The 72089-nt window shown below is 42.4% G+C and overlaps 1 protein-coding gene and 1 long non-coding RNA gene across 2 annotated transcripts; both read right to left on the reverse strand.

Moving 5' to 3' along the window:
• Positions 1-542: 542 nt before the first annotated feature.
• Positions 543-19659, reverse strand: ALKAL2 (ALK and LTK ligand 2). Its single transcript, XM_020782624.3, has 6 exons — positions 19308-19659; positions 16880-17218; positions 7356-7409; positions 7190-7270; positions 2990-3055; positions 543-1182 (listed from the first exon to the last, which is right to left on the reverse strand). The coding sequence occupies exons 1-5, from the start codon at positions 19501-19503 to the stop codon at positions 2991-2993; spliced, it is 735 nt and encodes a 244-aa protein (XP_020638283.3). The 5' UTR covers positions 19504-19659; the 3' UTR covers positions 543-1182; position 2990.
• On the reverse strand, positions 8553-16863 carry LOC144587727 (uncharacterized). Its single transcript, XR_013542871.1, has 2 exons — positions 11792-16863; positions 8553-11278 (listed from the first exon to the last, which is right to left on the reverse strand). It is a non-coding gene; the product is annotated as an uncharacterized LOC144587727 (long non-coding RNA).
• Positions 19660-72089: the final 52430 nt, after the last annotated feature.

Below are 72089 nucleotides of genomic sequence, written 5' to 3' on the forward strand. Positions count from 1 at the left end.
GGGGTGACACAAAGGAGGCGTGCATAGTTTTGCATTGTCCTGCACATGGGTTGGAGCTTTCTCTATCCTTGCAACCTTAAAGGAAAAAAAAAGAACCATTTGTGCACATGACTCGGGCTCGTTCTCTGTCTTCCTCTGCTGAGATGTGTCTTGCTGAGGCTCAAGGCAGTGGTCGTTGTTTTGTGGTGGACAAAATCAAAAATCCGAGCAATAGTTAGCATGACTGTGGCAAAATTAAAGGTGGTGACAAACAACTTGAGATGTGGTTATTATAAAAGAACTATTTGCAAGAGTCCTGTTGAAGCATTTCCTTGAGTAGCCTTTGTATCTGTTATGTTTATCACATCACTTTAAAAAAATATATAATCATCCTCATCCACTTAGAACTGCAGAGCTGGAAGGGACCCTAGGGACCATCGAGTCCAGCTCCTGTCAAGGAAACAGTGGGGAATTGAACTCCCAAACTCTGGCTCAGCAACCAGTTACCTAAACCGCTTTGCATTGGACTTCCCAAGACCATAATATTCAGGCACAGCCAAACATTATATCCAAACATTTTATTTCTTATATGTGCTATTTACAGTATTTACATATTGCACATTTAGCTGGAATGTTTATACCTCTATCGTACAGAAAACAGATGGCATTTTAGAGTGGATACAGAATCTGGGAGTTAAACTTGTTTGTCCCTTGCATGTCATACAGTTTGCAGTCCACAAGTCCAATGTAACAGATTTATGGAAAGGTTGTAATGAAATGGTTGAGTTCCATAAGCAAAAAAGATGTCAGGTGTTCCCTTCTTTATAGAAAGTTTTCCTTGAAAGTGTCTCATCGTGTCTCAGAACGAAATATATTCATGTTGGGAAAGTTGATACTCATTCAATTATCTTTTTTGTTTTTATTTTGGCAATGCAACACTTCTGTTGTAGGGCTGCTTCAAAATCTGATACATTTTAGGTTGCTTTGGTAGTGTTTCTGCCAAAGAATGTGTATCTGTAAACAGTGGCGACAGTATACAAAACATATGTTTAAAGATTTATGGGAAGTAGTCCATGAATTTGCAAAAATAAATCTCTTCACAATTGAATATGTTACAAAGATGTTGCTTCATTTCCCTGTTGGTTTCCAAGGCACTTCACTTGGTTCTGTTTCTGTCTATATTTTTATGATAGTAGTTATCATCTGAAGCAAAATAAAACAAAAAGAGCAAAATATTATTTTTCATTTCTCATAAAATGTTAACATATTTCACTTTTTCATACAGTTGTGTCTGAGGAAATGGATTTTGATCCATGAAAGCTCTGACAGAAACAGACTTCAAGGTGCTGCAATATTTTGCCCTATATGCTTTGAGGTGGTTTTCCCCTTTGTTTTCTGTTTTCATGGGGTTTTGGTGGGAGTTTTTTGGGCCGAATTTCAACATACAATCTGACTTCTTAAGTAATCAGGTTTCCTGTTCCTCTGAGTGGCTGGAGGCTTGGGTAGATGAGAAAAGCCTTTCAAACTTGATGGATGGAGACTACGGATGTCTGAAGTATATACTGTATTTGTGCTTCTTTTGAAATACAGGTATTCCATTGCTTACGGCCACAGTCATTATGCATGAATCAGACTGGTTGTTTCTACTTTTTGAAGACTGAACTAAACTGGTTTTAAATAATATTACCAAAAAGTATGGAATAGACAAAATTAAAACAAGTATGACTGGCTACAAAATGTTGCAGAATGGATGTTCCCAATTTAGAATTCCCACATTTCTTTCCCTTCTATCACTACCAAGCATGCTCAAATCCTTGTTTTTTAAGAAGTTCTCCCAGGGTTCATTTCTAAACATACTCCATACTTTAGAGTCCCCTCTCAAGCCTGATTAATGCTTTCCTCTGAATGGAGCGTATCATTTTAGCTACATCAGCAGTAACACTCACAATCTGAATATCACAAATAAAAGGAGATAATACTGAGCTTCACCCCAAAGTACTTCAGTATTAGTACATTAAAAGTGAACACATTGTTCAGAGGCTAAGATTCCTATAGATGTACTGATTTCAAGAAAGAAGAATGTTTGGGGGCTTGTTTTAGAACATCTCTATTTAAGTTATTGTGGTTAAGCAGGTATCACACCTGTCCACATATATATCAAGTTTTATTAAGGTATGCATAATCTGTTGCTGCAGACATCTATTGTCTGTACAGAAAAGGGATGCTAACTTAAGGCCTGTTGTACCTCGTGTTCATTGTTTTAAAAAAAGCAAGGAAAGTTAATTCACTATTCGCTAGATGCATCTATCAATAATAAAGAAAAATGAGTCTTTATGCTGTTTTCCAGTAGGGCAGTGGTCCCCAACCTTTTTGGGACTGTGGACCGGTCAGGGGGGTGCGGGATCTGTGCAACACGCCCCTCCGCAAGCGCGACACGCTCACCCGTGAGCGCAACATGCCCCCCTCACAGGCGGGTGGAGATCCATCTCCGCAGCTGAGTTCTAGGAAACCCACAGACCGGCAGTAGGGGACACCCTTTTATTTATGGCCAGTGTCTTGCCAAATATAGTGTTACGTTACACTCCCTAAACCAGTGGCGGCAAACCTTTTTGGGCCTGAGTGCCCAAACTGAATACAAACAAACAAAAAATCCTGCAGGCTGCAGTGGAACCGGAGGTGGCGGTAGAAGGGGAAATCCTGGGGACGGAGGTAGGTGCCTTGAGACCCCACTCCAGATCCGCTGCCAGAGCCAGCTGTTCTGGACCTCGGCCCGCCGCCTGTCAAAGCGCCAGCACTGCAGTTGCAGCTGCCTCCTGAGGTTTGGCTGCAGGGGCAGGGGAGTAGTGATCAGGCAACTTATGGCTTGCATCCCCACAGAAAGGGCTCTGTGACACGCATGCCATAGGTTTGCCATCACTGCCCTAAGCTATTGTTTAAAAAAAATGCCTACAATGGAGAGGTTGCTATGCAAATATAGGCAGTGTGCAAATGGTTCTTTCAAAAAGCTTACCTCATCCTTCCATGCACATTGGACTTACTGCCAACCGTGTAAGAAGCCTGGCACACCTTTTATAGTCTGTAGTGAAAAAAATCACAGTTGGAAGTTCACACAAAAAAAGCTGTTATAGGGTTTCTTTAACTTTTCAAATGAGCAGCTTGTACAAGAAAGAGCAAACTCATTGTGATTAATTTTAAAATCATTTATTGTATTTCAAAATTGCAGATTTAAAGTTGTGTACTTAAGAAGCTGGTTTTGTATAAATGTGGTGTTCAGAGCTTTTTAGAATCATAGAGTTGGAAGGGGCCTATAAGGCCATCGAGTCCAACCCCCCGGCTCAATGCAGGGATCCAAATCAAAGCAGACCTGACAGTTGGCTGTCCAGTTTTCTCTTGAATGCCTCCAGCATTGGAACGCTCACCACCTCCTGAGGTAATTGATTCCACTGTCACACTGCTCTAACAGTTAGGAAGTTTTTCCTGATATTCAAGCAAAATCTGGCTTCCTGTAGCTTGAGCCCATTGTTATGTATCCTGTACTCTGAGATGATTGAGAACAGATCCTGCCCCTCCTCTGCATGACAGTCTTTCAAGTATTTGAAAAGTGCTATCATATCACCCCTCTGTCTTCTTTTCTCAAGGCCAAACATGCCTAGTTCTTCAGTCTTTCCTCATAAGGCTTGGTTTCCAGCCCCCTGACCTTCCTTGTTGCCCTCTTCTGAATGTGCTCCAGTTTGTTGGCATCCTTCTTAAAGTGTAGTATCTATAACTGGACACAGTACTCTTGATGAGTCCTAAGCAGTGCATAAAGGGTTGTTTATATGCAATCCTATGTGCACTGTTCAGATAGGAAAAAAAAAGCACTGGCCTTACATCCAGGTAAATATGCACAGGATCAGGGGGCCTGTCTTTTTTAACAGAGATTGAAGTGTCTATTAAAACATCGTATGTAATTGCCCTGCCAATGAATACATGCTGGAGAAGTTTATAGTGCATTAATGGGCAGGTTAGGTATGCAGATAGTAAGTATGACATTTTGATATTCACCTCTTAGTCTTACACCAGAATGAAATAAACGACTGCTCATGCACATTGTTTAATAACTAGCACAAAAAAGAGAGATAATTTGCTGTTGAGAACTAGAAAGACAAAGAACTGATACTGTTCACCTTTCTGCTTGTAGTGGTTCCCTAGGCGATAATAGGGAGAACCAGTGTGGTACAGTGGTAAGGACTGGAGAAATAAAGGTTCTAGTGTCCACTAAGCCATGAAACACACTAGACTCGGTAACACCGGGCCAGTTACTCTTTTCTGTCAGTCTCATGTTCCTCATAGAACTGTGAGAAATGTTGCAAGCTCTTATTTGCTACCACATGGACCATGTAGACACACTCAAGGGCTCAGGATTGGGACTCAGGTCCTGCCAGATGCATGCTTGTTGTTGCTTGATAAAAGGTCTGGATGAAGGACAACAAAATGTCCTGAAACATCTACCCTTGGTGGAGTCTATTAATAAGATAAAAATCTGTAGCGGGCAGATCCTACCTATTGCTCTTATGGATGATCTGCCCCCATAGAGTGTATTGGTAGTCAGTTTTATGAAAACTACAACTGATAAGGTTCTATTTATGGAGTCCTGACATGTTTATTTGAGGCCATCTGGTTTAATGCCAAGGAACAACACACTTCCTGGTATTCAAAGCCCAATATTTGGCCTTTACAAATACCAAGTTTAGTCCAGTAAAACAAATCATTGTTTCTAATGCACCCATTGATGTGTATCTGACTTGCCTGTGCAAGTAGCTTTTAGCAGTTGCCAGGAGAGAATAAGGAACCATAACCTGAAATCAAAAACTGTTGGATGAATTTTTCTTCTGAAAGGAGTTGAAAGAGAATTGGAACTGAAGATTCTAGTATCTACTGGTAGGCAGTAGGAATGCTCTAAATATGATATTTCTTACTTTAGAAAGATTTGGACAAAGCGTCCCATGACATTCTACTTATCAAGCTAACTAGGTGTAAACTAGATAGAGCAATTATTAGGTAGATCCACAGTTGGTCACAGAATCATATTGAGAAAGTGTTTATCAATTGCTTCTTCTCAAACTGGGAGGAGGTAACAAATGGGGTAGCCCAAGGATCAGTCCTGGGCCTGCTGATCTTCAACATTTTTATTAATGATTTGGATGGGGGTTGCAGGGGATGCTTATCAAATTTGCAGATGACATAAAATTGGGTGGAAGACTGTGGAAGACAGAAACAAAATTCAAAAATATCTTGATTAGGTTCAAGCACTGGGCTGAAAACAACAATGAAATTTAACCACGGTAAGTTCAAAGTTCCAAACCTGAGGGCAGGGAGGACACAAATGTGCAGTTAGAAGATGGGGGGAATACTTGGCTCAGTGATACTGTGAGAAAGAAATTGTTTTAGATCACAAGCTGAATGTGAGTCAACATTGTGGTGCAGCTGCAAAAAAGGCAAATGTTATTTTAGGCTGCATGAACAGAAGTATAGTCCCCAAATCTCATGAGGTACTAGTTTCTTTCTATTTAGCACTAGTTAAGCCCCATCCTGAATACTGTGTCCAGTTCTGGACACTGTACTTAACAAAGATGCAGACAAACTGGAACAAGTTTAGTGGAGGGTAACAAGGATGGTCGGGGGACTGGAAATCAAGGAAAGATTAAAAGAACTGGGCATGTTTAGCCTTGAAAAAAGAACACTGAGGGGAGCTATGATAGCACTTTTCAAATATTTGAAATATTGCCATACAGAGGATGGGCAGGGTCTGCTCTTGATTATCCCAGAGTTAATAGGCTCAAGCTATAGGAAGCAAGATTTAATTTGAATATCAGGAAAATTTGTTAGTGCAGTTCAACAATGAAAAACTGTTACCTCAGGAGATCCTGAGTACTCCAACACTGGAGGCATTCAAGAGAAAGTTAAGACAAGCATCTGCCAAGTAAACTTTTACTTGGATTCCTGAATTGAGCAAGGGGATGGACTTGATGGCCTTATAGGCCCCTTCCAACTTCGTTATTCTATAAATCTATGAAATTTATATACTGCCCTTTAATAATTCCATCATTGCATTATAGAAACAATACATTTTTAAAAGAGAGGACCATAAAAGAGAGAATACCAAACAGAATCCAGTTATGTTTACTAGGTATTCTATAACTGTAAGTATGTATGGCATTTTGAGTTCTCATGGTTTAAATGAAGTAAAAGTGGTGGTGGTGGTGATGGGGAGAAACAGAAAACCCCAAATGCCTTCTGTCATAAATAAAGAATGGGTGGACTTCATTTTCAAATAATAATGGCCAGCTGCAACTGAGCTCCATCTCTTGCTTTGGGAAAAAAATGCAGATTCCTGAAAAGTATAAGTAACTGTGATGGGAGCTGTTTCATTTCAGTGTATTACCTTTTCAGAATGGTGTGCATAGGGAAAAAGAAAAAAAAGAAAAAGAAAAGAAATGCAATAGTGACAAAGAGTTAATTGTATTCTTAGAATCGTGGTTTAAGACTGGGCTCTGAAGAAACTATGGGGAAAATGCAACGTTTTAATAACATTTTAACACCAATAGTGACTCTTTCCAACTGTAGAGCTGGAAAATGGTTTTTAAACTGTCTTTTAACAAATGTGCTGCAAAACTAAAACACATTGGATTTATTGATTTGTGTTATCTGATGAACTATTAAGTTCCAAGTTATTACATTGTAAACTCAAGGAGTTGACATATAATTGGAGCCCAAATTGGCTGCTCGCAGAAAGAATATTTTAAATGACAGTTTATGAAATTAGAGCCATTAGGAGTCTCACAGAAATGGCAGCAACAGCAATTTAAAATGTCTTCTCAATGAGTGCAATGCTATGATTACCAAATGTGGGGTGACATTTTGTTCAAACTTACAATAATGAGGATAGATCCACATTTGAACCATGTTATAACTTAGCAATAGTCTGCTGAATTGCCGTAATTAGAAGTTCCTTCAATCAGATACCTTCCAGACGTATTAAACCACAACTCCCATTGCAATTGGAGACATAGGCTGAGGATGCTGGAGCTTGTAGTCCAACACGTCCAAAGAGCACCACATTGCAAAGTTTGTCTTAAAGGAGCAGAATGAAAACTGCAGTAGGAGACAGCTCTTAAGAATGACATTCAGTGACTGGCCATTGGTTCTAGCCTCAGATGGTGGGACTTACATGCAGGGATAGTACAGTCTCTTGTATGATGGTATAGTCTATGAAAGTGCTTAGTGCATTTCGGACCAAAATAAAGATGACCTGGAGGGGAAAAAAGGAACAGTGGATGAGCTGAATCAGAATGGTCAGAAAGACTAGAACGTGTAGATCTTCAAATTCTGCTTACCTGTTAAGTGGTTTAAAAACTTGTCTTTCACCCTCAGGTCTCTAGGAACTATTTCTGTCAAAAGGAATGAATTGACATTTACTACTAGAATCATCATTCACATTCAGTTACCTTGGTTTTCAGAACAGGGTAAAAAACTGGTTAAAAGGGACAGGGGTATTTTCAAACATCTTACATTCTGAAACAATCCATTTCCTCCCATGGAGGCTGAAATCCTTTTGCGCAACATATGCAACTAGGATTATGTAATCAGCTGCAGCCATTGCTGTGGCAGTTTCAGGGCAACTAAAAGACCTCTTAACTACCCCAAGGTTCTGGCTCCTCCCTAGGCAAGCCTTCAGCAACCACGGAACGGGGGTGGGCGGGGATGATTTCAATCACTGCCACTGGTCCTGCTGTGAGGGGGGCAGATTTTCTGGCTTTAACCTGTGCCCACCTCTTTGGCTCTCAAAGGCTGCCCCAGGACAAAGTGGGTGGGATGGGAAGTATTTTATTACCCTAAAACAGCCACAACATGGCTGCACTTTACGACAATATCCGAGCTGCTCACAGCAGCTGTGCCAACAGGATTTCAGCCAGAAACTTTGGGTACCAAAAAAATTGCTAGTTAAATGTTGCTTCAGCCAGAAAAGCATTGGGTACCCATTGGCAGAGGGTAATATAACTGCAAATTTAATCAATTAATCTGTTAAGCTAATTAATGAGGAAGCATCAAGTACCGTATTTTTCGCACCATAAGACGCACTTTTTCCCCACAAAACGGGGGGTGGAAAGTCTGTGCGTCTTATGGAGCGAAGAAAACAGATTATATTTTCCTGTTTTCTTCTCCTAAAAAAATGGTGCGTCTTTTTGAAAGGTGCGTCTTATGGAGCGAAAAATACGGTATATTACATATACCTGATAAATATATGCCCTGGTTGTGCATGGCCATAAGTTCTTTTGGGTATGCATGTTATTATGCATATTAACTTTGCAATAGAATGACCTTTGAATTTTATAAATGGACGTATTTTTGTATGTGTAGTTATTTGGACACACGGTTATCTTTCACTTATATTTACACTTAGTTTTTTTCCAGACTCTGTCTTTTTAAAGTTTGTTATTCCTGCTATTTTATTCCTTGCCTCTTTTTTGTTTGTTTGTTTGTTTTGGGCTTTTAAAAAAATCTGTTTGTGTGTGTTATGATTTAAGCCTGTATTTTTCAAAAAAGTAAATAGATGGGGAAACCCTTGAATATCCCTGCCAAAAACAAGTTTAAACAATGTATAACTTTTAATACAAGTACCTACAAAAATGTTAAGTAGCAACCACTATTTTAAAGATTCCCTTGCCTTCTCTCACATATAGGAGAGGATGCCTCTTCTCATGGTGGCTAGAAGACATCCATCACTTAAAAACCAGGTTGGATTTTTGTGTGCAAATTGTATATCCACATTGTTCAGTGGATTGTGTTCCATATGTCAAAACTAAATAGTTGGATTTGGAAGCTGATGATACCATGAATTGAGCGACCTCCAAAATGCCCTGTAATCAAGAGGCCTGCTCAGCTCTTGCAGTCTCAAGTCCCTGGCTTCCTTTATGGGGCCAACTAATCAAACTACACAACACATACTGTAACTTTCCTACCTGCCCACCCCTTGATTTCCATGGCTGATCTGTCATGATGTGCCTGTGGCACTTTGGAGGGAAAAGAATCTTGACCACTGTAGTTGCTGCTGGAAAAGCTATTTGATATAAAGTGTGCCAGAGAGTGTCACTTGAGCTAAGGCTACACACATCTGGCTGATGAAGAGCATGTAGGACACTTTATTGAACTGCTGAGTCCATTCCTGTTTTGTATCACTGCATAATATTGTTTGCACATTATGGGCTTTCAAATGACACTGTGTTTATGTAGATCAGCTGAGTGATTTCACAGTATCCAATGGGAACCAAAATGCTGATGCTTAGCAAGCTCATGATTAATGGAAGTGTCCACAAAACATATAAATCCACTTTCATCTCAGAGGCTAGCTGTTCTTCCATGCTTGTATTATCAGTTCACATACAATTAGATGCCTTTATACGTACATCCTAACTTACCCAGAAGTGTAGATGGCCATAATAAACAAAGGCAACCTGGACTCTGACTTACTAAATATTTAGGTTGCCATTATTTCCATGATTTCAGTTCCTCAGGCCATTATCTAACTTCCAGGACAGGCGAATATTGCCTTTATAGGAAGTGGAACCACAATATTCAACAAAACCTTGGGGCTGAGGAGACATTCAGTAAACAACTTTGTTCTTTGTTCCAGCGGTTTGCTTTCCCACATCTTGTATTCAGTGTCAGTGGGGGAGGAGGTAACTAGATTACTGAAATCCTCTTTAGCAGCTTATAGCTATATCCTTGATTCAGTGTCATATTTTATTGCTTTTATAGTTACTTAGGTGGATGCCTTAATGTTGACTGGGCATGAAACACCGTACTTTATTTATTTTTTACCATAAATGAATGCCTAAATGGCCTTTGAATTCCCTTGGAGCATTTTTATCGTAGATCTGATTCACTGGTGAGTTTAAACATTTCTCGAAATACAACATTTATGTACTCTGTAGAAGCAGGCTCAGCCAAACTGACCTTATTGTATTTGACCTAATTGTGTCATGTACCACATTCATTGCTTACGCGTTCCTCTTATAATTTCCCCAGGAGATAAGTCAGATGCATTACAGAACTGATGGGGTGGGTTCTGGCTAGCAGTTCCTTTCAAAACTTATCAGTGTTGATGGGGCAAATTTTCAGAAGTTGGAAAGCTGGTTTCAGAATGGTTTTATTTTTATTAGTTGTTAAGGTTCACCAATATGTCTAAATTCTTCTATTCTTATGAAGTGCTATGGATTAGTTATACACAAACCTCAATCTGCTAGTTAAATTATTCTTATGCCTTCTGAACTGTTGTTGTACGATGTACAGTTGTAGACCCAGGGTGCAGAATATGTGGCTTTCCAGCTGCAGCCAGGTTGTAACTCCCATCTTGCCTCACCATTGGCTATGTTTCCTGGGACTGATGGGAGCTGTAGTAGGATAATATCTAGAAAGGCACACATAATCCTCTGGCCCTACTGTAAGGTGGTGGTTTTGTTATTTCAGACTGCAACAGAAGTCATACTTTTAAATGCTCTCAAACTGTAAATCAGTATTATTAATTAATAAGACTCCATCAATGTGGAAAACCAGCAGACTCTGGTAAAAAGATCAGAGCTGGACTGGAACATGTTCTAGATCCTAAGCAGTGCGTGGGAGCCACAATTTTCCCACAATGCTGTACAGCACGTGCAGAATGCTCTGGAGCTTTGCTATGGAGGGATTTTTTTCTAATGATAGCCATCTGGCATAGACTTGGAACAACTAGGAACAACTTGAATTCCCACAGGAAGAGTACCGGCCATACTGAGTAAACCCACAGGAGGTTGCTGATTGACAGTCCCACTGTCAGTCAAGAATGACCGTGCAGGGGATTGGCAGGGACTAACTTGCTACATGCTGAGGTGAGAAGCCTATCGACAAGGATGTCCAACACTATGCCAAGCATTCGTGCAAGCTTGGATTGAGACCAAGACTTTAAGTTTTCCATGGTTCTTTCCCTTTCCTATGACTACCAAAACCAGAATGAATTATACAAATCTGGTACATTTATTAACTTCAGCATTTTGGCTTGATGATTTGGATTGTCCGAATGAATTGTTATTATTTGGGGATGGGTGGGTCATTCATTCATTCATTCATTCATTCATTCATTCACTTATTTTCACCCCACCTGTCTCCTTAAGAAGAACCAAAGGCAGCTTACATCATTAAAAGGCAATATTAAATACTAAAAAGAGTAAGTATGCAAACCTTTTAAAAGGATCAAACAGATATCACACTAAAAGACAGTAAACTAAAGTGTGACAAACCCAGACCTACTGGGATATGCCACAGTTTCACTAAGCTGCCACCAACCATTCCCTATAAGAAGTCACACAGACCAGGGATGGATTTTTAACAAATAAAAGAACAAGGTTTATTTAAATGACACACAGGGAAAATAAAATGATCAGGTGAATAAGATACAGTAACGTGGCTTAGTCTCAATCCTACATACACACAGTTTGGTTCACACAGAACACTTAACTTGAAGCACAGACCCTGAACCTATCAGTTCTGGCTAACCATACAGACACCTGAACCTATCAGGTTGGTACTGACTGACACACAGTAGTACCCTGTCTGACACACAGACTCCCACTCAAGCTTCTTCTCTCAGCTCTTCTCCAGCTTCTCCTCTTCACACAAGCTCCACATATATATACAGTACAGCCCCTCCTCCTGATGTCCCGCCTTCCACTCCCCATAGGATGGAACTTTCCCTCCAAACCCATGACAGACAGGTAACATCAGTGCTGTATGTAACATAAAGCAACATCAAAAACGTGTTCAAAGCAGTAAGGCACAACCATCAGTTAAAAAACCCAGCCAGTGACTCAGGGAAAACTTGTAGAAGGGCAGGTTTTTGCTTGCTTGCAGAAGGACAGCAAAGATGGGGCCAGCCTGGCCTCCAGTGGGAGAGAATTCAGAAGTCTGAGAGCAGCAACAGAGAAGGCCCTTTCCTGTATCCCCATCATACACACCTGTCAAGGTGGTGGGACCAAGAAAACAGCCTCTCCTGATGATCTTAATACCTGACTAGGCTAATAAAGGGAGATGCCATCTTTGGGATAGCTTGGACCCAAACTGTTTTGGGCTTTATAGGTTAAAATCAGCACTTTTGAATTGTACTTGAAAACAGACTGGCAGCCAGCAGAGTTGCTGTAATGGGGATTATGGGACATGTTTACTGATATGGCAGAACATGCACAACCCTGCACATAGCAAAACTGCAGTCCTACTGCTTCACCGAAACTGAATTCCAAATAGGTATGCTTAAGACCAGAACAAAACAATTATTGTCATTATGAACAAGCAGCATTCATATAAAGACAGGGCCTGGATCCTACAGGATTATTCAAAGTGTACACACCCACAGCTTGCATCCCTGCCTGTGCAATGTGGTTTCCTGGATATTCTGGAGTCATCTAATAATGTATTGGTTTTGCTTCTATCAATATTGTGCCACTCGTTATATCCGAGTGTGGCACCTGCTGAGCACACTCACTGACCAGGAGTTATAAACCTTTTTACTTCGCTCAAGAAAAAAAATCCATGCTTGAGGTGGATTAAGACAAAGAAGTTTGTACTCATGCCTCCCCCTTTTCCCAGTCAAGGGAGCACTGGGAGCGGGGGTGTTCTTGCATTGGAGATGGTCTAAGCCTGAGGTGGGCAACTTGCAGTCCTCCAGATGCTGCCTGATTATGGCTCCCAATGTTCCTCACCATGGCCTAGGCTGGCTAGAGCTAATGGCAACTGAGGATGAACAACATCTGGAGGACTAAGCCTAGCCTAAACCCCTGCCTTGCCCAGATGTGTCCAGTGTCTGCGCAGAAAGTCGGGTCATTTATTTCTTTTTACTGTATTCCAGATTTACTATGTGCCATAGACTTCAGTGAGAGCACAGATGTTGATTTAGTTCATAATCTGTGATGTCTCCATCATTTCATCTGCATAGACCTACACAGAGTTATATACCATGCAAGTGTCAGAATGCATTGGAACTTAGAAACTGACGTGTCTTCACTCATATTTTTGACAAGCCAAAATTCCCATTTTGATGAGATTTAAGCTTCCTTTAATTTTTCAACTATAGCTAGAGTTACAAGTTCTAACCATGAAGTCTTACATCTTGTCTACTGAGTAACAAATCCCAATGAACCCCATGGTACTTGCTCCCAGGGAAGTGATAACAGAACTACAGCCTAAATGTCTAAAAATGCTTTCCTCAATTATTTTTTTACAGACCTGTCCTGCTATAACAAAAGAAATATTCATCTGAAGTAGCTCACAGCCAGTTAAGCCAAATGGTCTGATTTAAGCTATTGTAGTTTGAGATGAACAGGACTTTGATTGGTTCTAGCTATGGTTTCTGGAACAGCAATACAATGATTGGACTGAAATTTAGGCATATGTTCTGTGGGGACTTTTGAATGCATACTCACATTTTCATGGATGGCAAAGATCATCACAGAAATAACGATTTTCACAAATACACTAGCTGTAAATCCAGTCAATGAAAGTATTTTCCAATTTGCTATACAGTACCATCCTAAATACACCTGGTATTGAATGATTTTAAAGCTATACAGGATTGGTGCACTGAGTCCTTGTATGGGAAATCCCCAGGTGTAGCTGAGAAAGAATCTTGACCGAAAAGTGGGTTAGTCTCTGGCTGTGGAGTCAGAGGTTGGGAGTTCGATTCCCTGCTGTGCCTCCTTGTTAGGGGCTGGACTTGATGATCCACAGGATCCCTTCCAGATCTGCAGTTCTAAGGTTCAAATCTGGAGAGCTGTTGCCAGTCCAAGTTGGCATTATCTTAGATGGACCAAAGGTCTAAGTCAAGATCAGGCAGCTTCCAGCGCACATCCTTATTCTACTGACTTCAGTAAAAGAGGTGGGGAGAAAAAAAAAGTGGGCCTATGGACAGTTCCACATTCCAGCAACAACCCTGCTATAGAAGGACAGCTGCATGGCGTCAACATTGATACAGTCTGTCTTCTTCAGAATTTTTTAAAGTACCAGGCTGTTCCTTTCTGACAGGAAGACAGGGTCTCACAGATAGGCTGGTTTTTGTGTCAAACATGAAGCCATCTCACCTCTCTGAGTGAATTTTAAAACTCGAGATGGGAGCTGTTGCTTTTAAAGCATCAAACAACAGCAATAGCAGGTATGCTAAATGTTTGAGAAAACAAAGTAATTCAGTTGTCCGTGTGCAGTACAGTGTTCAAGCCAGACATGGTATGTGCACCAGAATGAAGTTGGTGTCAGAAGGGAGCATAGTTTGCACTTAGAAATCCTTTATCTTGATTGGGCAGTATGTTGTTCTCCCGATATTTTGGGCTACAACTCCTAAAGTCCATTACCATTTTCTATGCTGCTTGGGGCTTCTTTAATTAATTAGTTAGTTAGGCATCCTTCAGTCTCGAAAGACTATGGTAACGTGCTCTGTTTGGAGGACTTGGAACAGCGTCAAGTGTGGCTGAGAAGGCCAATTCAAGAGTGACCATCCCTTCCACACTGAAGACAAATACAATCTGTACCCTGTCGAGCTTCCTGATTTTGTTGCTTTCGTGACTGCCTCTTTGCATCGGCCTTTTAGCATGTATACATTACTGAAACAGTAACGTCTACGTTGGCTTGGGGGGCTTCTCAAAGATGAAAACATCTGGAGAGTCCAAGGGGTTTTATGTTCTCTTCTCTTACTTGAAAAGGTCTGATCCTACCAGATAGGGGAAACAGTTATAGAAGTTCCAATACAAGCAGAAAACCAGAGGGCAATATCTGAGAGACTGGCAGGTAGTTGTCAAACAATCAATTCCAATTCTATACAGCCAGCCAGAAAAACTTATTAGTATTGGACTAGGAAAAAAATAGGACATCTGTCAGTTGTCCTCTTCCATTGATTCCAGACTTTGCCACACTTAGAGTAGTCCTACTGAAGTCCATGGGAGCCATGTTCATAACAACTAACTTAAGTCCAACTGACTTCTTAAAAGTGCCAGGGCAATCTTGAGCTAGGGCCCAAACCTAATTACCCACAAAGGCTAAGCGAACATCTGAGTCTGTACTGAATCCAAACCACTTCCACCCTACAGATGTCAAAAATGGCTTAGGAATACCCTGACCTTGCCCTAAATCTGTGCCTGCACAGTTTGGACTAAGAAGGGAGTCACTTAGCTCCTCCCCTTCTCCACACACACACCCTTTATTGGGGGGGATCTTCTGTCAGCTGATCTCAGCCAGCACAGCAATTATACCTGCAGATCTAGTTGTTCTGGCCAGTATATGAAATTAGCTAGCACGAAGGGATTGGGCCAACACAAGGCCAGTGGCTCCAGCATAAGGGGGCTTCTGCCCATTCCAAACCCCAATGTTTCTGGAATTGCTTTGAGACTGATTTTTTAATCTTACTGTATGTTTCTTTTTTAAATCTTATATTTATGTAGTGTTTTAAAATTTGTTGTTTCACCTATTGTGATCAGCCTTGGATCCCCTAGGGGGAGAAAGGTGGCAAATAAATAAATAAATAAATAAATTAAATAAATAAATAAATAAATAAAATTAGCGCATTAATCACTCCCTTCACTTGGCAGAGGGCAGGGGAAATGAAAAAAATGTTTTGGACTAAATTTAGACTGCAGGCAATTTCTTGACTGACGCTTTAAGAGAAGGCAAATGAAATATATTTTAATTTTTTTAAATAACTGATGCAGTGCATCAGCAATAGACTAAATATAGCCAAAATATTTTCCCTACTTCCCCTGCCCTGTGCTGAGCAGGGAGAGTGATTAATTTGCCAATATCCTGAAGTGACTCACATTAAGCTACTTCACATTATTAATCAACCTCATCTTAGAACTGCAGAACTGGAAGGGACCCTATGGATCATCAAGTCCAGCCCCTGTCATGGAGGCACAGTGGGGAACTGAACTCCCAGCCTCTGGTTCTGCAGCCACTAAGCTAAATCACCAAGCTATTCAGCAGTTATTGGCAGGAGCCATTTCCATTTGACTGGTCAGGCTTGATTAGATTGTTCTAAAGCCCGACTGTTCCCAAGTGTCGCACATTAGGTCACCTTCTGCTGCTAGTGTGGCTGTACTCTTACGTATTATCACTAAAAATGAACTGAAAACCTGAAAGGAAGCCAGGGAGAAATCTGTCATATTATGCCAGTGAAACGTTTTGAAAAACAAAATAGCTGCTAGAGAAGGCCACCCCACTCCACTTAGAACCACTAGCAAAATTCGCATTACTTGCACCACAGCAAACTGTTAAAGCACGGTTTATTAAGCACAGGTTAAGACTTATTGATAGGGAATACAACAAAATAGCACTTATCTGTTTAAGACAATATATACTTGAATGGCTACTACACTGTGGGGCTTAGTCCATGTCCTCCTGAACTAAATGGGATGTAATAATTGAACTCCAAAAGATTTACAGCAATAGGGTAGTCCTTTAAAAATCATATGAGAAATTAAAAGTTGAATAACCAGGCCAACCACCTTTTAAGGTGTGTGGTCCTTGTTTAAAGGAGATGCCTGAAAGAGTGTTTCAAATGAGAAATTGCACTCTTTAATAGGCTTAAGGGTAAGAACTAGGATCCAGCTCCCCTGAAATACATGATTTCCATCTGATTTCCATCTGCTGGTTCTGCTCCCTAGCGCCACCCAATGCTGAAGAAGAGACCCTACAAGCAATAAGATGCTTGGCCTGCTTGTGGCGGTTGAATGGGGGGCCGGGGGGGGGGGGCTTCCTGTCCTGGCATCACTGCTAGTTGAAGGAAAGAAGGAATTAGCAGTGCCAGAACCGATATCCAGGGATGTTTAAGAACACAACACAGCCCACTTACCGATTCTCTGCTCTTCTGAGTACCCTCCATAATCGGGCACTTCCCTGCGGCCCAAAAGGTAGTCTTGTTTGTACCGCACCCCATTTTCCTCCTCCTCCTCCAAGTGGTATTTTTTAAGTTCCTGAATTATCTCCATGATTAAGTTTAAAAGGTTTTGCCTTTCCTTCAGCCCCGCGCTGGATTCCGTTCTCTCTTTGCAACGCCCGGCGGCCGAAAGCATCACCAGCACCAGCAGCCCGGCCAGCGCAGGAGACCAGAAAAATCCGCGCATGGCACTTGGGTGGCGGGAGGACAAACAGGGGCGCAGGGAAGACGGGGCCACGCTCCTTCCTTTTCCCCCTAAAACGAGAAAGAAAAGAAGAAAATCTGAAAGAGGGGGAGGAGAAAGGGGGAGGGCAGGAGGAAAGCTGCATCAGCTGAACCAGTGGGGAAATTAAATATCCCCGGCTAGTGAGAAAGACCCCTTGCCTTCCCTCTTTCTCCTGGCAGTGACAAGACATTCAGATCCTCAACTGCTCTACAGCGCTCTGGTGGCTGCATAGTCTTTGGTCAAGAAAGAGTTAACGATTTGGGGGCGATCGAACTCCCTCACGAGTTCCACGGAGTTTTCACGGGAATTTGTTAGAACGGAAGATACTGATCAAAAGTTTGACTCACTATCAAGGACGGTATGGGATTAGGTGTAAATCCATTTAAAAGACCGACTAAATACATAACATGGAACGAATTTTGTTTCTTTAAAGTGAAATAAAACTGTTATCCTACAACTGAACTCCAAAAACAACGGGGGGAAACCACGGCAATTCTTGGAATGCAAGAACATTTCAGAGGATCTAGGTTCTGAACAAACATGATCCGAGGGGGAAAAAAAGAAACCCCAAACTTTTCTGATCGGCGCCTTCAGATATAAAACCACTCGAGAAAACTCGATTTATTCCGCCCGGACTGGAGAGCCGGACTCCCCTGCCACGCGCGCTCCTTTCCCACGAGCGCCAAGGATGCGCCACGAGTCGCAGCCACAGCGGGAACCGAGGCTTCTCCTAGTGGGAGGTGGAGAAGCTCTCATCCCGGTCACCTCGTAGTTAAAGGCACGACGGGCACTGCCCCTTGCTTCATTTTGCTCCCGAGTTTCCTTACAGCCAAAGCCCATTATGTACATCCCTGGTCAGATACGGAATCCTATACTCGTTCAGCCTATCACAAGCGCCCGTTATGCTCTTGATCACACACTTTGGTGAGTAGCTGGCCTGTGCATGAGTTGCAGAAGTAACTTTTCCCTTGAGAATCTTTTAATTCTCAACTGCCGGCAAAAAGTAGATCTAATGGCAGATCTCTGATGAGCAGTGAGTTCAGGAAGAACCCCCCCACACACACACACACATACTCAAGCTTGAAGTCCGCCTAACTCGGCTGGGCTCTCAAGCGCTCTTTGCAGCCTGGGATGTCGGCGGGCGGGCTCGGTGAGGGTTTGGTCTTGCTTCTGAAGGCAAAGTTTCCCTCGGATCAAGTTTGCTAGTCTTACAAGTCGACTCGAACACTAGGTGCTCTGAAATGTTCTCACCTCCCCAGATACGCCGGGGCCAGGCTGGTAAGGTTCGCGCCCGGTGATGAGACCTCTTTTCCTTCCTGCCTGCGGAGAGCTGCGCTTCCATCGGGACTCTCGAGAGCCCCATCTCACCTACCCCAGTTCACGCGCGCTAGCGACTAAGCCCGACAGCGCTCCGCCCGTCTCACGTTAAACGTGAAAAATCCGGCAGAGGCTGGAGATCTCCGCTGCACAGATCCGTGGGAGCGCCAGCGCTGAGCCACAGCTTTCTCCCTTTCCCCTGCTCGCCCAGCGCCCGCCCCCCCAGACCCTGTTTCGCCCCCCTCCCTCCCGCCCCGTGTACAGCCCGGAATTACTCTCCGCCTTCAAGGCCCTTGATTTCTGCACACACACACCCCCGCCACCACGGTCCCTACCCCTCCGGACAGTGGCCGAGCCTCTCCGTCTCCGCGTCCCCGTTCCGAAGGCACGGAAGCCGAGCGCATCTTTCCCCGGCTGCGCCCGCCTAGCCGCGGGCTCCTTTTGCCCCGAGGAAGAGGCACGCGACACCGTGGAGGGCGCTCGCGCTCCACACACACACCCCAGACCCACACCCAAAGCCCCACAGAGAGAGAGAGAGAGAGAGAGAGGGAGGGAGGGAGGGAGGGAGAGGGAGAGGCGCGCGCGCGCCCTCAGCGGTGCGCCTTTGGCGGAGGTTGCAGCGGCTGAAGTTGGCGGGAAGCGGGCGCCGTGCTGCGCTCGTGGGGCGAAGGCTGCCCCCCGCAGGTCCTTCTCCTTGTCCTCTTCGTCCTCGTCACCCTCATGGCTATGCTAATAAATCCGGCCGCGGCCGCCTTCCGGAGCGGGACGGGTCTTGCGTCCCTCTGCTTAGCGGACCTTTACCTGCCCCCGCTGGCCTCAGACCTCTGAGTGGGCTTCGGCTTCCCTCCCTTCGGGCCCAGCGAGGCGCGCGGTCTGCGGCGGGGCGCGTGGGGAGGTCCGGCTGGAGTTGTCGCCTGGCTCCTGGCGCGCCCTCCTCCTCGTCGTCGCCGTCCTCTGCCGGGCGCGCACGCCGTCTGCTCTCCCGCCGCTCCTCCATGGCCGCCCTTTATATAGGCTTCCTGGGGAGCCCATGAGGTGGCCGCCGCGGCCGAGTCAGAGAGGATCGACTTGCCAGTGGGTGGACGGCCGGCTCCCCGTCGTCCCTCTGCTTCGCCTTCGCCCGTCGGGCTGCCGAAGTTCCCTCGCCCCTCCTTTCCCCCCCCGCCCCCGCCCCCTCAGCCCTATTTTCCAGAGGTCTCCGCCCCGCAGATGGAGGGAGAAGCGCCGCGCCCCCGCCGGAGCGAGGAGGGCGGTGGGCAGGGCGCCCAGGACCCCCCCCTGAGCCCCGACCCCCCACCCACCGACTCCCCCGCCCGCCCTCCCGCCGAGCCTCCGCCGTTTCCTTTCGGACGGGCAGCCTCCTCCAGGGGCTCCCCTTCTCGTCTTCGCCCGGGATTCCTCTTGCTAGCATCTCCGCCCGCCCGCGGGAGAATTACCACCAGCAGGGAGAATTACCAGCAGGAACTGGGCGGAGGGGGCAGGGCGGGTGTTTTGTGTGTGTGTGTGTGTGTGTGTGTGTGTGTGTGTGTGTGTGTGAGAGAGAGAGAGAGAGAGAGAGAGAGGATGGGGAGCCTGGGTGAGAGGATGAGCTCATCTTGCCGAGCGAGAAGGCGCGACCGCAAGAGGAGGAGGTCGACGCCATTCCCACTCGCGGCTGGCCCTGCGTGAGGGGGAAAAGCGACTCTGAGCGTGACGAGAGTTGCTTGCTTCGGGTCTCGGCCCCTCATCCGCGGGGCCGGTAATGCTCCCCTCAGAGCACCAGGAGTGGCTTGCTCGGTCATTCCAGGAATCGGGACTCCGGGAGCCTCAGGTCCCCGCTCTCGCTCTCTTTCTCTCTCTCTCTCTCGGGCTAGGAAAGGAGGATTTCTCCAGTGCCGCTGCCCGAATCCCTCTGATCATCCAGTCAGGATCACGGCTGTGTGTGGGATTTGAACCAGAGTCTTCCCAGTCTTATATATTTTCCCTATATAATTGTATAGAGCACTTACAGCCATCACTGTGTGTAGAGACATACAAATGTGATGGTGTTAACCAGGTATGCACATGAAATACAGTACACTCTCCGTCTCTTAAGGCATACGATTAAATCGAGTTTTAAGCTTCAGTCATTGGACAACTCTGTGTCACTTGTTAAGACAGGAAATTGGCTGCTTAATCTTATGTTATTATTTTTTTTAAATCCCCTTACACACCTAAGTGGTCTACTGATATGAGCACTGTGCCATAGATCCCCAATTTGCTTACAGACTGTTCCTTGTGCTGCCGTTTAGAAGATATGGTGCACTGCTCTGCCTTTTCCTTTCCTTAAAAGGGGACAGATAAAGAAGTAGTAGGATTATCAATGGAACATGACATCCTGTATAATAACCCTGTAAAATTCCATGACTGAAGCACGATAAGCCCTTCACAAGGAAGCGCTCAGTACCACAAATGAAAAATCACAAATATCTCTTAAGAAACTCATTCACTTCCAGGATTACTGCTCCATTTATAAAATGATGCATTCATTTCATAGGGAAGTTATGACAATGAATGAGAAGGATAGTTAGCTCATACACCTTGTGTTTTATGCTCCAGACTCATAAATGATCGATAATAAATAATAATGAGCGCTTGAAACATATTGTGATGGGAGGGGGACTTCTTCCCCAATAAAACACAATTTTTTTTCTTTCTTCAAGAAATCTAACTTCCTTTAAGGTGCCTCCTAAGCAAGACAGTATGTGGATAAATGCTCCCGAAACAGGATCCGACAGAACACCTCTATTTGCTCTAATGGTGTGTATATAAACCTCTCCCTTTGCTGCTAATAAAGTAAACAGAAAGTTGGATCAGACACTGTGACCCATTCCCAGCCTTCATGAAATGGAGATGGTGTAGGGAAGAGCAGCAGAGATGATCGAGATGCACTGTAGTTGACATTGGTAAATAATCAAGAGTTTCCAAAAACAGAGAATGTCCAGGTGGAAAGAAGATGTACTGAGAAGAAGCCAAGACTCTCGGGTGGTTTTAACGCCCTGCCCAGACAGTGACAGTGGCGACACATAGCGGTGACAAACAAGGTTGCATCCCCTGGGAAGAGCAAAAGAAGGGAACTAGGCAGAAGAGACGGATCACCCAGTGTCTTCCTCCAGGACTAGCAAGCCGATCAAGTTTTCCCTGGGTTTAAAAATCCTGCTTTCTTCACTTAACGTGGCACAAAACATTCAAGGGCTGTTAGAAATTTCTTGTACATAGTCTCAGTTTTCTGGTTCCAGTTTAGTTCTTGGGAGGCTGGAATAATTTCTGCAGAGGGAGAAATTTGCAGAGTACTCTGTAATCTTTCATTTGCCCTAATGAAAGATATTATTCTAATGTAGATTTTGATATTTGTCTGTCTACTTGTTAGTGATGTATCTTGACAGATGGCCCACCCACATGGTTAGACCGGACTGTTTCTCAAAGCTCATTCTGATCTCTGCAGTAAAAGCACGCTTGTAAGTGGCACTTTTCCTGTTCTGCAGATAACAAGATGAATACGAAATAGTGGGTGCCTTCAGGTGATTGGTTCCCAGTGTTCCTCATTTCTTTTCAAAATGTAGCTATGCTGTCTTTCCTTTCTAACTCATCTCTCCCTCCTTCCCTCTCCCTCCCCTCTCTGTGTGTGCATGCATGTGTGCAAGGAAAAAGATGCAGTGGGAAATCACAAGGCTTTCAGATGGAAAGCACCATTGTTCAGAACCCATGTAAGATTCAGTAAGTGAGGAAGGGTGATTGCTGGGACAGCCCTACAATTGTGCAAAAGAAGGCAACCTTGATTACAAGATGATAGAAGTTAGTAGTCCTCATGGCTGTTCCCATGAACTCTTTAGTTGTTCCTTTCCTTGAAGCACAGAGTGATGTACACCCTACAGCCTCTTCTGGGTCCAGAAAGTTAGTGCACTGGGCAAATGTCAATGTGGCAGATGGTATCCAATGGCTAGCATTGTTCTAAGATTCAATGCTGCTCCTATCACTTTCTGTTATGTAGACGGGGATGTGGCATCTCAACCTTTGTCTTAGGCAGCAAAACATCTCGAAATAGCCCTGTGTGATTTTACAACAAACATGGTTTTTATAAGCTCCCAATGACACAAATGTGTATAATTCACCTAACATATACATCTATACTAGTACAACTCGCATTCTGCAAGCATTAGTATACTGCTGCATTAGAGCTTTCTCTCCCACCTCCAAGATTGCTAAAGTGACAGGTAAATTGCTAATGCCATTCGTATGAGTGGCTTGTCACATTTTCAAACTTGCATTCCTGCCTGCCATGGGAAATGTCTTCTCCTACAATCCATGGCTGTTCTGGAGCTCCTTCAGTGCAGCACTCACGTATGGCTTGTCTTGCTTTGTGTCTGAGGGCTGGAGGTTGTTAGGAGCTAAATACCATGTTGTGCATTTCAGCTTTCGATACATTATTGTGTCATATTTTCGGAGTTGCCTAATTAGTGTTTCTTCAACGATGTGTGTGCCAGTTTCCAACTTTTCAGCTGTTGGGGAAGATAGTCTCTGAGCAATTGATATACTCGCGTCACTGGTATGCAAGTGACGCATCTGCCAGATATTCCTTGTAGATAAGTATAAGCATTTTGCCAGCATGACTATCTCTCCACAGAGCTATGCAACTAAAGGGCAGTTTTGAGTGATGAATCTAAAAGCACTCCTTAAGTAGTGAAGTTGCTTGTGTGAGAAGCTAGCAGCAGGACTGTGTAGGCATCCCGGCTGCAGAAGGATTCAGTCTATATCCTTCTAGTCAAAGGCCAAGTTTTTATAAAACAATAACATGCTACCCTAGCGCATTTTATGTGGGGCTGCTCTGGAACAGGATTTAGACAGTTCCACTGATGCAGAGAGTGTTACTGCTCACCTGCTTTGAGTGGCTCAGAGTTGTGTCCTTATGTCATCATCTTAGAACTGGAATCCTGTGCCATCAAGTCAATTCTGACTTATGGTGACGCTTTTCAGGATTTTCTAGGTAGAGGGTTCTCAGAAGTGGTGTACCATTCCCCTTTTTGTGGGAACATTCTGGAACTGTGCAGCTTGTCCAAGGCTACACAGGCTGGCTCTACTCCTAGGAAGCACAGCGGAGAATCAAACTCCCACCCTTTGGCTCTGCAGCCAGATACCTAACTCACTGAGCTATCCAGCTAGCTAATCTTATATAACAGATATGTAAAAGCAACAATACTGCTTGGGTCCAGGGTAGCTAAAGGACTTTCTTTAAATGGAGTTTTGTGCTCTGTTGTTTATAAATGTGTTTTCAGTAGTGATTTTATTGACCTTTTAAATAGAACACTTGTTTAATTCTTTTTTAATTATTTGCATATTTGCTGTTTTTAGCTGTTAAATATTGCCTTTTAATTTTTGGAAGCCACCTTAGGTCTTTTTAAGGAGTAATGTGAGGTAAAATATTTTAAATAAGTAGTTAATAAATAATAAACACATTTATATATATATGGGCCTATCCATGCCCTAGGATCTTCAGGGCAGGTCTTTTGCCTTTGACCACCACCCTCACAGGGACATCTGGTAAAGACCCCAGAAAACTTGTGGCTCCCCCCCCCGGGCTCTCTTTCAAAGGCTAGGCTACCTCCACACACACACATACACATAAACCTTTCGGAAGCTGTATCCTGACCAGGAACGTGGTTGTTCTTCTTTTTGTTGTTATTTTAAAATGCCCTTGATTTGTATTAACTGAGTGTTTGTTTACATGTGATAATCTGTTTAATACTGTTTTAATACTGTAAGGTGTTGTGTTTTTAAAATCTGCAGTTTTGACTTCATGTTGTGAGTCTCCTTCAATACTTCAAGGAGGGAAGAAAGAAATAGAAATATATATATAAATAATAAAAATATTGGGTGCCAATTAATTTCTGTACCCAATTCAAACAACTTCCTTGTTCCTGTTTTTAGCTTTATATGTTTTAAATTTGTATTTAACATTTTAATGTGATGATCTATTTAATATAGCTTTGATTCAGTACATTTATTATTATTTTTCAACTGTATCTTTTTAAAAAGTCATGTTATAAGCCTCTTCATATCCTACAAGGGAAACAAATAGGATAGAGGTTAAATAAACTTAGTACCAAGGAGTCAGCTCAGACCAGCCTTGAAGTTTCCTTCCTCACAGAGATAAAGTGCAGGTGTTTCATAGAATCCTAGAATTACCGTAGGGCTGAAGGGACCTTGGACATCTTCTAGTCCAACCCCCTGCCCAAGGCAGGAGACTTCATACCACCCCAGACCTCATACCATCCTGGACAGATGGCTGTCCAATCTTTTCTTGAAAGCCTTCAGCGATGGGGCACCTACAACATCAAGAGGCAAGCTGTTCCACTGCTTAATGGTTCTCACTGTCAGGAAATTCCTTCTTATTTCCAGGTTGGATTTCCCTCTGATGAGTTTCCACCCATTGGTTCTTCTCCTACCCTCAGGTGCAATGAAGAATAAATTGATGCCCTCTTCCCTTCAAATATTAGAAGACTGCTATCATGTCTCCCCTCAGTCTTCTCTTTGTTAAGCTAAACATACCTAGTTCTTTCAGTTGTTCTTCATAGGATTTAGCCTCCAGTCCCTTTATCATATTTGTTGCTCTTCTCTGCACCCCTTTCAGGGCCTTTTTTGTATAGTGGTGACCAGAACTGGACACATCACTCCAAGTACAGCCTCACCAGCATAGTATAGAGTGGTACTATCACTTCCCATGATCTTGATGCTATCCCCCTGTTGATGCAGCCTAGGACTGTGTTGGCTTTCTTGGCAGCTGCAGTACACTGCTGACTCATCCTTAGGCACTGGTCCACCAGGACACCTAAATCCCTCTCACAGTACTACTGTCGAGCCAGGTACTACCCATCCTGTACCTGTGCATCTGGTTTCTCTGCCTAAATGCAGGACCTTATTTTTCCCACCACTGAACTGTATCTTATTGGATACGGCCTAATGTTCAAGTCTGTCTAGAATTGATCCTTCTGAATATTGAGTCTATCTTCCAAAGTATTAGCAATCCCCCCCCCCCAGCAGCTTTGTGTCCTCAGCAAACTTGATGAGTGCTCCTTCATCCCTTTATCGAGGTAATTTATGAAGATGTTGAAGAGCACTGGGCCCAGGACAGAACCTTGAGTGACCCCACTGTGCACTTCCCTCCACATTGATGTGGTTCCATTGAGGACCACACGTTGAGTGTGGTTGGTTAGCCAGCTGCAAATCCTTCTGGTAGATGCGCTGTCTATCCCACTTTGTTCTGTCTTACACAGAAGTAGGTTGTGGTCTATCTTATCAAATGCCTTACTGAAGTCTAAGTATACTATATCCACTGTATTTTCTTGGTTCACTAATTTAGTCACTTTATCAAAGAAGGTAACAAGATATGTTTGGTATGATCTGTTCTTAACAAACCCATGCTGTCTTCTAGTAATCACCTTGTTATTTTCTAGGTGCTCACAAATCTGCTGCTTGATTATTTTTTTTCCAGGATTTCCCCAGGTATTGATGTCAAGCTGATTGGTCTGTAGTTTCCTGGATCCACCAACCCCCTCCCTCTTTTTTTGGAAGATTGGAACCACATTAGCTCTTTTCCAGTCCTCTGGCAGTTTGCCCATGCTCCAGGACCTCTCAAAGATTTCATTCGGTGATTCCGAGATCACATCTGCCAGTTCTTTTAGTACCCTGGGATGTAAACTATTCACCCCAAGAAACTTGAAGTCATTCAAAGCAGCTAGGTGTTCTTTTACCACTTCCTTACCTATTTTGACCTGCTTCCCTTTCCTGTCTCCCACAGTGCTGCTTTTGACAGGGTGGATCAATTTTTTTTCTTTTGCATAAATATGGGTGCAAAAAGAGAGAGAGAGAGAGAGAGAGAGAGAGAGAGAACTAAGCAGTTCTTCTTTCTCCCTCTTGCCTGTCACCTTATTGTCATCTTCTCCTAATAGTGGACCAGCTATTTCCTTGACTTTCTTCTTGCTCCTTATGTGTTGAAAGAAACGTGTTTTGTTTTTGTATTTTTAGCATTTGTTGCAAGTCTTGGCTCATTCTAAGCCTTAGCCTTCCTGATCCCATCGTTGCAGATTCAAGCTATTTGCTGGTATTCTGTTCTAGTTAAGAGCCCCCTTTTCATCTTTTTATAATTATCCTTGTTGTCCCTTAGCTCATCAGAGAGCTCTGTGTGCATCCACACGTGTCTTGTCAGATGTCTCTTGTTTTTCTTTCTCTGTGGTATTGTTTCGGTTTGAGCCTTTATTATCTCACCTTTCAGGGTTTCCCAAGCATCCTGAACTGTTTTTCCCTTTAGGATTTCCATCCATGGAATCCTTCCTATTACATCTCTTAGTTTGTTAAAGTCAGCTCTCTTAAAATCTAGAACATTAGTCTGACTTGGTACAGTTACCCTTGCCTGCATGGTGGTGTATTTTAATATGACATGGCCGCTGTCTCCTAAAGTTCTTACAATTTCTACCCCCTCAACTATTTCCTCCCTATTAGTAAATATTAAGTCCAGCATGGCTAACCCTCTAGTTCCCTCCTCCATCTTTTGGGTGATAAAGTTGTCAGCCAGGCATGCCAGGAACCTGTCTGATCTCCCACTTGCTGCAGAGTTGGTTTCCCAGTTGATATCCAGTTAGTTAAAGTCCCTCATTACTACAGTGGTATGTTTCCTACAAGATGTTCATCTATTTCCTCTGCTTGGTTAGGTGGCCTGTAGCACACACCTACAGCTATGTCATTCATTCCCCCCCTAATATTCACCCAAAGAACTTCAGGAAGGCTTTCGTCCTTGGTCACCTGTATTATAGTACAGGAATAGTAATTCTTTACATACAGTGCAACTCCTCCTTTTTTGTTGGATCTGTTTCTTTTGAACAAATGATGTCCTTTTAGCAGCATATTCCAATCATGGGGTTCATCCCACCAAGTTTTGGTAATGGCAACAATGTCATGCCTGCTCTCACATACTAGGACTTCTAGTTCCCCCTGTTCGTTCCCCATACTTTGAGCATTAATGTATATACATCTGAGCCCTTTTTGTTTCCTTGCAGTGTCCCGTGTTTTATACTTGAGTGTCCCTTCCTTCTCATCCCTTCCTTCCTCATTGTCAAGTTCAGTGTCTAGGGGTTTATGCTTTGGGTTTGGTTCTAGAGATTGGCCTTCTTCCCCCTGCAGATTTAGTTTAAAGCCCTTCAGATGAGTTGAGCAAGATGTCGTGTCTGCCAAATACATTCTTCCCAGTCCTTGTGAGGTGCAGCCCATCTTTTGCCAGGAGCCCTTCATGTAGGGAGTGAAGCCTATGGTCCAGAAATCCAAAGTTTTCTTGACGGCACCATCCCTTGAGCCAGCAGTTTACCTCTGCAATCCTCCATTGTCTTGCTGGATATTGACCCTCTGTCAGAAGTACAGGTGAAAACACCACCTGAGCTCCCAGTTCTTATGCCTTCCTGCCCAGTTGCTCATAGTCCCTTGATATGTTTTTTAGGCTCTTCTTTGTTGTATTGCTGGCCCCAACGTGGAAGAGAAGGAGGGGATAATAGTCAGCGGGCTTGATAATGTGTGTAAGTATCTCTGTCACATCTTCAATCTTTGCTCCTGGGAGACAACGTACTTCCCTTGAAAGCTTGTTTGGCTTGCAGATTTTGTTCCTCTAAGAAGTGAGTGGGAAAGCGTGAAGGCAAGAGGAGAAGGGGACGACAGACGACAAGATGGTTGGACAGTGTCATTGAAGCGACTAACATGACTTTGACCAAACTCCAGGAGGCAATGGAAGACAGAAGGGCCTGGTGTGCTCTGGTCCATGGGGGTCACAAAGAGTCAGACACAACTTAATGACTAAACAGCAACAAGAAAAAGTGAGTCACCAGTTACCACCACATGTCATTTCCTCTTCGGGGTACCCAGCAGGCTCCTCTTCCCTGTAGCAATCTGAGCTGATTTCCATCCTGTAGCAACCTGAGCTGCCTTCCAGTTACCAGTGGGCATCCCCACCACCACCACTTCTCTTGGTTAGCTCGTCCTAGGCATCAACTACAAAGCCTGATTTTCTAGAAAAGCAATAGAAACCACAATAACCTGTTTTCCCCACTTCTGGACAGGAGTTACCTGGGGGTGAGGAACATACAGTGGTAACAAGGACTCCCTGGGAGGATCAGGATATGCCCTCATTCAGGGCCCAACTTCCTGTCAAGGAATGCAAAAGCTGGCCAACAGTAGATGCAAAAACCTGGCTTGGTGGTTTTGCCAGCTGGAAGATGTATTTCTTTGCCAATGCCTAGCAACACTGGACTTTAGGAGTACCCTTTGAGGACAATGAGAGTATGGGTTCAGATTTATGGAACGGGGAAGAGCAAATCTGCACTGCATACCTGAGCATCTGCGAATACCATACATATGTGGTGGCCCCTTATGTTATCCTCAGGATGATTCATACCCACCCCTGCCCATGAAAGGCCTAGATGCTTGCACAATGATACCATTCTTAAATAACATTTTGAGGTTAGTGGCAGGAAAATGTTTTCCTCCATCTCTTCCGGTGCTAAAGTGAGTTGCTTCTTAAGTCTGGACCTGACTTGATGTGGGAAAATGTCATAGGCAACTCAAAACTTACTGCTTCTTTCCTTCTTTCCTTCCTTCCTTGCTATGCTGCATCTTATCCTGTTCTACTAAGAACCAGCAGCACATGAATATGCTGTGCAGACCTTCCCTTAGGCTAGAATGAATATAAAAGTGCAATGTTCAGTAGTAGAACAATTAGACAATGAAACAACCTGCCCAAGGAAGATGGTGGGATTTCTATCTCTGGGGTTTTTAAAGGAAAGGCTGCAGAAACATGTGTCAAGGATGCTTTGGTTCCGAAGAAACTAACTATTGAGGGGAGAGAAAGGGTCCCCCGAAAGCGACAGGGAATGATTTAAGTATTTCCTTTCACTGTGCAACAATAGGCAAATTAAAACAAACAAACAAACAAACAAAAATGATTAAGGCAAAAATTCAGGCATACTACATCTCTTTTGCTCTGTGGAAGCATTGCTTTTCCACAAAAATAACACAGAAGCAGAATTAAAACCGTGCTTCCACAGAGCACTTATCCTTCCCTTTTAAAAACCTGAAATCCCCATCATTACTTCAGTCAGGATTGTACATTCATTTGTTTGCCTTAATGAGTTTGATATGCATTTAAGACTGCAAGACTTGCCCAGAACCTTTTGGCTCATCTGCAGGAGTTGAGATTGGTCAAGTTATTTTGACACCTTGGACACAACATCTTGCAAATACCTCCCCTACAGCTAAGTAAATTATTTACTGTCCTTTGGTGACTCCCGAAATCAGTTTCTCTGAAGCTGTCGTGTCACTCTACCTAATATCAGGGGCGGCCCTGGAGTTCCTTGATTCGAGGCAGATACGAGGAAATGGATGCTGCTGCAGTTGGTATTACATCATCATTGAAAATACCTGTACTGTATTTGAAAACTCTTTGTTTGCTTTCATTTCTGGAAATATTTAGCTTTTTTTCCCATGAGGGAAAAAAAATTAAGAAGTCTGTTTTGAATTCCAAGAGCCATGCCCCGAATTATGAAAATATCCAAAGGAGGATTTGAGCTTTTGTTTCTTAAACAGCAATAACCCTCATACAGCTTTTAAAGCCATAAAAATATTAAGGTACAAGTGAGGGCCCCCAAGCACAACTCATTTGGCCTTACAGAGTCTAGTCTGTCTCTTTTGCTTCCAACTCACACCCTCTCCTCTTCTTCATTTTCCACTTCCTCCTTCTTCTGAAAAATGAATGATGGTAACAAATGAATAGTTGCTTTTTGAAGTCTTTCATCATTTGTAAATGATGAAAATTATGCAGTGATAGGCTAGTCATATCATGAACTTCTAGCACTCCAGGCAAATACAAAGTCCTTCTCTCTCTACTGTAGGTAACACTGGACACTCTCCTAAAGGTTTCCAGTCTGAGTGTGTTGCTCATCTTTTCTTGATTGAGCTTAATTATATGGAGCTTCGTCTGCCCTTTCTCAATCAGCCCTTGTAAAATCAATATGCCTGGGAGTTAGTCACAGAAATTTCAAAACACTCCTCTTGATTCATATATATCTCATTAATCTGTTCTTCTTTCTAATACTCAGCTTGTAAAATCCAAAATATACTCCTGTTCACTTTCATCAATGCCAACAAGCCAGCCCTACATTTAGGCTGAGTAGGTAAGATGACAGATGACAGGGGCATAGTGACAGCGCCACACAGTCGGTTTCGTGTCCCCCTAAATTAGCGCCATGCCTAGGGCGTATTAAAGCATACCTACTCCTTGCTGGTACTGAAGTAAGATTTCAGGCTTCTATATACAGAAAGAGGAGAGGTGCCATCTTGTGAGTATGAACACCATCTGAATGCGATTAAGGTTAAATAATATTATAAATAAATATAATAAAGAGTGGTCTTGTAGACCAGATGGGTGGGGTATAAATAAATAAATAAATAAACAAACAAATAAATAAATAAATAAATAATATTACCACAGAAGTACTAATGCGCCTCCATTGACGGTATTTGTCATTGGTTCACACAGTTAATCTGAGAGTCTTTTCCTTGGATTTCCAGGCGTTTGCAGACTGAAAAGCTCAACGAGTTAGCATGAGGGAGTCATCGTTGGTGCCCCTGGTGGGCTGTTGGCCCCCAGCTCAGGCCCCCAGGCAGGGTCCTTGGACCAAGCTATTGTTGGGTCAGAGGTATGTCCAGGTCAGGAGCAAATGGCCTCGGAGGAGGAGGAGGCCGCCTCAGAGGACAGCTACCTGAAGAAGCACAAGGGAATGGAGCGGCCTTCCATGAAAGAGGCTTTGGAGAAGACCAGGGGGAGTATGGGGGAAGATGAGGCACACCTCCATTTTGCAGGAGAGGCCTCCAATCCAGAGGAGGAAAGGTCTGGGAGAAGTTAGAGATGGCAATGCATCCTGAGTTGTTCTGGGGAGCTGAGGAAAACTGGGACTTCATCTGTCAAGCAGACACGTGGACACAGGTCCTCATCCAGCCCCTGGAGCCGTGGGGACCAGGCAGCTTGCAAGGTCAGACCAGACCAGCCTTCTGCTTCCATCCCCAACACTGTGACCAACGTAGGCAGCCTGTTCTGAGCCAAGTAGGTCCCAAGCCGATCTCAATGTGATGCTGGAGGCAGAAAAGGCACATGGAATGGCAGTGACCCGTACAGCAGCAGCCGGCTCAGGCAAGACTCAAGCCCTACCTGGGCGGTGAACATGCAAACGATCCTTGGTCCCCCCGTGGAGACCTTTTGTGAAGGAGAACAAGGACTCACAGGCCCCAGTGGCGTTCACTTGGCCCCCCCCCCCCAACTAGACTGTGACACTTCTGAGACACATGCCAATAACTTTTCCTGTGGGAAAACAGCGGGAGGGGAGGAAAACTACTTCTAATTTCTTTGTACCAATAAGCAGTACACAATAAACCCTGTCATCACTGAGCTTTCTATGTGGAATCAATGCAGACAGGGATGGCGCCCCTGGTGGGCTGTTGGTTGCCCACTGACCCTGGGCTGGGTGAGGGTGGCAGAGCTCACATATATGATTGAGAGTTGGATTCCTCACTGTGCCTCAATGGAGAAAAGCCAGCCTGTGTAGCCTTGGACAAGCTGCACCGTCCCACAATTGACCCCAGAAGAAGGGAAAGGTAAGCCTTTTCAGAGTACTTTATGTCTAGAAAATCCTGGCAAGGGTCACGTTAAGTCAGAATCAACTTGACAGAACCCTGTTATTACTTACTACAGTGTTTCAGTTGAGTGACTTGATTTGGCTGCATTAGTTCAGTTGCATACATACCTTCTCAGGAAGTCTCATTTCAGGTGAATGATAGGGTGGGTACTACTCCCTAGTACATGTCTACAGAGAACGTCTCAGCAGGAGATGTCAACTTAATTATCCTGGTCAGTGAAACCCTCCGTTTACCATTGCCTGGGAATGATAATAGTTTGTGTTCTAGAATGGATGCAGTTTTAGCTGAGATGCTCTGTGTGAGAGGACATGCAACTGGCAAAAATGCAAGAAAACTCTTCAACAAAACTCTTCAGAACTTCAACAAAAAAGAAAAAAGTTTGAAACTCAACAAAATTTGGCTCCCAGCACTGAAAAATGCAGCGTGCAAAAGGTCAACAAACTCTACCCAGCCACAAGGACCGGTGATCACTACACACAAAAGACCAGCTAACGACACCCACCAATAACAGTGACAGATAATCTCTCCTCTTTATCACAACAATACACCCACAACAAAAACACACCGATCACCATAATCACCCATCTCCTGAAAAGGACAAAAGCTGATCCCACAGCCATAAATACTCAACTCCCAAATAAACTGCACTAGAGCACAGAGTGCTACTCCTGTCCTCTGAAGATGCTGGCCACAGAGACTGGTGAAACGTTAGGAAGAACAACCTTCAGAACACAGCCAAAGAGTCCAAAAAACCCACAACAACCAAAACTCTTCTTGTTTTGATTTTTCAACTCATGTTGGATTTATCATATTTCTTGGAGAGCAACAAGAAAAAATTTGTCTGTTTTTCTCTTCTTGTAATTGTGATGCCTTCAAACTCGGTATGTTGCACACAGGGAGAATATACTGTATTGCTGCTTGGAAATTGTATCTTTGTTTCATCTTGCCTGCACCCATCTTAGAACCCAAGTTACTGTCATTTCTGTACATCCTGGAAATTGAACTACCCTTCAAACAAGAGAAGGTTTTACATATAAATTGGGGACAATAGCCTTATAAAATCTTTGCTAGAAGAAATAGTGTATTAATTCAGCCCGCTACCCACAAGATGCTGGGAAACATGGAAATATCAGCCATTATACATTGTATGGTCTCTCACTCCCTTTAGTGGCCAGTTCTGGTAAATACACCATGGAAATACATATGAATAACTATTTCTGGGGGGGGGTAGTTATTTAGTCTTTTCAGACACTGAATAAGTGAATTAACAGATATTGATCCCACTGTACACAGCACAGAAAAGAAACTCATCAGTGAAAAGGCTGCTCAAGTGATCTGATCATTCAGTTAACAACAATGAAAGAGAGTCATATCAAGAATAAGCAATTGTTGTTTTAAAAAAAACTACTGCTCGTGTGTGTATGAATCAATTGGTTTGGGGCACCTCTCATGCTGAATGCTTGCTGTGCGTGTACAGAAAGAATCTTCTTCAACACCTTATTCAAACCAGAGAACAAGGAAATGGCAATGGATTGTCATACAGCCAAACATTGCAAGCTGGGCCAATATGCATAACAAGCAAGGAATGAAATATGTGCCAGATCTCCGTCAGATGCCCATCATTTCAACCTATGATTTGCACGCAGGTCTCTAGCAGTTGCCACAGTTCCATCTAGTCAACATTAAATTATTTTTCAGTTTTTCTGATTAATGGCCAATTAAGCATGTGTAGCTTTCCCAGTAGACAAATTAATAGGATATGAATATGTTTAAGGTTGAGATTTCGTACTCAGTACTGGGACCAGAATATAAACACCACATCTCTTTCTATGAGTCTGTCTGGGTATTAAGATCATCCATGGAAGGCCTTTCTGTCAGTCCCACCACTTTCACATCCATGCTTATTGGGGACCTGGGAGAGGGCCGTCTCTCTTCCTGCTCCCAGACTGTGGAACCCCCTCCCACAAGAGGCCAAATTGCTCTCCTTCCGCAAGCAGACGAAGACCTTTCCCTTCAGTCAAGCTTTCCCTCAGTGACTGGCTGTCTGAGGGAGGTCTTTTTAAATGGATTATTGTGCTCTGTTGCTCTTCAATGTGTTTTTAGTATTGATTTTATTTACTGTGTTTTTGTGTAATACTTGTTCCATTCTTTTAAAATATTTGTTTACTTACTGTTTTTCACTTTTTAATATTGCCTTTTTAATTATATAAGCTGCTTTGGGTCCTTTTAAGGAGAAAGGCGGAGTGAAAATATTTTAAATAAATGCATAAGTTAATAATATAGATATACTTTGTGAAATGTATTAGTTTGAAAAGTAATACAGCGAGTCTATTAGTAATCCTTTGAAACAGCACACACCTCTCTTCCTTCACATAGCACTGGGTGACTGGAGAGATGGATTCAATTCTGTTGGTGACAATGCAGGGTGTAATGTGGAGGCCAAGATGTTTTGACTTTAAATCTCATTGGCCTATATAAAAGCAATGCAAAAACATGCTCCGTTTGTGGGTCTTCCAATGGAAGACTGGTGAAATTGTCATGCTAAGAGACCCGGTGTTTCAATTTCTCCCTTGTTTCCGCTGATGAAAGCAGACAAAGGATTCTCATCTATATTTCATAGAAGGAAGTGGTATAACTCTGAATGAAATTCAGAACACAGTTAACTGTGTAAGTCTGACTCTGATGGAGCTGATATCCGAACACACTATAATTGGGAGTGAGGGAATAGCGAAAAATGTGGCCAAGCAATGAATTATAAAATGATATTGTAATTCCATATAACTTCAAACACTAATTTTAATCTTATCTTCCTATTTTTTTAAAAAATGACTATTTACAAATCTGGTTTAGAAAAGAGTTCCAAATGTTCTGGAGGGGGATGAGGAGAATTATGTGAAATTCTCAGATTACACGCCTTTAACAATTAATGTGCAAAGGCTGACAAAGCAGACAGGGCCTGGTAATTCTGACAGTTTATCGACTGAGTTGATGAGACAACTGGACCTCAGAAACCATGGCTTCACTTATTCTTTAAAATAAAGAGTTGACAAATCAGAGGTGCCCTTTTAAAATTCAAATTTCTGGTCAGGCATAAAACGTCATCATTCAACCATGTGCTTTCTGATGTCATTTGCTTTGTCATGTGACTATGCTGTACCGTCATCTAATTGACCAACAGCTGCACTTTTGCAAACTGGGGTCCACACAGCATTTAACTATGTCCTGGGTCACCTGGTGAACATGTGCAGACATGCTTCTGCTCGCAGATGGCATCCTCCTCCTTTCCTTTCTCGGCCATTTTCCCCAGCATCTGCAGTATGGCATTGTGGGAGAACGAGCGCTGTGATGGCTAAAGGGTTTCATAGCTCTTTCACAGCTTGGGACAGCATAGCAAGTAAATTTAAGAATGCTTTTTAAAAAAAATGGAGAGGGAAAAGCAGGTTTCCTGGTTAAACCAACCCCTCAAAAATGGACAATGGTTTCCAGCTCCTGAGCAAGCCACAGGAACGTTTTCCTGCCCTCATCTTTTCACAGTAATGGAACAAGACTGCAAGAGGTCAGGAGGCATTTTTGCATCCCACCATTAAAAAAATCATTGAAAAAATATATCAGTGAGTATCTTCATTTATGTGTCCCTGTCCTTCTTATAAGGTTCAAACGGTCAGATATAAACGCTGATGTGATAAAGTCTGGTAGATCAGATACTACGTAGTAAGTGACTGCAATCATATTTTGTTACTTCAGATTTTCACATACTTAACAGACAGGAAAATGATGATTCATAATTCTTCTCAATGGCTCGTCATCATGAAACGTTTTAACCCATTTACAGAGTATCATTTTTCCACAGCTGAGAAAAACGCACACAGACCTCAGGGTTTAGCAGGTGCCAAGTTGCTGTTCAGAAAATATGTACAATCATGTACTTGCAAGGTATATGCAGCCCCAACACCACCCCAATATTTCTAAAAGGTAGAGGTTGTATTGGTAGAAGCAGTTATATAGAAGATTAGCCCATTCAATTCATTGTTTTCTCTACTATGTGATAATTACAGAACAAAAATTCTGTTCTATTATGTATTATGTCTACTATACAATACAGAGTTGTCTCAGTGTGAAATATATCATGGCATAATTTTTAGATGAATATGAATATACAGTATATCTTATCAAAGTCATATTATTTGCAAGTGCAGCTAAGGAAATGTAAGTATCTAGAAGGGGGTGTCAGTGAATTGCAAAGATAGTTCTCTCAGGTAACGCTAATAATCATATGCCATCAAGTCAATTCAGAGTTTTCCAGATAGAGACTACTCAGAAGTGGTTTACCTTTCCCTTCTTTTGGGAGGGCACCCTGGGACTGCACAGCTTGCCCAAGGCCACCCAGGCTGGCTCTCTTCACAGGAGGCACAGTGGGGGATCAAAATTCTCAACAAGAGATGGGCATGAATCGCTGTTTCATCGGTTTGTGTCAATTCGTTTATTGACTGAACAGGTTTCAGTGTTTCAAAGTCCAATCCCCTCAGTCATCCACTCAGAGGCAGTGGACTGGCTTCCCTGCCCCGCCTTCTCCAAGTGTTGACTCTGAGTGGGCACCTGCTGGAAGGGGCGGGGCTTTGAAGTGCAGAACATCTGTTCAGACAATAAATGAACCAGCACGAACCACTGAACCGATGGTTTGTGCCCATCTCTACATCCAGCCTCTGGGTCTGCAGCCAGATACCCTAACCGCTGAGCTCTCCAGCCAGATTTCTCTCAGGTAAGTCAAAAGTAATAGCCATACATTTTGACGGGTTTATTTTAGTTACATTTTTTTATGTTGAAAGACAATTGGGAAGCTCAGCTGCTCATGTTTTATATCTTTGATTCCAGCAGTTTAGAATTTTTAATGCCCTACGGCTATAAGCAATAAGCGACTTTTAATATTGTAATGCCGTTTTGTAGATCAGATGGTGCATAGACAAAATGTTTTTCTTTTCTTTTTCTAGCCAACCACTGATATTTTCCAAACAGGATTCATTGTATATAAATGTAAAATAATATATCTGGGCCTAACTCATTGCTCCAAGCAGTTAACTCCCTCATGTAATGCCCACTGGAACAACAGCTGCTAGCGAGAATTCCACTAGAGCTGAAGTCAGCTGGGGAACATTTACGACTTCAACAGATGCAAGATATTGCAAGGCAATTGAACGTACTTTCTCCTCATTTTCCTATCTGGTACACATGACAAGAAGATTAAAACCTCATCATTTGACATTGGATTCCAAACCCATGGGACCGAAATCTGCAGTACTTCATACACATCGCATAGTGTTGCCACCTCAGTTTTTATAAACTTCCAGTGTAAGTTTGTAAATCAAATGTCTTTCTGTGACTGAATGCATTTTGCGGGCTTTAATATGTATGTCCAAAACACAAGGAACTCTTTGTCCAGTTTGGTACATCACTGACCAGTAGTTGCAAAACTGGATTATTTGACCAAATCATCAATCTTTTGAGCTTTTGTAATAGTTGTCTTTGCCAGTTTTCTTGAATTCTCTGACAGAATCTCAGTTTTGTGAACATAAATTATACCTTTAGTTCTTGGTGCCTATGGCAAAAGCAGTAACAGGTGTTTTTTTTCTCCTCAAAATAAAATCGCATACTGTTACTAGATAATGAGTTTAGGACTGTATGGAACTTCACAGACTAAAAATTTCTCACTGTTAAATCACATGGGGTATTTGTTTCTTAACCAACCACTGATCTTCCTTCCTTCCTTCCTTCCTTCCTTCCTTCCTTCCTTCCTTCCTTCCTTCCTTCCTGTGTCTGTCTAATACATCTTCAATGTGAAATAAAGTTAGATAAGGACTTCAGTTATCCAGTTGAACTTTTTTCTAACATGGATATAATTCGTGGTGGTCAGTATATATGGCTTTTAAATCCCCTGCAATAATATGTGCATATGTAGTGGATATACGTAGAAAATATTATCACAAGGAAGATATAAAAACTGTTTGGAGCACCATGCTACAGATCACATTACTGAACAGAGAAGTCAGCAATGGCAAGGAGAATGCAAGGGCAGGCAACGGACTAGGCTGAAGCCCTTCACTCCACTCACTGAGTTCCAGAGATTAAATAGATCACACCAGTGTACCTGGGAACATAACTGGACTTCTGTTCCCCCGTCTGGTTTCCAGAGGCCCAAACAATGGGAAATATTTTTCTTTTGCCTCTTCCTTGACTCCATTGATGGCAGTTTCTAGAAGAAACAGAGGAAAAAATAGGTAGGCTGTCATTCCCTGGTTTTCACATCTGTCCCGAGAGTGGTGCCTGGAGACTTTTGGCCTTGGAGTAAACATGTCATAGTTTTGTGCCTTTATCATGAAACGGGTATTTTTATAAGCTATTATTTGCCTTATTTACTGTCTACATCCACTGTCCCTCAGATTAACGGCTAGGAGGTGAAGGGTCAGGGGTGAAGTCACAAGGTGATAGATTGTAGTCTAAAGGAAAAATGGATTGCCAAGAGCCCAAAAAAGACTGGGCAAGCAAAGCAGAGTACAACGATGCAAATTGGGGCAATAAATAGATAAATAAATACATCCCCAGTTTATTTAATGGAATCTCATCTGGCAGGGTCTGACCAAGACAGAGAGCTTGAGAATCGATGGGTAGCATTATGAGCATATTGGCACTAGTTGAAGCTGTTGTGGAAGGAAGGAAGGAAGGAAGGAAGGAAGGAAGGAAGGAAGGAAGGAAGGAAGGAAGGAAGGAAGGAAGGAAGGAAGGAAGGAAGGAAAGTTTATATTAGGAACAATTAGAGCACAAAGAGTCGGATACAACTTAACGACTAAACAACAACAACAACAGCAGCAACAACAGAGCAGGAATACAAAATAATACTGCTACCATTGAACTGTCCATATACAAATTCTGTAATATTATGTATAGTTCTGACTACCTTACTTGATAGAAAAAACATTGTATTGCTGGAAAAGGTGCAGAAAAGGACAATGAAAATGATGAAGGGTCACTCTGGAGCAACTGCAATAATTCATGGTGTGGAGAAATCACATCAGAACCCACGTTTATCTCTGGAAGCTAAATACTGAGAGATTCAGAACAAGTAAAAACAACATTTTTCCACACAGCACTTTGTTAAACTATGGGATTTACTATTTAATGATGCAGCCACCAGCTTGGATGTATTTTAAAGGGGATTTGACAAATCCATGGGGGATAAGTTATCGATGCCTATTAGCCATGATGGTAATATGGCACCATCATGATCACAGTCCGTCAGCCTCTGTTTGTACCAGTTTGTGAGGAACAAAAGTGGCAGGGTTTTTTTGCACTCATGCTTTGCTTGAGGATTTCTCCCTAGAATTGGGATGCCTGCTGTGAATACAAAATGCTACACCAGATAGGCTTTTCTTTTGATGCAGGAGATCCTCACCCCCAAATCTTTTGGGTTTTTTTATTAAAAAGTTTGAATATTAATATTTTATATTTATCACAAGAGAAGCTGCATTGACCTGCTGCAGTAAATGATAGGGAGCCTTGTAGCCTTGTGTAGGCTAACATTTCCATCATATCATGAGCTTCAGTGAAGTAAAACCCAGAGGCATGGAGCATTATCCAAACTTTCAAGTATGCCTGCAGCCTTAGGCAGCTCACAACTGAAGCTCAGGGTGGGCTTCATCCAGAGTTCTTGCTGATGAGACAAATCTGACACTAGGTTATAACTACAAGAACAGCAGCAGCAGCAACCACGTGTTTCCAAGTCCATTCGGACTTATGGCAACTCACTTCAGGATTTTCTAAGTAAAGAGAACTCGGAGATGGTTTACCCCTTCATCTAGGCGTGCTTTGGGACTCTATAGCCTGCCCAAGGGAACACAGGCTGGCTCTCCTTCTGGGGAATTAAACTTCCAATATCTAACTGTGGGTGCATTTAGCTTGCTGTTTGGTCTGCTGTAGAGATGGGTTGGTTTGCTCCTTTTCCCAGCAATCACACAACATAATCACTGGAGCAAACCAAATCATCCCCAGAGCACTCCTACCTGCATCTTTATCAGCTTCTCTTGGGGCTTCTACTTTTTTCATGCAGGTACAATCGCTCTGGTTTGGTCGATTTCCAGCGTGTGTGAGAGGAGCAGGGGAAGTGTGCAATTTGCCAATATTTGCCTGCTTATAAAGCCACTTAACCATATTGGAAATTCCAGTCAGAAGGACCTGGACCAAATAAAGTTGCTTGAGTGCTTTTTTTGCACATTTTAAATTATGGACATATGTGAAATATAGGTAAGATTATAAATAAATTGAACGTTAAAATAATTAGGCTGGTTTGACCAGAAGCGGTGACTTCAATAGCATTACCTCGACCAATTGCTAGAGTTTCTTTTGTACATGTGGTGGGGCATGAATTGCATGCACATAAGTGCTGCATTGATCAAATTTCTCCACCATCACAGAAAATTTGTCCTGTATTCCATTTTACTTGATTATCCTTTGATCTTCCTATTAAACGACTTCAAGATGGTCCAGCTAGAGTCTTGTCCTAGCGGGAGACATTCTTCAGCATTCATCCATTCAGCAAAATGTGTTGGTTTTGCTCACCACAGGTTTAGCCTAGACCCATCTGGCTTAATATTTAGATTTTAAGATGTGTGCAGATGTGTTCCTTCATTTTAGTCATCATCTAGGAGGTTGGTGTCCATGAAGTGGATGGGTTTGATGGTGTATTACCTTTTTTTGTTCATTATTTGCTAGTACCTCTCAACATACTTCTGGAGAGGAAATGCCAGTCCAGAGTTATCTGTAAAGCTCTCCTCCAGAACCACATTTCAAATAGGCATCATCTGCCTATCTTAAATTATTGATTGAAGTAAAAGGTAGCTGTGTGGTCAAAGCAAAATAAAATACAAATGCAAAAATAGGCTATACCTTTATAGAACACTAAGAAATCCTCATATAATAAACAAGCTTTCTGGATTAAAATACCACTTCATCAGGTTTGTACCAGTGTGAAGAACTGCAAGTCCAAAGTTTAAAGTCCAAAAGTACATGGCAATGTGTTTTTTGCCAGGATAGTTGCTCTTAGATGTTAACCCTAGCAGTTCTTAGCAAGATGGGTTTCACCAGGTTTGTCTCTTAGGCAGCTGTGGATTGAGTGTAACAACCCAGTTCTCCAAACAAAGAATCACAAGCCAAAACAAAGAAGCACAACCCACACCTCTCAATCTGGCCTTTGTTTTAAACAGATATATTCCTGTTTGACCAGGGTGTGTGTGGTTGAGACAGAGAGCCTGAATCCTCCATCTGAGAATTGAAATTATAACTAGGTTTAGCCAATTGGAGTCAGATTACAGCCAAATTGATATTGCCTAGTTGACATTATTGACATTACAGTGGAGCCCCACATTACAACGACCCCGCAGAACGACGAAATCGCATGATGATTTTTTTGCGATCACTATAGCGATCGCAAAACGATGTTTCCTATGGGGTTTTTTCGCTGGACATCGATTAGGTGCTTGCTTTGCGAACCATTTGTTCGCAAAACGACTATTTTTCCGGGTCCGCAAAATGGCTGCCCTGTCTTTTCCAGACCCATGCTTCGCAGGGCAGCCATTGTAACAGCTGATTGGTGCTTGGAAAATGACTTCCCCTATGGGTGATCTTCACTGGACGACGAGGTAATTTCCCCATTGGAACGCCTTAAATGAGTTTCAATGTATTCCAATGGGGAATAGGATAGGACGGGATACTTGATTGGGGACTTGCTCCCGTTCTGTCCCTGTCTGAACTAAGATCCAGGCCATCCCCTGGTTGGGCTAACATTCCGGCCAGGGATTTCTCTGCTGGTTCCATCTTCCAAATGAAAATTACCTCTTGGCTCCTCCGATGCCCAGGATATCAGCAGAGACATCAATGTCAACGGAGCAACTGGCGCTCCCTCTGGCTCTCCAGTCTTCATCTGTTAATGATCTGTACACAAGAAGTACAATGGACTACAAAAGACGCCGACAAAGACAGGACGCCGGTTGCAACTTATGACCTGCCTTCTGGTGGTGATGTTCCCAGATGTCGATGTCAATAGTGACTTTCGGCTCAGATTTACCAAGTGACGAATGATTCTTCTGGTGGACAGTCACAGGCTTTGCTGTAGTCTATAAAGCATAGACTCATGTTCTTCTGAAATTCTTTGATAGACAGCAGATAGTTGCAATATGATTAGCAGTGCCTCTTCTTTTTTGGAATCCAGCTTGAACAGGGAGATTGGCCTGTAGCTTTTGGGGTCTGATGGTTTCAGGATAGCAATTCCTTTTGTCTTCTGCCACGTTTTTGGAATTTGTTTGCTCGTCCAGCAGTTATTAAAGAGTTCAGGGAGCTATTCCTTTGTGCTTTTCCCAAACTATCTAATTTGCTTGATGTGGATGTCATCGAGTCCCACCACTTTGCCATTCCTACATATTCTTCTGGCTTCCTCTAGTTCTACCAATATGAAGGTAATAAAAAATTCATTGAGTTCACTCAGAATATCTCTTTGATGCTTTGTTTTTATTGTGCACTGGTTGGTCTTCCCTGCCAGAAAGAGTTGGTGTGCTCTTTGTTTAGGGTTATATTTGCATCCAGTGTCCTTTTGTTTGGATCATTCTTCTTTTTTTTCAGTAGCTTCCCAAGTTTCTTGCCATGTCAGGCTCTGCCCTGGTGCCTATCCAATGAGTTCTTTTTGTTTTTGGGTCTTAAGGCACTGTTGAGCTCTAGGCTCACTAACAAAAAAATCAAATCTGGTTTGTAACCTCTCTGCCACCTGGCACTGTTAAATGAACTGGATGATTTAGGATCATGTGTAAAGCACATTGAATGGGATTCTGAGATGCTGTTTCCATGCATGGATTGCACCAAATGGCATATTGCCTTTCTAACTGACCCCAAGAGACCCAATTTGGCCTACGCCAGCCTGCTCCAAAAGAACCTGAGTAGACAAGTCCTCACTGAACTATTTAGCCACCTGTCTAAAACTAAGTAAGCAAAAAGCAGTACTTCCAGTGCAATAAGAAATCATTTTTATCTCTAGCAATAAACTGGAACCTTATAATGAATTATAACTCTTAATTTAATTTCCCTTTGAAATTTCTTTTCGTTTCTGCCTTTATTGTTGTGATTGTTATATTTGTGAGATATTTAAGGAGTGGTTTTACAAGTTGCACACCACAGTGAGTGTCCAGGGCAGAGTGAGGATGTGAACCCAGGCCTCCTGAGTCTTACCATATCTATCTATTGCTTCACACTGAGTATCCTCATTTCTATCTTTACCTAACTAAAAATGCTATCTTGTGCCCGATTATGTGGCAGTAAACTCCACTTACCTCTTCATGGATTGCTGCCTTGTCATGGCAAAGGGGCTTGAGTAATTTAGAGAACCTATGGGCTAGGCCATGCAAGGATACCCAACACGTACAGGTCATAGTGGAGAGTTCTGAGTAAACTCAATCCACCTGGAGCAGGAACTGGCAAGCCACTCCAATATCTTTGCCAAGAAAACTCCATGAACAGAAACAAAAGGCTAAAAGATATGACACTGGAAGATGAGCCCCTCAGGTTGGAAGGCATCCAACATGCTACTGAGGAAGAGTGGAGGACGGCTACAAGTAGCTCCAGAGCTAATGAAGTGGTTGGACCAAAGCCGAAAGAAGGCTCAGCTGCGGATGCACCTGGAAGTGAAAGGAAAGTCCGATGCTGCAAAGAAAAATACTGCATAGGAACCTGGAATGTAAGAACTATGAACCTTGGTAAGCTGGACGTGGTCAAACAGGAGATGGCAAGAATAAACATTGACATCCTGTGTGTTGGTGAACTAAAATGGACGGAAATGGGCAAATTCAATTCAGACGATTACCATATCTAATATTGAGGGCAAGAATCCTGTAGAAGATGCCACAAGTTTGGAAAACTCAGCAGTGGCCAGAGGATTGGAAAAGATCAGTCTACATCCTAATCCCAAAGAAGGGCAGTGCCAAAGAATGCTCCGACTACCGTACAATTGCACTCACTTCCCACGCTAGCAAGGTTATGCTCAAAATCCTGCAAGGTAGGCTTCAGCAGTATGTGGACAGAGAACTCCCAGAAGTACAAGCTGGATTCCGAAGGGGCAGAGGAACTAGAGACTAAATTGCTAACATGCACTGGATTATGGAGAAAGCCAGAGAGTTCCAGAAAAACATCTACTTCTGCTTCATTGACTATGCAAAAGCCTTTGAATGTGTGGACCACAGCAAACTATGGAAAGTTCTTAAAGAAATGGGAGTGCCTGACCACTTTATCTGTCTCCTGAGAAACCTATATGTGGGACAGGAAGCAACAGTTAGAACTGGTCATGGAACAACTGAGTGGTTCAAAATTGGGAAAGGAGTACGGCAAGGCTGTATATTGTACCCCTGCTTATTTAACTTATATGCAGAATACATCATGCGGAAGGCTGGACTGGAAGAAACCCAAGCCGGAATTAAGATTGCCGGAAGAAATATCAACAACCTCCGATATGTGTGGGACAGGAAGCCACAGTTAGAACTGGATATGGAACAACTGACTGGTTCAAAATTAGGAAAGGAGTATGACAAGGCTGTATGTTGTCTCCCTGCTGATTTAACTTATATGCAGAATACATCATGTGAAAGGCAGGACTGGAGGAATCTCAAGCCAGAATTAAGACTGCCGGAAGAAATATCAGCAACCTCAGATATGCAGATGATACCACTTTGATGGCAGAAAACGAGGAGGAATTAAAGAATCTCTTAATGAGGGTGAAAGAGGAGAGTGCAAATAACGGTCTGAAGCTCAACATAAAAAAACAACAACTAAGATCATGTCCACTGGTCCCATCACTTCCTGGCAAATAGAAGGGGAAGATGTGGAGGCAGTGACAGATTTTACCTTCTTGGGCTCCATGATCACTGCAGATGGTGACAGCAGCCCTGAAATTAAAAGACACCTGCTTCTTGGGAGGAAAGCGATGACAAACCTAGAAAGCATCTTAAAAAGCAGTGACATCACCTTGCCAACAAAGGTCCGCATAGTCAAAGCTATGGTTTTTCCATTAAACCACTTAAACATTTAAACTTTAAGTCTTATATGTAATGGAGCCTCAAAACCTTCCAAAAAAGGAAGATGATACTCAGTTTCACAAGGGACCATGTTTAACAAACAATAAGTAAAAAAGAAGTGTTTCTCTATCTCTTCCCCAGCAACTTTCCTGCTTCTAAGTCCCGACCACCACCTCCCACTCCACGGCTTCTGATTAAGATTTGCCCTCATAACTATATATGGGGAAACGGGTATGTGTGTGCAATTTGAAGTTGCAGAATTGGATATCAGGAAGAGGATTAGCCATTAATCTTTTGCTTCTCCACTCAACTGGAGGTCCCCTTGCACTATAAAATTAGCTGCTAGGATTCCATGCATTTGTGGATAATGTGTAGATTAGAGAAAGGCAAGAATGAATGAACAAATCAGTAAATGAGATGTGGCTGTTTTGCAGACACAGAACTCCCTTCTCCTGGATGCCGTCCAAAGTCCTGTTGCTTTAAAGGCGCACGCAATGAAAGTTACACTCCTTTCCATTATGTGGGGACAGGATATTGTGCTGCTGGCAACAGACAGGGCTTTGCAAGATCACCCTAAGGATAAGTTGCAATTACAAGCCACTTTTTATAATGGTACAGAAAGGCCCTAAGTAAACACCTGATGAGTATTGTAAATTCCTTGTCAGTGTCAGCAGTTCCCAGGGCAATTTGCCAGGCTACAGAGATTTCCTGTATTCAACAAAATCCCACGGTTAAAACCATATGGATAATATAAAAACTGGCCCCAACTCATTTGGTGGAAAGGGGGGGGGGAAATGTGACCTTCTATTAGGGTATGGATGTAAAAGCTCACTTGGCTTGCCAAGGACCTTTAAGTGAAATACTAATAAGAATGTGTGTCTTAGGCTGGACGTCTGTATCCAGCTTTTACTTCATTTCACCTTGTCCCAGCACAACATGATTCTTTGCATGGATTTGTATTCTGAAACTACAAAGCATTCCTTAAATTCGTGCTGTGCAGGTCAGCCAACCAAATCTGGTGGAAAGGTTTTTCAAAGCACTTCTAAATCCAATGTACTCAATTGTGTGTGTTCTGTGCCATCAAGTTGATTCTGATGAATAATGTTCCTGAAGTATGTGAATATTTAAGCAGTCGTTTTATCAGTATTACTCCTTGATGAGTTTTCGAGACTGAGTGGAGATTTGAACCCAGGTCTCCTGACTCCTAGACTGATATTCAGTCCATTATACCACACTAGTTGGTTTTGCTGCTTTTCTTCAAATCCCCCTGCATTTTCTTTCCATCCTTGTTTTTTGTAGAGTTGCAATATTTTGTGTTTTCTAAATTTGTGTGCATTTTTAAATACCCTTTCCCTGATGTTCACCTTTATTTGTTCAGTCCTCCCCCTGCTTGACTGAATAGTTTCCGAGTGTCCTTTCTCGGTTACACCCTTTTCAATTGGTCCCATTTTAAAAATGAGCACATTTTGCCTTTTGCACCTACCAAAGTTTTCCAGGCAAGGTGCATTTTGTTTTTTTCCAATGAGTCTTGGAAAACAGGAAAACACTACTTTCACGAGGGTTATCAAGGAGAACAGAATTCTAATTTTAAAAAGACCCTGACAGCAGTAGCCTACCGGTAGGGCTTCACTGGTTTACTCTGGTCCATTCAACAAACATTAAATGGTCGAAATGACTAGATAAGCGGGGTATAAATACAATAAATAAATAAATAAATAAATAAAAATAACAGGAGAAGACCCCTGGCCTCCATCTCTCTGCATGAGAGTGATTTTGTGCTTACTTTGTGTATGTTCTTACAGCCATTACCAGGATTTGTTTATTTGTTGCTTTAGGGGTGGTTTTCCCACACACCCCAGTCTGAATTATATATGGACACTGTGAGGCTGTTGTTTTTCTGTGCCCCTTGCATCAAATCCAGCTTAAGGTTCTGAGGCAAACACGTTACTTGGATTGTCGGCAGAAATATGCTCCATCAGGGCTAAGTAGCCAATGGAGAGCTGAGACAAGCGATCTACCTACCCAGTCAGATTGCTGAAGTTGCCATGGGTGGGAAGCAGCCACCTGAGGTGGCTGTAAGAATTGGCTCTTAACCTGTATAAATGAAGACACTTTTCACAGATGAAGAGACTGGCGTCAACCCTGACACTTGATTCTAGGCTGCCTAGTTAGTGCAGCACTTTTGTAAAACACTTTCTGTGCATTTTCTTATTGGGAAACATGGGGTCTTGTCATCTTCACTCTATGGCATAAGAGGGGCTACTAAGCTCATTACTGAGGCAACAGACCATCTAAAGAACGGTCTTCCTGTCTCACGGGTCACCTTTTTAATTAGCACGCCCAGGTAATCCTTAACATTTCAGGAGCACAATTTAAAGGCATAGGAGCAAGTCTGAGGGGAAAAGAATACTAATCTTTTCAATGGTACATTGTGTTATTCTCTGAGGAAAAAAAAAATTAAAGATAAACACACACACTCCACAATGGTGTGCTGTAGGCTGAATATGTGTTGGAAACGCAGCTTAGAAGTAATTAATTACAAATAATTACTGGTCTATGATTAATTCTTTTCTTCAGTAATCAATGCTTAACTGTATCACAACTCAAACTTAATGAGAGGCAACTTTACTCCTTTTGTGGCAGAGAGGCGGTCCAAGAGAAATGTGGTTTAAGTGTTGCCTCATTCTTCAGCCTCATGCTCTGTCATGGGTATTAAGGCAGGAATGACAGAGGAGTGTTTTTCTTTTCCAGGCCTGTGACTATAACAGCAACTAAATACTTGACTGCTTACAGATCTGGAACTGTAGTAAAATAGAAAAAAAAGGAATTTTCCAGCTCTGATTGGGGTGGTAACTGAAGTTTCATACTGCAGTGGCTGAGAGGATTAATCCACTACTTGCAGTGTCCTTAAAAGATCCTGTCCTTTAAGCTGCAAACACAAGAATAGCAATGTCACTCTGCATTATATATAAAATGGCACAACATGTTTATTGTACATTTGCATCACAATCTATTTTGCCCATACACAGCTCTGCCACTACGGGCCGACACGATCCTCTTGCCAAAAATCATTCCCCTTCTCAAGCACAACCACATTCTTGACTGTGTTTTAGAGCCGCTTAATCTTGAGGCTTACTTTTATTCAAGTATTACACGTAGAATGCTAGTACATGAAACGAGTTTTTTGTTTGCTTTTCATTCTTCTCTGTCTTGTTTGATTTTAGATTATTGGTCTGAAACTCTTTTTGTGCACAGTTGTGAACATTGCGTCCACAGGCAGAGGCAAAATGAATGCCATTTTAGGAATGATTCGTTGAAAGTAAAGCTTCCACTGTGGCGATGGCTTCATGTATCTTTCCAGCAGGGACAGCCCTTGGCATTTCACTCCCTCAGGGCAAAAGCAAGATTCCCACCAGCCCATTCACATACAAGATTTAAGTAGACTGGCAATGGTGTTTCAGGATTCACTGGTTGTGGGACAGAATCCCCCTCCTCAACTGAGAGCAGCAGGTGGGCTCAGAGGATGAAAGCCAGGCTGTGCAAAACACACAGGTCTGCCCTCCGCCAGAGGGGAGTATCCATGACATCACACATTAACTGATGCCTGGGTCAAACACCTCCTTCTTCCTATTGGAGGGCCCAGCTCTGATCTATGACTTACTAACATTTGGAGTGCTGCGTTCCAATCTAGTTACTGGAACAGAAGATGGAGTAAGATCTGGAAAGGGCAATGAAGCCCTCAGATAGTTTGCTGTGCCTCTGGCCGATAAAGAAAAGTCAAAGCGAGGTTGGAATCTCTGTCCTTAAAGGGGGGAGGGGTGGTTTTATGGGCTATTTTTTTCTTTCTTCTGTATTTTGTTGTAGTTGTTGGATGTTAAGTGTTATGTACTTACTTTTAAATAAAAATCTTTAATTAAAACAAGAAAAGTCAAAGCAGCTGTCGATTTCAGTAGTTGTTTTTTGTTTGTTTGTTTGTAAGCATCTCTATAAGAGGCACACATTTTTAAATTGTTATGTTTGAGGCAGAGAAGAAAGCAGATCTTGGTCAAAATCTTATTGCGTGTTCATGTAAGGATGAGGTGCCATGGCTGTGACTTAACTGACAAGCTGCAAGGGCCCATGCCAACTGCAAAATTGAGAACATGGGTGCACATGCAACCCAGATGAACCCCAATACCCTGTCGATTAGCTGCAACACATTATGCAGATCAAACAGTTCTGGCCATTGATGTATATGTACATACATTCTATCCATTCATATGAGGAAAAATATTTTCTGTTTTAAATCAACTGCTTATCAAACACACACACACACTCTAGTACATTTGATAAGCAGTTGACTTAAGACAGAAAATATTTTTCTTCATATGAATGCATAGAATTAACTGCAGGTGGCTTGTGACCTGCCAGGAGTACAACAAACCTTTAAAAAAAGAGGGTTTTTTTCTGGTGGAGCTGCCTCCTCATCCTGGTCCATGATTCTAGCCATTGCGCCAAGACCAACATTGTCTCTCAGCCTCAGCTCTTAGAGAGGTAAAAGAATGCGAAGCTGAAAGCCAAAGGCCTGTCCCTTGAAGGCTTCCCACTATACAAGAAGGTGTAGTCTAGGCCAAGATGCACAGAAGAACTCGGCTGAGCTCCAGGCTCCTTGCATTGGGTTGTTCACTTGGGCTGTCCCGGGTTCTGACCTTCCACTCCCGCTTCCTCAACTCTTCAGCTCCCGTAGCTTGCTGGGTGGAACACCATACCCCCAACAGGAGGTGGGGTGTAAAACGAAACTTTACAGTGTGGCCAAAGGAGAGAAAAAGTGAAATGAAACAAAACAAAAACAACGGACTCCCCCACAACCAAAAGCACTCCCCCACTGCTTCTTATTTTTGCCCCCCCAGGGGAGCCAGGCAAAGCCAAGGGCGGTTCTTCGGCCTTAGCAGATTCTTCTCTTCACTCATCTTCCTCTGCTAATACTTTGCTAATACATTTCTATTTTTTATTTAGCTGCTAAGCTCATTGCTCAGCAACAACACAGAAATTTCCAGAGGCCACGGTGATTATACGGGGACTCGCCAGGGCATATGCAGTTGCTACATATTCTTGCCTGAATGATCTGAGATTATTTTCTGGCAAATTCTTTTAAGAGTTATGTCTTGGCATCTTCCCTCGAATGTGGTGTTCTCCCTTTGAGTATAGAAATTAAGGGAAATGGCTAGCCAGGCCAAGAAGACTTTCTTCTATTGTCAGTGGTTCTCAAACTGGGGTCCCCAGGATGTTCTTGGACTAAAACTCCCAGAAGCCTTCACCACTAGCTGTGCTGGCCGGGATTTCTGGGAGCTGAAGTCCAAGAACATTTGGGGACCCATGTTTGAGAACCATTGCTCTATGTTACAATGTGGTTTCCGAATGGTGAAGCACCTTCATGAAATTATGGGTTAGCATTTCACTGTGTTGCCCTGACGGTCTCAACAATATAGCTGTGAAAAGAAAAGCTCATTTCTCTCCTCTTGTTTCTTTCCTTTTCTCCATAGTTTCAAGAAAATGTCTGCTGCAGTCAGCCTTTCTTTCCTGCCCATCATTATTAAGATAATGGGGTGGACATTGTCCTCCCATTCTTTATCTGTTAGGACTTGCTTCTTGTTATTTCTTCCACATGGACAGCTGGTATGCATCACAGAGTGTAAGGCCGATGTCCCTTCCTCATAGCAAGTCTCCTTTGGACCTCAGGGCATTTATACACAGAATTCCTGTACAGTGCTTCTATCCCGGTTCTGGCCATGGCCAGCTTTACTTAACATCAAAGACAGAAGCATGTTAGGCCCTTTAGATCGTTCTCTCGGATCCGACTGGCCTTGGATTTTCTCATGAAAGGCTGGTATGTTGTTGAAAAGAGTAGGTTGATCTGCCACTCACAAGCCTGAAGGAGCAGACCTTATTGGTGATATGCACTGTACATCAAAGAGGCCCCCATTTTAGATCTGTTCTTATAGAAACTTTCTCCAAGACAGAAATAAAAACAAGCTACAGCAAAATAAAAGGAAGGAATATAACCTGAAATACTAAAAACTTGGAACAGCACCACCAAGTGGCTGGAGATGTTGCTGACATAATCATTATTGTCATGGCCAGCATCCATTCTCGAGGAGATATATATACTCCTCACTTAATGACCTACCTGTTTAAGCATTGCTAGGATTTATGACCCTTTACAACCCTTGTAAATGTCTGCTTGTGTCTACACCTTCACCAGGCCTCTTCTTGATGGCACATGCTGTATTAACTGCTGTATGCAGTATTATTGCTCCTCGCTTATTGACCAGTTCGCTTAATGACCTAGTCGTAGGAACAGAACTTGGTTGTTAAATGAGGAGCGCCTGTATATGAAATGCTTTCCACTCAGGTCAATCCCACTATGCAATTTCTGCTCCATAATCCTGACTGGAAATTAAACAATCGCTAAAAAACGTGGTTTTTTTAGACAGGTCTTTCTGGAGCTTATAACATCTTAATACGGTGGTTGTTTTAACACTTGTACGATCAGTCCTGCTGCCTTGCTCCCTTATCATTTTAATCATTTTCAGTTAAATTTGTTGGTATGTATGTGTTTCATTTTGTTTTTATACTTATTATGTTTATTGTTTTAAATTCTGGTTTGACAATATATTTGTTTAATATGTAAACCGCCCAGAGTGGCCTTGGCAGCCAGATGGGCAGTATAAAAATCTAACAAACAAACAAACGAGACGGACATGAGCAGAGCCTTTAGGTTGCCATTTGCCTTGGACTGCAAAAGGGTTTTGTGCCAACCTTGGGTCTCTGTATAAGACAAGTTAGTGGAGGCACATCATACTATGTTCTGATGGCACAATGTTTAGGTAACAAATTATGTGTGGGAAAATTTCTTTATTTGGGGCAAAATGAATTTTCAAGCTAAAATTCTATTTTCAAGGCTATTTCTTTTGGCCTTGGGTCCTCTTTCTGAGAGGGACATGGTGGTGCTGCAGGTTAACCCGCAGAAGCCTCTGTGCTGCAAGGTCGGAAGACCAGCCATCGTAAGATCGAACCCAAGCGACAGAGTGAGCTCCCGTTGCTTGTCCTAGCTCCTGCCAACCTAGCAGTTCAAAAGCATGTAAATGCGAATAGATAAATAGGTATCACCTCAGTGGGAAGGTAACAGCATTCTGTGTCTAGTTGCGCTGGCCACGTGACCACGGAAACTGTATTCAGACAAACGCTGGCTCTACGGTTTGGAAACGGGGATGAACACCACGCCATAGAGTCGGGCACGACTGCACAAATTGTCAAGGGGAACCTTTAACTTTACCTTACCTCTTTTTTGAAAAAAAAAAAAATTCTCACTGAGCTTTGGATTTTTGTTGTTGTTGTTGTTGTTGTTGTTGTTGTTGTTGTTGTTGTTGTTGTTGTTGTTGTTGTTGTTATTATTATTATTATTATTATTATTATTATTATTATTATTATTATTATTATTATTATTTGCAGTGGCAATGTGACAGGTGAACTGGACTGTCATGACTATACAGAGGCCATGAACAGAAACAAAATGTTGAGGATTATATACCCAGTTGCTGAAAACAGATTATTTAAGCTTTTGCCTCCTTTAACTACCCTATTGTTCAGTTAAGTGATACTGCATGCATGTGGGAGCACCAATCCCCTTTGTAGATTATTTATTCCAGCCTTAATTCACACTGCCCATAAGTGTGTCAGCTTGTATAGTGATTTGTAGGAGTGGAGAAGCAGGATGGGGCTGTCATTTGGTTTGGCAACAAGGATGCTCCTTAGCATAGAAACAGCTATGAATCAGCATTTAGATACAATAATTTATCGAATTAAGAGTAATGGGAGCCTAGCTAAATTAAGTGAATAATGAGAGCTGTGTTGGACCACCCCAAAGACTTAATTCGTCCAATTCTGTTCCAGCGATAACTAAGTAAATGCCTACAAGTAGCCCATGAGCTGGATGCGACTGCCATAGGTCCTTCCTCTTCACATTCCACAGAAACCATTACTGAGAGACATCTGCCCCTTGAAATGGGAGGTTATATACATAGCCATTCTGAATAGTAATAATGGACAAACCTCTTGCCTGTGAATTTGTCAAACCACCTTTCAAAGACATCTAAGCTGATAAGGGTCATCACTGCATCTTATGGCAACAAATTCCATAGCTCAACTATGAGGTAATTTAAAGAAGACTTATTTTTATTACTCCTGAATCTCCCTCCATTCAGCTTCTTTGGATGAATCTGGATAATTATATTAGAAAGAGAAAAGCTTCTCTCTACCCATTTCATCCACATCATGCATAATTTTGTACTCCCTTATCAACTACACCAGTGGTTCCCAACCTCGGGTAACCCAGGTGTTCCTGAACGGCAACTCCCAGAAACATGGGCCAGCACAGCTGGTGGTGAAGGCTTCTAAACAAAAGCTTGGTTGTTGTAAGGTAGTGAGTTCCAGAGATGGTAATCTTTCTTCACAGGGGAATTACTCCAGTCATTTGATCATTTTGGTTGTCCCTATCCAGTTCTGCAATATCTTTTTTTGGTCTATACTGATAAAACTATATTTATTTATTTATTTATTTATTTATTTATTTATTTATTTGATTTTTACCCCGCCCCTCTAGACCATGTCTACTCGGGGCGGCTTACAAAATAAAACAAAACAGTATAAAAATATATAAAATCATAAAATTACAAATTTCAATTTATATGCAATGCTCCAAGAAAAGTTGTGCCATAGGTTTATATAATAGCATTATGTTATTTCATTTTTCATTTTCATTCCTTTATTCATGTTCCCCAGCATGAAATTTGCCTTTCCTAAATAGCAGCCTCACATTATATCAACATCAGCCACCTTGGGTCCTTTTAACGAGAAAGGGGAGTAAACATATTTTGAATGAATGAATGAATGAATGAATGAATGAACATAAAATAAAATAAAATCTTCATCAGCTACCGACAGCTCTATGGTCTTTTGGCTAGTTATTGCCCACTGAGACTTTAAATTCACACATGTTTATTTGATTTTCTACATTGTTATTATGTTTATGTGGTTAATATTTAATGTATTATTGTTGTCTGTTTTGTTGTGAACCACCCAGAGCAGCCTTGGTAGCCAGATGACTGACTGACTGACTGACTAACTGACTGACCGAATGGATGGATGGATGGATGGATGGATGGATGGATGGATGGATGGATGGATGGATGGATGGATGGATGGATGGATGATTGTGGCGTTAGGATTTCCCCTCCAATGTGCATCACTTTACACTTGCTTACAATGAAATGGAATTTGAAACATAAACTCTGTTTAGAGAGCTTGGCCTTTTTTTGGTTCTAAGATGGTGTCATTTCTACAAACTTGACCCCTGACTGCTAAGTTATGTGGACAATTCTGTATTACTAGAGATTCATTTGTAGGTAAGTTATGCAGTATCACTACCTGACAGTTTAGATGGTCTACAAAGATAAACTATCAAAGTCAAAGTAATGAGCACAGTCTAAACATAAAATATTAGGAAAACCAAAAAACATGTCGAACAGAAAAAAAGCAAGCAGTCCAAGAAATGCAGCTATCCCAAATGAAAACAAGGAGCATACTGACAAAGTTCAGTTCCTTGGAATCTGGTTGAACAAATGTTTGGGAGACTACTCCTTAAAGATTTCATTTTGACACCTGGCCATTTGTTCTTACTTTTTGGTTTCAGTTTTGTAACTAATCAATCACAGGACCTGCGTTCATCCCATCAAGTTTTCCTCAGTTGCCTTTGAGGAAGAACTTTGTCAAGAGCATTTTGGAAATCCAAACAAACAATTATCCTCCATGTTCCCCGTTGCCTTATGAGATCAGGACATGGGTGTGTAGAGCAGCCAAGGATTACACAGTGCCAGTCAGCTACAGTGGAGGGAGTGCCATACTAACAGCCCGTTACTAGGCAACTAAGAAGTCCCACAACTGTGGCCACCTGAAGAACAGAGGTAGGGAAGGGAGATAAAAGCAACCAATGCCTCAGAGAAGGACAGTACTGTGGAAGGCTAGGAGCAGGACGACATTTTCTTTGTTTCCATGACATGTCTTCAGTTGGACAAAGGTGCCATTCCTTGGACCGGAAGAGAGGCCACGAGCTGCTTCACAATTCACCAGGAAAAGAAAAGCAAGGACCTCACATTCAATGCCACTAGAGGGCACAAGTGGGCAGCCTGCTTGAAGGAAATTTAACGCACACAACCAGGTCAAGTAAGCAGCCAGTTGGAGATGACTGTAGTTTGTCCATATACAGGATTGGGGGTCTTAGAAGAACTCAAAGAGAAGTCCACAATTATCAAGCTGGGCCACCAGGTGCTTCTCCTGTCCATACAGGCCTGGCAACCCAGATACTGCGTCTGTTATCTGGCTGCCTAGTAAGGAAGGAAGAGACCAGAGGCTTCACTCAATCCCCAACTGGCCTCCATTGACTAACCATCCTCACCTGGTCCTGCACTGATTCAGTATTTACCTAGTCTCACTCTGGCATCTATTATCCAAACATCTGCATGGGATCCTGTGGCTCACTATATGGGCCATTCATTCCAGGAGAGGCATCAAATCAGTTCCTGCCTGGCCTTAGTCTGGCACCTACTGACCAGCAGTTCCCACTAGACCCTGTGTTAGCCTTACCATCTGCCAGGTGAGGAGGGGGGCGGAGGACAAAGATAGTGCTGAGCTCAACCACCTGGACAGGAGTATCCTGAAGAGGATCCTTGACCTTGGGTTCTGAGTGCTGTTTGCCTGTTGCTCCATCCCTGCTGCCCATGGGGTTGTAAGGATGGAGCTGGCAATTGACCCTGTCATCACTGTGCCATACAGGACTCAGATCCTGGGAGACCACATGAGCCCAGAGGTGCTGTACAATCCTTACATCGAGCGCATCAGGAGTCCCACATTCAGGTATGGCCATGGGAGTCGATGACCTTTTACTCCTTGTGGAAAGAACAGAGGGTGGCACAGGGTCTATTTTCCACTAAAGCAAGCAGTGCCGAAAGAGCACTAAAAAGACCACTTTTCTTTATAAACAAACAAATTTAAAAAATAATAATAAGCAAACGTTCCTAAAACCATTTAAACTAGACAAATAATAAAATAATCGCAGTAATAATCAAGAATGAGGGAACATGCCATGGAAGAGCTCTCACAGATTAGATGCTGTTAAACTCCCAGAATTCCTCACCGCTTTATGTTCTGGCCAGGGATGATGGGAGAGCTGCGTCAGCTGGTGGATTCCAGCTGCAATGGGAACTTGGAGTTTAGTAACATCTGGACAGCAATACTTGGGCCACTTGGGCCTAAACAGTTCCTATGGGAGCGGATTCCTTGGGGAAATGGCATCAGGTTCTGTCCTATACCTGTGTTTATTACATCTGATGTCAAAGTAATACATTGAAATTTTATGGAGGTCATAAAGTGACCTTTTAAATTCTTTCTACTCAAACATTTCAGCGAGTTACATATATGGCTGCGGATGTAGAGGTTGGGTGTTCAATTCCTCACTGTGCCTCCTGGGGGTAGAGCCAGGGTGGGTGGCCATGAGCAAGCCGAACATTCCCACAGCACCCCCTTCTTTGCCACTTCTGAGTATTCTCCAGCTAGAAAACCCATGAAAGGATAGCTGTAAGTCAGAGTTGTCTTAGTGGAATGCGAAGGAAGGAAGGAAGGAAGGAAGGAAGGAAGGAAGGAAGGAAGGAAGGAAGGAAGGAAGGAAGGAAGGAAGGAAGGAAGGAAGGAAGGAAGGAAGGAGAGAGCGAGCGAGCGAGCGAGAGAGAGAGAAAGAAAGAAAGAAAGAAAGAAAGAAAGAAAGAAAGAAAGAAAGAAAGAAAGAAAGAAAGAAAGAAAGAAAGAAAGAAAGAAAGAAAGAAAGAAGTATAAGTGGCTTTATCATGGAAATCTGCTTTTTAAAATGTCTCTCAGAGACTGCTCTTGGCAAGTACTGTATAGGGTTGTCGAGATGAGCCATTTAACACTGATTACAACTTCATTTTTGTGAACGTCTTCTCCCGCCAAAAAGAAAACCTTCCAGAAACTAGACATTAGTTGGCTGGTTCCTTTTTAAATGAACCTTGAGTTTTCTTCTCACATGAACATTTTCTTTTGGGAATATAGTAGAGCTTGGTTCTTTGAAAACCTTTAGAACATTCTTTAGCTACATATTTTCCTGATTCTGGAATGTAGCATTGAGGTGTCTTTTAGTATGAGCTGCAAACCAGTTAGGACATTGTTTGGGGATTTAAGGTGGCTTATAAACAATAACAAAACATGCCTAGCCATGTTTACTCGAAAGGGGACAGGACCTTTTGAAGGCCACCAATTCATAAGTGACTCGATGCCACATAACATGCATAGAGTGGAAGTTTTAGTGTAGTTGTGCATCCATAGGATATCAGCTCAAGTGACTCAAGATGTCTAGTTATCAAGTTTATTGACTGGACTTGAGCAAAAGCAAGAAAAAAAAGGAATAGACTGATGCCACATAGAAACCTGGAGCACAGATATACATATGTTTGATGATTTTAAAAATCAAGAATGTAATGGAAAGTTCTTATATTAGTTTCTGAGAGCCTAGGCATGCTGGATGTTACCATTTATCCTCACTGGCATTCTGAGCAAATTGTTTCAGCAATTATCTATAGTCATGTGAAAAAGAAAGTATGCTCTCTTTGAATGCTAAGGTTGTACGTATCAGGACATAATAATAAAAATCATCTGGTCCTTAGCAGGTCTGAAAATTGAGTAAACACAACCTCAGATGAACATATGATGCAGTGTCCTGGTTTATTTCACAAAAATAAAGCCAAAATCAAGAAGTCATGTGTGAAAAATGAAGTACACCTTGTAATTCAATAGCTTGTAGAACCACCTTTAGAAGCAATAACTTGAAGTAATTGTTTTCTGTATGACTTTATGGGTCTCTCACATGGTTGAGGAGGAATATGGGCCCACTCTTCTTTACAACGTTGCTTCAGTTCAGTGAAGTTTGCAGGCATTTCTTTATGCACAGCTCTCTTAAGATCCTGCTGCAGCATTTCAATTAGGTTGAGGTTTTGACTGGGCCATTGCAACACCTTGATTCTTTTATTTTTGGCTATTCTATTGTAGATTTGCTGGTGTGCTGGGAATCATTGTCCTGTTGCATGACCGAATTTCAGCCAAGCTTTAGCTGTCAGACAGATGGCCTCACATTTGACTCTAGAATACTTTGATATACAGAGGAGTTCATGATTGACTCAATGACTGTGAGGTGCCCATGTCCTGTAGCAGCAAAAAAGCCCAGATTATCATGCCTCCACCACCATGCTTGCCAGTTGATATGAGGTGTTTGTGCTGATGTGCTATGTTTTTTTCCCCAAATGTGGCTCTGTGTATTATCGCCGAATATCTCCACTTTGGTCTCACCTGTCCAAAGAAGATTGTTCCAGAAATCTTGTGTTTTGTCCAGATGCAACTTCGCAAACCTAAGTTATGCTGCCATGTTCTTGTTAGAGAGAAGACACTTTCTCTTGACAAGCCTGCCACACAAACCATACTTGTTCTGTCTTTCTCCAAATGTTAAATGAACTTTAACATTTCACATGCTAACTGAGACCTGAAATGTAACTCTTGGGTTTTTTTTTTCAATTTCTCTGAGCATTGCATGGTCTGATCTTGGGGTGAATTTGCTTGGACGTCCACTCCTGGGAAGATCAGCATCCATCTTGAATGTTTTCTAATTGTGAATAATCTTCCTCACTGTAGAATGGTGGACTATAACTTGTTTGGAAATGGCCTAATAACCCTTCCCAGATGGATGGGCAGCAAACAATTGCTTCTCTATCATCATTGCTGAGATGTTCTCTCCTTGGCATCGTGTTAATGCACACCTGAATGCTCCAGATCAGCAGACTTCTAAATCTTTGGCTTTTATAGAGGTGGTCACCCTTGCTGATGATCAATTCCTCAAGGACATTTGGTTAGCAGCACCTGGCAGCTACTGTACTTAGCTTCTTAATTCCTATGGAAGCAGTAACGGTATACTTAGTTTTTCACATATGGCTTCTCCAGTTAAGCTGTTAAATAAATGCATTCGCGAAGGCATCTTCAGAGGACATGTGAAGATGCCGGCCACAGAGCCTGGCGAAACGTCAGGAAAAACAACCTTCAGAACATAGCCAAAGAGCCCGAAAAACCCACAACAACTGTTAAATAAATCATGACATGGTATAATATGTCTCTTGTTGTTGTTCACCAATAGTCCCTTCCAGACTTTGAAAGTCAAAGAGAGCCCTGCCTCTCCGCTGGATTTGGGGCAGTTGTATGTTTGTTGTTGATCTGTTTGTTTGGATGCTAATGTTGTGTTCAGTAAAGAAAGCAACATACACAAGTCTGCAATTTCAAACAATTGTAAGTAAAGTTTTTTTTAATTCTTCTCCTACAAACTTCACAATTACTGTATTGACACTTTAAATGCCAGTTAATGAGAAAAGGGTAGAAACTTGTAGCTATTCTCCTCTATGGATCCTCTATGTATTTCTACTGTGTAGCAAAATAATAATTTCACCAGAAATTCAAAACTCTGCAACAATCTTCAAGTTAAATTAATCATGTATCAGCCATCTCCAACCAGGCACTCTCCAGGTGTGTAAGACTACTGTCCCCATAGTTCCTCAAACAGCATCATCAATTGTGAGGGCATCAGACTGGTGATGCTTTGTGGGAAATCAGAATAAATTGTGCAAGGATATCAGGCAAAACCAACCAACCAACCAAAACAAAGAAGGACAAAAACACATTCCAAATGTTTTTGTCTTGTTATGTTTTTTGTTGTGTTTCTTTGGATTTTGCCTGATATGCTTGCACACGTCTGTCTCTTCCAAAACTACGGAATAAATTGATACATATCATCATCATGAGTTAATATGGTATTCAAGATGTCTTCTTCTTTTGCCACAAAAGCTAATATACCTTTTCTTGTCACTTTGTGAAACTGCAATGAAGGTGTTAATTTGATTTTTAGAGTTATTTTGTAATATTTAAATCCAAATTGCTCAATTTTTCTTTGAATTTACTCTGAAATCTTCAGGGGTTTTTTTAATCAGAAAGTAATATTTAAATAATTCAATGGGAGAGGATAGAGAGGTAGATAATCGGCACAGCAAAGTGGAGGGGTAAATAATTCCATTCTGTTATGATGACAGAAAACCACCTGGAAAATCCATTTCGCTAGAAAACATGGACATTTCCACTTCATAATCTAAATCCAAGGCAAAGCATCCTCCATAGTCAGCCAGTTATGTTGTCAGCAGCTCATCTCAGGAGGATGGGAAATAGATCTTGGAATCCCACATATAGGACTTTGAAAAATGGAATACTTTATTTCATACAGTGCTAACAATATCCAAGTAAAAAGATGAAACACTAAGCTGTTCCAGAGAAGCAGAAGATGAATGCATTGCATTCATGTTTGTAAGAGACCAGATGTGTTTCCCTCTTATTTTTTTTTCTGCTGCTGAAAGTTACAGAAAAAAGAGAGGCAAGTTGATTGAAAGAAATTTCAAGATGATACATTTTCTTGAAAATGCTCTAGGCAAATTATAGTGCTAAAACGATACATTACCATTGTGATTAAAGGCTGAATCTGAAAAGCAAAGGGCAGTCTCAATGTCTGAGTGTTCTGATTCCAAAACACTTCATAGACAGGGTCTAAGAACCAAGCAACTCTTTGCACCATCCTTGCTTTTAAAATATGTGCTAACAGTGACTTTTGTTTTCAGCTGTGAAGAAAAAGCAGCCATCCAAGTGTATAGTTTAATTCTTCTTCTTCTTCTTCTTCTTCTTCTTCTTCTTCTTCTTCTTCTTCTTCTTCTTCTTCTTCTTCTTCTTCTTCTTCTTCTTCTTCTTCTTCTTCTTCTTCTTCTTCTTCTTCTTCTTCTTCTTCTTCTTCTTCATCGTTCTTTATTACGGTTGCAGACCAGCAAGGCTATAAAAAGACAGAACATACAGAGTATAGTTTAATTGCTTTCAGATGTTTTCTTATGTTTTTAATTCCGTTCTTACAATGTTGGGAGTGGTCTTGGGTCCCCTTATCAGGAGAAAGGCAGCCAATCAATAAAACAGAGTAGGGGCGAGCACGTACCATGCTTCGGTGTGTTTTGGCAGATCAAGCCGACAGGTGTGGTGCAGGTGTCCCAGATTCTGTGCCCTGTCTCCTCCAATGCCCCCCCCCCGGTCTGTCAGAAGCAGCACTACGGGTTTCCCTGCCTCACCTACTCCTCTAATTGGGTTCCCATGGAGGGGAGGCAAGGTGTGGAATCTGGGGCACCCACACAACACATGTGAGCCTGATCCGCTGAACTGTGCTGAAGTGCCAAACCGCTGAAGCGCTAAAGTGTGGTAAGAGCCCATCTCTATTCCAGAGTCCTCTAGCTCCCTCCTCTCTATTCACAGACAGAAATTTGTGCCCAACACAAGACCACCTTTAACCTTCTGAGCCAGTGAACAAACACTCTTCTCTTCCTAGTGTTGAAGAAAGGTTCCTCTACCAGGCCAGAGGGCTTCTGTATATGGAACAGAGAGGAGACGCCATATTGGGCCAACCCTGCGTCACATCCGTACACATACAGCTTTGAGCTTCACACAGATTCGTGCATAGATTCTCCATGCTTTGCCTGCTGAAAAAATTACCGATGCCGAGTTGAAGGTCTCAGAAGGCAAAAAGAGTTACAAAAAAAATATGCATCCGAGTTTTAGAGTGCTTTTTTAGGTCTGAAAAGCACTTCATTTACCACAATTACGTTCTTTTATCATTTCAGAAGTAGGTCCAGAGATGAAAGGCTAATGTGTTCCAGAGAAGTCCACAATTCCCATATGTTACACACCCATGCTATTGAAAGTAATTATGTTTAACTTTTCAAAGCTTTAAATAGCCACCTCAATCCCAATTTTAGGTTAAAGCGTAAGCAAACAAATATGGGTTGGATTTTCCAATCAGCAAAGGCTCCATGTCATTGAATCCTTTGCAATATTTTTGTACTTTCTCAAGAATTGTTCTTCCTTCATACAAATACATCATTTCAGGGTTCACAAATGTTAATAACAATACCAAGATTTGTTTCTATTTTCACCCAGAATGTTTTTGCTGAAGAGAAGGACACTTCCTCAAGTCAGACATTTCACTGGGAGGAAGGCATGGGAACTGCCATTCTGTTAGGAAATTGGCTTTAATCTTGTTACATGCCGTAACCGTGCGCAATAGTTTGCAAAGCCTCACACACAGAGATCCAGAGTTGCCTTTTCTGTATGTAAGAATGCTTGATATTTTTACTAGCCAAGTGTAGCCAAGTAGTAGCAAGCTTACGGCTATTAGACAGGCGTAATATTTCAGAAACTTTTTTTCTTAAAAAAAATCAGAAAATATCAGTTTATTGCTTCAAGAAACCTGTTCAGATTTAGTGCAGGGGGAAAAGAACTCTAAACTTGGCAAGGGCTTTCCCTACAAGCCTCTGTGTGTGCGGAAGATTTCTTATATGGTTCTATGCTTTCTCTCAAAAACTAATCTTATTTCCAAGAGGGGAGTACAGCCAGTGCGTAGGTAGCAATCTGCATATCAATGAATGCTTATTTTAAAATGATAAAACGGGACTAGATGCCTGGGTTTGCCCGGCTATCTATCTGGACCGCAGATGGAATCCTGTTTCAGTACTGGTGACAGGACAGTATTTTCAGGCATGCTTGAAAGTAAAAAAAACAAACAAACCAAAAACTAGGAGCACAGGGCAGGCTGCAGGGCACAAAGAGTCATGTCTTCCAACACAATAATAGAGATGGTGGCCTCAGGAAAAACCACCACTGCCTGTCTGAGGCAGTCATCTCAGCCTGCCTAATGGTAGGATGGCTAACTTTAGGGTGGATCCAGGATTGGTTTTATGCAAAGCAGACACGCAGAAATTAGAAGGAACTGAGATTACCTTGAAGTCCATTGATTTCCGTGGGATTGCTCTACATACAGCTTAAATTTTAGTCCAACCTGTTTTAAAAGTCATTGTAATATCTCTCAGGCCTTTCCATGTTGTAATCCTAATTTCTAGAGAGGGCTAAAAAATATGCTGACGGCAAGGGATATTTAATTATTAATTAATTGTTATAATTGGATGTGGAGAGGAGTTTGTGCAACTTTTTGCTTTATGGCTAAAATAACGTGCCTGGCTTGCATTCTGTATTCTGTACCTTCATAGAATCATAGAATCAAAGAATTGCCGTAAGGTTGGAAAGGGCCTTGGAGGTCTTCTATTCCAAACCCCTGCCCAAGGTAGGAGACTTCATACCACCCCAGACCTCATACCATCCTGGACAGATGGCTGTCCAATCTTTTCTTGAAAACCTCCAGCAATGGGGCACCGACAACATCAGGAGGCAAGGTGTTCCACTGCTTAATGGTTCTCACCATCAGGAAATTCCTCCTTATTTCCAGGTTGGGTCTCCCTCTGAAGATTTTACACCCACTGGTTCTTGTCCTATTCTCAGGTGTGATGGAAGGGTTGCCACAGGGCTTATGTCTCCCCTCAGTCTTCTCTTTGTTAAGCTAAAGATACATGGTTCTTTTAGTCATTCTTCGTAGGATTTAGCCCCCAGACCTCTTATCATGAGGTATTGATGTCAAGCTGATTGGTCGGTTGTTTCCTAGATCCACTTTTTTCCCTCCCTTTTTGAAGACTGGAACCACATTAGCTCTTTTCCAGTCCTCTGGCAGTTTGCTCGTGCTCCAGGACCCCTCAAAGATTTCATTCAGTGATTCCGAGATCACATCTGCCAGTTCTTTTAGTACCCTGGGATGTAAACCATCTGCCCCAGGAGACTTGAACTCATTCAAAGCAGCTAGGTGTTCTTTTACCACCCCCTTACCTATTTTGATCTGCTTCCCTTTCCTGTCTCCTACAGTGCTGTTTTTGACAGGGTGGACCAAATTCTCCTTTTGCGTAAATACAGATTCAAAAAAAGAATTAAGCAGTTCCGCTTTCTCCCTATTGCCTGTCATCTTCTCCCACTAGTAGACCAACCATTTCCTTTACTTTCCTCTTTTTCTTTATGTGTTGAAAGAAACTTACTTTTTTGTTATTTTTTGGCATTTTTCAAGTCTTAGCTCATTCTGAGCCTTAGCCTTCCTGACTCCATCCTTGCAAATTCGAGCTATTTGCTGGTACAGGTGTACCTCAGTTTACAAATTTAATGTGTTCTAAGGGACGTTAGGTAATGTGGAAAATTCGTAAACTGAAACGTGGATTGCCATAGGAACGGGGGTGGCGTTACAAACCTCCAGGCAAAATGCATCCTGAGGAAACTTTCTTCGTACTCCCCCCCCCAAAAAAAAACCACCGAGGCATTATTTTCAATGGATTTTGCTTCATAAACCAAAAATTATGTTAACTGAGGCTTTCGTAAACCAAAGTACCACTGTGTTCTGTTCTAGTTATGAGTCCCCTTTTCAGATTTTTTTTCAGGGCCACCCCATTGATTGCTCAGAGGGCACCTACACCACCCGAGACTTGGAAATGACTTGAACCAACTCTTCTCATTATGCTTGGAAGGAGTCCATGACGGTAACCTATACCAACGACAGGGTTTTTTTAAAAGATGTGCTGTACTTTTCTATGGATAATTGTAACTATCCTGTTTGTGTTTTTGTCCACCAATCAAGTACCTTGCTACCAATTATACCTCATTCTTCTAATTCTTTCCTTGATTTCATTCTTAAGTCCTCTTTTAACAAATCTCTATACCTCAAGAGTTTCTTCTTTTCCATTAATGTTGGTTGTGTGAATGCTTCCATTGCTGAGACCCATTCAGGTAATTTTCTTCCCCGATCTTAGTCCATGCCCAGTTCAAAGCTTTCCTTATCAGATGATTCTTAAATTGTTTGTTGTCCTTTGCTTTTTGATACGATAGGAAGGAGTGCTATCCTAGGTTTAAATCATGTCCTTCTAGTTTTAGTATTCTGTCATTTTCTAAAACTAACCATTCCTTTATCCAAACTAGAGCACAGGCTTTGTAATATAAAAACCAATATAGAAGTCCAAAGCCCGCTCTTTGTTTTACGTCTTGAAGTGTGTTGATTTTTATTCTAGTTTTTCCCCCGTGCCATACAAACTTCATCATTATTAATTTTTTGTAAATTCGTGAAGTATTAATTGGTAAGGACTGGTATTGTCCATTCATCTTCACAGCTGCAATCCTCCTCATAAATAATAATTGAAATTTTGACAATTTTTCCAGATCTTTTTCAATTGTACCAATTACAGTGGTACCTCGCTAGACGATGACCCCACTGTACGATGAATCCGCAGGATTTGTAAAACAATGTTTCCTATGGGGGATTTTCGTCTGACGTCAATTACATCCGTGCTTCGCGAACCATTTGTTCGCAAGACGATGATGTTTTCCGGCTCCGCAAAATGGCGGAGTTTTACGGACCCATGATTCGCAGGGCACCCATTTTAACAGCTGATTGGCGCTCGGAAAATGGCTTCCCCTATGGGCGATCTTCGCTGGACGATGAGGTAATTTCCTCATTGGAACGCATTAAATGGGTTTCAATGCATTCCAATGGGGAAACTTGTTTTTGCTGGACGATGTTTTCGCTTAACAGCGATTTCTGGGGAATGGATTATCATCGTGGTGCGGGGCGCCACTGTAGATGTAGTTGTCTTTTATCAAAGTACTTGGGGTTTTTTTTGTAATCTGAATTCCTAGGTATTTAATTTTTTTTCCTCTTTAAAACCTGTCATTTCTACTAAATTTTGGATCTATATAAGATGTTCTATAGATGGTATATGACACCTTAAAATTATTGAAAATATATCAAAGTATCTCTAACAAATGTTGGAAATGCAAAGTAAAAGAAGGTAGTTTTTATCATAGCTTTTAGAAACTAGTCCATGTGTTTTTACAAAAAAATGTTATCCTCTATAATTCCATATGAATCTCAACTGTTTTTGTTGAATATAATACCAGATTTGATAGAAAATAAAGAGATAATTGATCATACATGTAACTACAGCAGCAAGAATTTTATATGCCAAATAAGAGGAGACTCCAACCGTCCAGCAGTTAATAGAATTTTTTCCCCAAAGCATTAGATAAGGTACTTCTGAATGTAAAGGAAAACCTGATCAAAATGTTGTATTTTGTAATACATTTTGAATCTACTAATAATCTACCAGAATTAAAAATGCAAGATGAAATAGTTAAAAATGTATAATAAAATAGGCCCAAAATGTGGGCCACAATATTAACTTAAAGTCATGGTCACAAATATGGGAAGACAACAGAAGCAATTAATTATGAACCAAATATGTTTAGGATTTCCAGATTTCAGTGGTGTCTCTACATAGTGCATATATGAATGTGTCTATGAACTACCGTGTTATCTGAAAATAAGACAGGGTCTTATATTAATTTGTGCTCCAAAAAACGCATTAGGGCTTATTTTCAGGGGATGTTTTGTTTTATTTTCATTTACAACAATCTACATTTATTCAAATACAGCCATGTTATCTTCTGGTTGTTGCACAATAGTGGAGGGCGGGGTTTCACTTAACGAGGCCTTATTTTTGGAGTAGGGCTTATATTACGAGCATCCTGAAAAATCATACTAGGGCTTATTTTCAGGTTAGGGCTTATTTTGGGGGGAACAGGGTATTTCTAGAATTCTGGTTCAGTTGGTTGCAGTCATATATGCCTTTTTCTGTTTAAAAACAATTCTTTCATAAGTATGCTTTACTCTGGCTTTTTGCAATACTGTACACTTTGAACACTCGGATATCTTTTTCTGATATTTCTTTGGCAGCTTGGAAGGGAAGCTTTCCCCCAAATCCTTGCTAGCCACAGTTGGAGACTGGTGTAGGTTATCTTTGCTATGGACAGAGCAATGTTGTTCTTAGGTTCTCGTATTCTTAATTTGGTCATGTGAAGTACATACAGCTACAACCCCTTTGACTGAAAAATATTTTCATCTTTTCATATTTGGCACAGTCATGCCTTCTAATTAAATTTAGTTCTGGCAAGTTGCAAAAACAAAATCTATCTGAATTTTCTACTTTTGAAAATGGCACCTGTTGAGTTCATCATTTGAAACTTGTCATCTGTGATCCATTCGGTGGGTTCTACAGATATAGAACATACATGGAAGCAGAAACCTTTTTAAAAACTTATTTTTAAAAAAATGCTTAGTAGTAACCCGCTTACATTTTCTTTTATATATTTTTTTCTCCACAATAGTTTGCCGATGTTTTTTCTACTGTATCCGTTTGTCTCCACTTTTGTGTGGCTTATAGTTAATTCTCTCTCCCCCCCTCCAAGCTTTTTAACAATTTCAAGTCCTTTTTTATGCTGCCTTATAGTTATCGAGTGACATATCCCACCAGGTCGTGCACCGAGTAACAGTGGGAAGTGATAGGAAAATGCCGCTTTAGCAATATGTACAGTAGGACCCCTATCCATGGGAGAGCAGTTCCAAGCCCCAGTCCATGGATGCTGAAAAAGTAAACACTATTAAAATAGTGGACACTATATAAAGCATGGTATCTAGCTCCCTCCAGTGGCCATTTCTGGTAATTTCATCATCAGAAATATGTAGTTTTTGGGATATTTCTTTTAATATTCTGAATATTTACAGACCATGGATAAGTGAATCAGTGGATAAGGGGGTCCTAGTGTACTTACTATTTTTTTTAAAAAAATAAAAATTTAGGATAGCAGGGATCCAGAAACAGGACAGAAAATGAACAGACTTATATGAGATGACATGAGTAGCCTACAGAACCCGTACAAATAGGAAGAAATGTACAGCCAGGCAAATGGGCCCATGTGACTACCGTGTTTCCCCGAAAATAAGACAGGGTCTTGTATTAATTTTTGCTCCAAAATGCATTAGGGCTTATTTTCAGGGGATGATTTGTTTAATTTTCATGTACAATTATCAACATTTATTCAAATATAGTCATGTCATCTTCTTCTGGTTGCTGCACAATAGTGGAGGGCAGGGTTTCACTTAACTGGGGATTATTTTGGGGGTAGGGCTTATATTACGAGCATCCTGAAAAATCATACTAGGGCTTATTTTCAGGTTAGGTCATATTTTTGGGGAAACAGGGTATATATACAAATTTATTGCTGTTTTAAAATAGGAGGAAAAAGAGACAATTCAAATGGTCCATGGGTTTAAGCCCTAATACTCCCTACACTTGATGTCTATGTTCCATGTGCTATTTTCTCTCACTGGTCTCCGAGGATTAAAAAATGATATTGGGAGTGTCTGAGAGACACCTTCGTCCCCCTCCCCCCAATTTGGGGCTATTCTTTTAACTTTTTCTCTAGATCTTTTTTTTTTTAAGTACAAAAAAGAAGCTAGGAAGAATGTAGATGGTGATGGAACAAGTTTATAAAAGAAAAAAATTGCAACAGTTAAGAGCAACAAGGCCTGAGAGGGTATTGCAACCAATCCCAGAAGAAATTACTTTTTAAAAATAGTTTTTCAAGCTCTGCTATTTACCTTCAAAATGCCATTCATACATTTACTAATAATTCCATGATTATATAGTTCATCTAGTTGGCCCTTATCACCTCTCTGGCCCAGAGTTTATGCTGGTAACATACATGCAACATTACTGAATCTGTGAGATATTTAAAAATTAAGATCAGGGAAAGAGGTGCTTTGCTTTCCAGGGGCAACTGTATGAAAGAATTGTCAGTTATAAATGGCTAGTTATGGTAAGAATTAGAGATGGGGGTATTTGTATACAAATACAAATTACTCCACACACACCTGGACTTAACGACAGTCCGGCCCCCCTGGGGCCAGACCGTCCACTCGTGTTGGGTGGCAGCGGCAGCCTCGGTCAGCCTTCCAATCCCTCCCGGAGCGCTGTTCCCTTTCTGCTCATCTAGCCACTTGGCAGACTCGTCCTCCCTCCCCTTGCCTGGAGTCGGCTAGATGAGCGGAAAGAGGGCGGCACTCCAGGAGCGATTGGAAGGCTGACCGAGGTTGCTGCTGCCACCCAACACATGAGCGGATGGTCCGGCCCCAGGGGCTGGACCCTCGTTGGGTCCAGCTGTACGGGGGTATTTGTATTCCTATACGAATACAAATACAGTGGTGCCTCGCATAACGAGCGCCCCATTTAACGAAAAAATCGCATAGCGATGGGTTTTTGCCATCGCTTTTGCGATCGCACTACGATCTTGCCTATGGGGAAAAATCGCTTTGCGATTTTTCCCCATAGGCACCATTTTCCCCCAGCTGAGCAGCGGGAGCTTTGAAGCCCCGCCGCTCAGCTGGAGGAAAATGTCGGCAGTGGGCTGTGGCCTCAGAAGGACCCCGAAGCCACCGTCCCCTGCCGACAATTCCCTTCCAAGCTCTCAAAGGGCCCCCTCCGATATTGGAGAAAGACCTTTGAGAGCTTGGAAGGCTCTCAGCGGCGGCGGGGGAAGGGTACGGGGGTGTCAAAGGCTTCCAGGCCTTTGCCTGGAAGCCTTCCGGACACCCCCCTGTCCCCGCCGCCGGCAGCCTCCCCGTGCCGCCTACCCCGGCCGTTCTCGGATGCCTGGAAGTCCAAGAACAGCTGGGGAAAGCGGCGCGGGGAGGCTTCAAGCATCAGGGACAGGGTGGGGGTGGATCGGGAAGCTTGAAGCCTACTTGCGCCGCTTACCCAGGCCATTCTCGGACTTCTGGAAGTCCGAGAACAGCCTGGGTAAGCGGCGCGGGTAGGCTTCAAGCTTCCCGATCCACCCCCCACCCTGTCTCCGATGCCGGTAGCCTCCCCGCGCCGCCTACCCAGGCCTTTCTCGGACACCTAGGTGTCCGAGAACGGCCGGGCTAGGCAGCGCAAGGAGGCTTTAAGCGGCGGGGACGGCGGGGGATCGGGAAGCTTGAAGCCTACCCGCGCCGCTTACCCAGGCCGTTCTCGGACTTCTGGGACGGCCTGGGTAAGCGGCGCGGGTAGGCTTCAAGCTTCCCGATCCGCCCCCCACCCTGTCTCCGCCGCTTAAAGGGTAACCGGCGGTTGGTGGGATCCAAGCCCGGGATGCCTGAAAGGCATCCCAATCCCAGCACCCTCCCCCCCGCAGCTTGGATCCGAGCCGCGGCGGCTACCCCAGCCACGGCCGGACTCTAGGGAGTCCAGCCGTGGCTGAGGTAGCCGCCGTGGGTCAGCTCCAAGCCGTGGGGGGAGGGAGAAAACCGGATAATCCGTTCCAATTGGAACGGATTAACCGGTTTTCAATGCATTCCTATGGGAAACGGTGCTTCACATAACGATGTTTTCACATAATGTTTTTTTTCAGAACCAATTAACATCGTTATGCGAGGCACCACTGTACCCCCATCTCTAGTTAGAATCTTTAAGCTGCACTTTATATTCACACTTAAATAAATATATAATTCAATTTCTAGGAAGTGATGTCTATCTTTAATAGAAGCCAGAGAACAGGAAAAGCAGTGAATGCCTACATTGGATTCTCACTTATGTAAGACATCAGGCCAAAAAGTCTGCCATACATCCAGTATAACAACAACATTTATCTAGCTGAAGAGGAGGGAGAAGTGAGCTTCATTCCCCTCCTGTCTCTGTCAATTACAGTATGCTGCGTACTCAGCCTTCGATGTAAGAGGAAGAAACAGAGCATACTGTGGCCTTCTGCTTATTGTTATAGGCAGCTTGTGACTAGGGTAGAGAAGCAACCCCTCCTACAACTGCAGCTCGAACCATGGCCCGAAATCTGAAAACAAAACCAACAACAGAGGACAGCTGTAATATGCAGATCTACAAACAATAACATGATCTTTGGAGGAACTGAAGGATGAGAAAGGAGAACTGGGGAAAGTCTTCGGCTACTGAGAAAAGATGGCCACATACACACTAGCTGGCCCTCTCTTGGGACCATATTCTAACACTGAGGTGTCTCTACTGAGAAGTCCCTCTCCCCCGAGAAGCCAACTACTTTGCCTCAATAGGTAGGGCTGCCTTAGTCCCATAGAAGTATACAGTGGTGCCTCACTTAGCGATCACTCCGTTGAGCGATGAAATCGCTTTGCGATGGACTTTTGGGCATTGCTGGAGCGATCGCTTGGCGATGTCCCCTATGGCTACAATTCGCTTTGCGATGATAGTGGGGAAGCGATCATGGCAAAGCAAACTTTTTTAAACAGCTGATCGGTGGTTCCAAAATGGCCACCGCAAAAACAAAATGGCCACTACTGTTTTGCCTCGCTTTAGAGGCACCCAAAATGGCTGCCGCTATGGAGGAATTTCACTTTAAGGTAAGTTTTTAGTCCATAGGAACGTATTAAACATGTTTTAATACGTTCCTATGGGCTTTTTAATATCACTTAGCGATTAAATCACTTAGCGATGTTTTTTCCGGAACGGATTAACATCGCTAAGTGAGGCACTACTGTATATTGGAATAGACTGCCTTTCCCAGAAATTCCAGCTTGGAACTTTTTTCTTCCTTTCCCTTTCACATATATAAACATGAAGGCATCTTAGAAAGAGGAAGAGAAATCTGAACAGCACTAGGAAGCTAGGCTTGGTTATATTTATAACAAACCCAGTGAAATCCATAGGTCTGCTTTAGAGATGAGGACAAAGCTCTAAAATGGTGCTTTGTCTTTCTTCATGGGTCATCAAACTTGAGAACGATGAATTGACCTGATGAACAA

Source organism: Pogona vitticeps, chromosome 1, assembly GCF_051106095.1.
Source record: "Pogona vitticeps strain Pit_001003342236 chromosome 1, PviZW2.1, whole genome shotgun sequence".
Classification (NCBI taxonomy): domain Eukaryota; kingdom Metazoa; phylum Chordata; class Lepidosauria; order Squamata; family Agamidae; genus Pogona; species Pogona vitticeps.

What these genes read in the sequence shown, in the direction of transcription:
- ALKAL2 (XM_020782624.3), bottom strand. Translation starts at nt 19,503, where the DNA reads ATGGAGGAGCGGCGGGAGAGCAGACGGCGTGCGCGCCCGGCAGAGGAC. An exon ending in TCTGAGGCCAGCGGGGGCAG is followed by an intron (nt 17,219 to 19,307) that starts GTAAAGGTCCGC and finishes TTCTCGTTTTAG; the next exon opens with GGGGAAAAGGAAGGAGCGTG. An exon ending in GTTTTTAAACCACTTAACAG is followed by an intron (nt 7,271 to 7,355) that starts GTAAGCAGAATT and finishes TTTCCCCTCCAG; the next exon opens with GTCATCTTTATTTTGGTCCG.